Consider the following 72,089-nt stretch of genomic DNA (forward strand, 5'->3'; position numbering starts at 1 on the left):
GATTCGGACCACCTCACGTATACATGCATGTTTACACGATCATATAGACGTAGAATAACAAGATGGAACACGTACGTTGCATGAGGATGCATGGCAAGTTCGGATCTAAAAGAAAAATGAAATCTTGCATGCATACCGACTTTTAAAAACGTATAAACACTTCATACAAGTAAAGATAGAAAGTCCTAACTCTTCTAAGTTGTAAAGGGATGTTACCTAGCCTCGTTGCAAGAGGGAAAGAGTCGGGGAAGTGGTCTTTGGGAGTCGGAAGACTCGGTTAGGGCGAAGGGCAGTAGGCGACCCGGGTAGGCGCGGCTGCGGCAACCGCGGGAAAACGGCTTGGCACGCTCGCTCCGACCACGGAACGGTGCAAGGTCGGGCTCGTTGGACTCCTAAGAGGCAGATCTAGGTGGGCACGGAAAGCTCCGAGCATGCCGAACCCTGAATAAGTCGGAAATGATGAGAGAAGTTTCAGTCAAAACACAGAAACCCGGTTAGTAAAAATGGGCAAAACGGAGGTCGTGCACGGTGGGTCGGCCCTCGAATCGTGACCACCTCTTCACGGGGGAGGGAGAGGGTTGTGAGGAACCCTTTAAATGTGATGGCACGACTCTCCGAGGTCGTGGGATGAAATGGCACGCCGTTAGTGTTCGGTGCGCGCGGTGAGGGTCTCGGGACCCGATTGCAATTTCGGTTGGAACGGGGTCTTGGAGACCTCAAATCGAAAATCCAAGTCCGGAAATGGACTTAGGGGGTAGGAAATATGTAGGCTATGAAGTTTGAGAATTTTTGGGTTAAGTCGGGTCGGGTGGTTACCGGAATACCGGGTGGTTTTCCGGCGGTTTTGGCCGGTTTCGGCCTTGGCAAAGGGTGGACAGAAGTGAGGGGATGGGCTGAGGTTTGAAAGAGTTATTGAGAGAGATTGGCTTGAGAGAGAGTGAAATTGAAGAAGTGATTAAGTCTAATGGTAAAAGGGCTTATAAAGGGAAGGCTAATGACTTGATTAAGTGAAGTTAAGTGTGGTTTAGTGGGCTAACCTAGGGCTGCCGAATTTTTAATGGGGGATTAGGGAGGGGTAGATGTCTTGTAGAGTGTGGGGAAAGGAAAGGAAGGAGTGATGGGTGTGATAGGATGTGATAGGAAGTGATGGATGGATGGAAGGAGGTGATGGATGGGAGGGAAATTCAAATGTGTGGTGGGGGTGAGTTGGAGCCGACGGTGGGAGAGGCTTGAGCCGCGGCTTGGGCTGTCCAATCCGAGCCGAGGGTTGAGCCGTGGCTTGGGTTGAGCCGCGGCTTGATGGCTTGGCTTGGCTAGGCTGTGGGTCCCATCCGATTAGGAGAAAAGCCGGCAAACGCTTGAGACTTGATTGAGCTCGCGTCCGACCTCCGATGTCCAATTAATTTGAAGATTTGGAATGCTTGGACTACGAGGATTTGAGCAAGCCCAATATCGCCATGCGTCGCGTGGACGAACGTTCGGGCGACTCGGCGCCTCGGGAATCGGTTTCGCCCCGTTTAGACGTTCGGAGTGAAATTTAGCGCCCCTCGACCCCCGATTGACCTTTGTGCATCCTTGCATTTGTTTTGACGATCCTTTTGCCCCGCGGGGGGATCGTTGGCCCGTTTGTCCTCGGTCGGGGACCGTTGGCCCGGGAAGGCCTAGGGACTTCGACCGGGATTTTCTCAGTGTGCCTTGAATGCCTTGAGGTGCTTGGAGGTTATCGTGAGGTACTCAGAGATCGTTGTGGTCTCTGCTTTCCGTGGAAATACCCGAAGGTTCACCGGGAGGCGTTCGTGATCACTGAAGCGTACTTCGGGAGATCGAGCCGAGTTCCGGAAGGTTGTCTGAAACTTGTTCCCTGGCCCTGGTGGTCCCTGGGCGCCTGTAGACCCGTTTTGAGGGGCCGCTTGCTTGTCAGTGGAGCGAATCCCGGGAGCTCTGTCAGAAAAGGCGTCCGTGGGGGATCGGGGTGTCCCGGCTTAAGCAGGATGTCCCGGAAATGCGCCCGGACGTGTCATTGGTCATTTTGGCACTAGGAGGGATTTTTGGAGCCCCATACTGGGCACCTTTCGGTGCTTCGGTGACTCAGTGATGAATAGTGCCACAGTGCCAGCTCCGTTGTTTTCGGGATTCCTCGTTCGTCTGTTCTTCTGACTGCTCTCTTCCGTCTCTCTCAGTGGATTGTGCTCTTCTTTATTGTTCATGACCCCGTGCCCGCCTATTTGCCTCCGATTGCCGGGCGATGAATAGTGTCCCGAGTTTCAGTTGGGAATCCTTGTGCGGGAAGCCGATGGACCAAAATGGGGTGCTGACAGCTCCCATCCGCCGGGCACAAGAGAACGAGGAGCTGAACAATTGGACCACAGTCCCGTGCTATTCGACCGTAGTCGTCGATGTGTGCACCCGAATTTTAATCTCGTCGAGGCACGCATGCGCGAAGCCTATACAACGTGGCTTGGGAGTGTCCACCTTCCCATGGACGCGCGACGGACGCGCGTGAGAAGGAGTCGCCACTTACTGTTTACGACCAGTAGGTCGAGGGTCGTTGAGTCGCCCGGGTCTAGGGGTACGGGGTACACCTAAATGCTAAGGCAATGATCATATAGAAACGGAAATTCCGAATTCGGGGGTTCTATTACGTGCGGGCCTATATCCCACACACCCTTTCGGTACTCTAGTTTGCTAGGCTTGCCGTTTTGTTTATTTACCACGTGATTTAGGGTTGCACTTGACTCGCCCGTTTTGACACCGTAAAGTCGATGAATTGATCAAGTTGGGCCAAGAACCCGAAAGATGAGTAGGCTTGTGCGTCGAGGAATCGGTTCACTATCCTAACGTTTACAGTTCGTCAAACCACGGCGGTCGACTCCCTGCGTGAACTGAAACCGCGAGTATTCGGGCTTACTCCTCTCTAGGTATTAATAGACCAACTTGACCGGTTCGACACTCAGACCTCTCGCTTGCCGATCGGGGATCCTTACAAATGAATGAATAGATGTACAAATAAGATCCTCGCAATGTACACTCGAATAATTACAAAGTACAACTGAATAAAGTAAATGGATCCCGATCGATTTGCATTGGGCCAATATTCCGCTCTGGATCACCGTGTGTTTTGAATGACCGATAAATAAATTAAGGCAACGCGGGCTTAAAGAGCCGGGGGTTGGGTCTGATCGAACCAACGGTCGGCAGGAGAACCGATTGATTCCCATTGTCACCATTGGACCGATCGAGCTCCCGGGTGATATCTAAACATGTTTCACACATCCAATCCAAATCGCCTTCCACATAGGCCATACTTGGAGTATGATGGTGACTCGAGGCTAGATCCCATTCCGCACTCGGGTTGCACGCGCTCAGTGAGTCAGAAGGCGTTGGACTATGTGTTCGGTGATTTGGGGCGTTGGACCCCATGTATTACGTAACCTATGGGTTCGGACCCGGGCCGTGACAAATCAGCAAAAGAAAATGGAAAATAGAAGAAAACTGATAAAAACAGACAAAAACAGACAAATACTAACTACAGACGAGTTCTGTATTAGGTCGAATGTACGTGATTTAATCAGTTATTAATCGGGTTGATTATCAAACAATGTATCTAACTTAGGCAAGCAAAGAGGTGGGCTAGGATATGGTTCTAGGCCAATTACATGTGTGATTTTGTTTTAAGATTTCATTTCGTGAATGTCACTGCGGCTTCACTGAATATGCCAAACTCGTATTTTGACTCTAGATTTGGAACCTAGTATTCCGCCTAGCCGTTATCTAATGTTTGATTGAGTCAAGTGCATGATTAATTCGATTTTATATGTTTTGTGACAGAAATAATAATGCTAACTACCGAATCTACGGTAAGAGGATAGAAACACCGAAAGTGGATGAAATGGGCCATGCGAATGAAACTTGCACCCGAACGGGCTGCCCCTTTCTATCCATAGATCGTGGTGTTTCAGTCTCCTTAACGCCTAGGATATCGGCGGATCACGAAATGACGGTTATGCCCTTGGGCGGTAAAATGTGTGAAGTGCACGTGTAAAATGGAGATCGCGTGACACGAAGAGATCCAAAGAGAACTCACGTATTTCGACTTGAGCCGCCTCAAATTGGGCGCGGACTCAAGTTGTAGTACTCGAGTGCTCCCTAGACACTGATTCTACTCGTGTTATGCATCTCGATGTTATGAAATTGTGGATTTTGAAACGGGCATTTCCACCGTTTCGTAATCCGTCGATGCGTTTACAAATTGATATTCAGTTTGTCCAATTATTTAAGCCGAATGGTTTAATTAGTCAAATGACACCTCCCATTTCCTTGTTTGTGGGATTATTTAGTGCTTATATCTTCGAGTCACGAATCTTATGGGTTCGATGGGCGATCGTCCAAAACTAACGCGCCTAACATGGGAGCTAACGCGTAATCAACGATTAAACGAAAAAAGAAATTACACCCAATTCCAAGAGCCGATTTCGAAGCGACAAAAGAGGCCAACTTAAACTCAAAGAGGGTCACGGGGAATTCGGTCATTCCATAATGGAGATGACTGAATATTTCCTTGACTCAATTTGAATTCCGGATGGTCTCTCGTATCGGTTCTAATTGTTTCTTGCATGCATAAAACGTCAAACATGATAATAACACACATTCTATAAAGCCGATGCCGCCATGATCTTGGATGCGCAAACAAGCACGTGATGCAAATGCAAATATCGTATTTAAAAGGAATCGATAAAGCGACACCGACTCATGTGATAATAATAAGCTAAAATAAAACGTGGAATCCATCCCAAATCGAGACAAAGGGACCACGGGTGGCCCAAAAGAATCATGAGGACCTCTCGGTTCATCCCCGTAGGGTATGACCGAAGGGTACCCTTGGTTCTCCCGAGCCGTCATGGTCTCTTCGACCTAGATTCGAGTCCGTTTCCACCATGTTATCATATCATGACAGCAAACATTATAAGGATACGGGAAGTGAATGTATTCGGGGAAGAAGAGACCACTTAGGTCACGGGTGAGCCGCGAAACCTCAAGGTCCCTTCCCGTAGGACCTAACCGTGAGACTTTGTGGCATGACCGGACCATGATGGCCTCTTCCTACGCGACTCTAAACATTTCCCGTCATGATGGACATAATATAATAATGTATGAATGTAACGAACAATGTGAACATGCATAAAAACGAATAAAAATCCAAGCTTGCATGCAATACGGTTATTAATCACCTTATCACCCCACAACAACCAAGGATTGAAGACCTAACCCCTCTAAGTCGTAGAGAGGTTATACCTAGCCTCGAAACACGAGGAAAGAGTCGGAGAAGTGGCAAAGGGAGTTGGGAGACTCGGCTGGAACGAGCAGACCCTCATCGGAACTGTCGTGTCGACTGGCAGACCCGACTAGCAGTTCGACTTGTCGGGGCTGTACCGGTTGATCAGGATGGAATTTTCGCGCGGGGCCAGTTGCGTTGGATTCCCAAGAGACTAAGGATCGCGCCTGTGGTAATTTTGGGAGGAGAGCACGTGTAGATTTTCCGGAAATCAAAAACAAATTCGGGTCAGTAAAGAAAAGGACAGACCAGTCGGGTCAAAACAGACCCGACTGGCACCCGATGAAGAAACGGCTCCACAGGAGGCTCCCGGTGGTCTTTTTATGCAAGGTCGGTGGCATTGGACTCCTAACTGACTGAAGATCACGGTGATAGGTGGCTCGTAATGAGGTTCAACCCGAGCTGACCTGTATGTTCCTGCAAAGTTCGGGTCAGAAAAGAAAACCAAAGGAACAGACCCGACTGGGCTGTTTGGTTGAAACAGCTGCAAAGGGGGCTCCGGGTGTTGCACCAAGCTGGCTCGAGTTCCTCCGACTCCTAAGGGACTGCTCTTGGTGTTCGTGACTAGCTTGTGGCGTGCGCACGACTGATTTCAACCGGAAATGCAAAGAGAAACTGAAAAAAAAACTGTGAAAACCCGGTAAAGGAAAAGATTGGAAAAGGGCGGTCTTGCGCGGTTGGGCGGCTCTCGGCACGTGACCACCTCGTCACGGGGGAGAGTGAGGGTCATGAGGAACCCTTAGAAAGTGATGACACGACTCGCCATGGTCGTGGGAAGGAATGGCGTCGAAAAAGCCCGGAAAGCCGTGAAACCGTCTAGGGAGACCGATTCTGGACAGGGGAAAAATAGACTGCTGGAAGCTTCCAAATGAAAATCTAAGGCCGGAAATGGACTCGGGAGGTCGAATACATGTGGGGTATGAAGTTGTTTGAGGCTCGGATAAGTCGGGAAGGAAGAACTCGCCTAGAAACCGAGAAACTCCCTAGGGACCCGATTCTGAACTGGGCTGGAACTGCATGCAGAAGCTTCAAATGCCGAAACTAACACCGGAAATGGACTCGGGAGGTCAAGTACGTGTGGGATATGAAGTTTGGTCAAGTTTGGTTCGAATTGAGTGGCGGTCGCCGGAAAACGGTTGAGTTTTCCGGCAATTTTGACCTTGAGCCGGGTTGTGCTTGGGCTGAACGAAATGTTGGAGTTTGAGAGGAATTTGAGAGAGTTTTTGAGTGAGAAAGCTAGAGAGAGAGTGCAAGATGAGTTGTGATTAAGTTAATGACCTAATGGGCTTATAAATGTGGCTTTAATGGCTCAATTAGTGAAAACAAAGCACAATTAAGGAGAGGGTTAGGGGGATCCGAATTTTTAAGATGGATTAAGGAGGGAAGTTGTCTTGAATGGTGATGGGAAGTGATGGATGGAAGAGTGGAGTTGATGGGTGTAAGAGATATTTTAAAAAATGGGTGGATGAGGCTCATTTGGCTTGTCTTTAGAGGAGAGCCATGGCTCGCGGCTTGGCTCGGCTTGGCTAGCTCAAGGATCTCACTTGATTAGGAAGAAAGCCGAAAGAAGCTCGGGGCTCGATTGATCACGCATTCGATTTCCGTGGTTCGCTTGAACGACGAATTATCGATGTATGCGCGAATACAGTTTTAATGAGCCTAATATTGACATTCTTCATATGAGTGAATGCTCAGGCGTCCCGGGGACTCGAAAGCCGGTTTCACTCCGTTTGGATAATCGGAGTGAAGTTGTCCGTTTCTGTCGCTCGTTCACGCCTCTGCGTGCTGTACTGCTGGTGTCGGCGTGCTTTGTGCTTTGGATAGAACGGTTTACTTGTCAGCCTCGGCTGGAGATCGATATCCGAAGGCGTCCTAGGAATTCGCAAACGGGGCTTTCTTAGTGTTTCCCGAGTGTTCTGATGTGTACGGAGACCACTGTGATCTCCGTTTGTCAAAAACGAGTCCCGAAGGCTTGTCGGGAGGCGTTTATGACCATTAAAACGTCACTCGGAAGCTCGGTATGATTTTCTTGGTTCGAGCCGAAATGATTTCCTAGCCCCTGGGGGTTGTTGGGAGTAGGTGGTGCAAAGCTCGGACGTCAACATTTCCTCGAATGAGCTCTAAGCGCAAGATTCCGCTTGAAAAGGGCCCTTTGGTTGCCGGAATGGTACTCGGGAAACCTAAATGGATTGTGCAATGCAATCAGGGTTCGTTTTCCTAGGCCTTGAGGTCCTCGGGATTGGTTGGCGCGGATTTTGTGCAATGACGGTTCATTAAAAGGGTCTCTGGCCACGTTTCTGTGCAAAAAGGGGCCCTTTCTCCGAGTCGGGATTCACTCGGGAGACCAAGACGAATTCCGAAAGGCAGTTTGAAACTTGTTCCTTGGTCCTAGTGGTCCTTGGGTGTGTGCAAGCCTATTTCCGGGTACCGCTTATCTGTTCGTGAATCGGGCCTCTCAGGGGCCCCGTCAAGAAGGCGTCTATGAATGTTCGGGAGTGCCCCGGCTTAAGCAGGGTGCTTCTAAAGTGTGCCCGAATGTGCCATCGGTCATTTTGGCACCAAGAGGAATTTTTAGAGTCCCATATTGGATACCTTCTGACGCTCTGGTAATCCGGTGATGAATAGTGCCACAGTGCCGGCCTCTGCTGTGCTGACAGCCAATGTGTAAGATGGTCCTTGTATATAATGCTACCTGCACGCCGGCAATGCCATAAGCCGCGTGACAGAAGACAGATTTTTGTTATGGCTTTGTTAATGAAATCCCTACATGCACTTTTTGAATTCTCATATCTAAATCCTCTTTCTCGCTCTATTTTTCCAGCATGTTAATTTCTGAAACAATTTACTTCTATTTCCAAGCTCCAATCGAAAACAAATCATGGAAGCAATGATTCGAATCCACTCGAAACACACCTCGAAAAGCCTCTACCCACATACTTTGGGGAATGGCTTGACGAGGACGGTCACGTGCCCAAAATAGAGGAGAGTTTGCATCGTCTCGAAAACCACCAACTCACCTTCGTCGAGCCAACCGAAGAAATAAACATAGGCAATGCAAAAGAACCACAGGACTTGACCCTGCACAGAGAGCCTGAATGATTGATTTCTTAACAGAGTATCAGGAAATCTTTGCTTGGTCCTGCGCTGATATGCCAGGCCTAGACCCCTCGATCGTAAAGCATTTCCTCCCACTTGACACTAAAAGATTCCCGCCCAAGCGCCAACACTTGCGGCGTCAACGAGCCGACCTTCTTCAAGCAGGTAGACGCGGGATTCTTGGAGGTATGCAATTACTCTGAATGGGTAGCGAACATGACTACCGAGACCTCAACAGGGCTAGCCCAAAGGATAACTTCCCACTGCCTCATATTGATGTTATGGTGGATAACACCGCGCGCCACACTCAATTCTCCTTCATGGATGGCTTCTCTGGATACAATCAGATTCAGATGGCCGAGGAGGATAAAGTCAAAACCACGTTTATCACGATGTGTGGCACATTCTGCTATAAGGTCATGCCTTTCGGTCTTAAAAACGCAGGGGCAACCTATCAGCGGGCAATGGTCACTCTCTTTCATGACATAATGCATAAAGAGATTGAGGTCTACGTTGACGACATGATCGCGAAGTCCAAGGAAGGAGAAGATCATCTAGTCAATCTCACACGACTATTTGAGTGTTTCAAGCAGTACAAGCTCTGACTCAACCCGGCGAAATGCACCTTCGGCGTCAAGTCAGGGAAACTGCTAGGGTTTGTAGTTAGCGAGAAGGGTATCGAGGTCGACCCTGATAAAGTCAAGGCTATCATGGAGCTGCCTCCCCCATCGACAGTACGCGAAATAAGGAGCTTCTTGGGACGGCTGAATTACATTGCGCTCTTCATCGCAAATCTCATAGACAAATGCCAACCGCTCTTCCGTCTACTTCACAAAAATGCAGCACTTGAATGGGATGACCAGTGTCAGAAAGCTTTCGATACAGTCAAGGCATATCTGATTCAATCACCGGTGTTGGTCCCACCGACACCGGATCGTCCTCTCATCTTGTACCTAACAATATGCAGACAATTCCTTGAGTGCATGTTAGGACAAAAGGACAATTCCACACGCGCAGAGCGAGCAATTTATTATTTGAGTAAGAAGTTCACCGAGGGGGAGTCTAACTACCCTGAAATAGAGAAAATGTGTTGCGCACTTGTGTGGGTCATGCAAAGGCTCCGGCAGTACACTCTCTACCACATCATCCGTTTGTTGTCCAAGACGGATCCCCTGAAATACCTGCTTGATAGTCCGTCCTCCATGAGGAACATAGCGAAGTGGCGTTGTCAACTGACGGAGTACGACATCGAATATGTGTCGCGCACATCAGTGAAGGGCCAAGCGATAACAGATCATCTGACAGAGTTTTCGATTGTTGATGACACACCAATCAACTCTGACTTTCTAGACGAAGGGATCTTCCAAGTGAATGACGAGGAGGAAACCCCCGGATGGAAGATGTACTTCGATGGTGCAGTCAATTCTATCGGGTCGGGTATTAGCGCAGTGCTGATATCCCCTGAAGGACGCCATTTCCCGGTTGCAGCGAAGATTGACTTCCCCTGCACCAACAACATAGCCGAGTACGAGGCATGTATCCTCGGCTTGCAGGCGGCGATCGACCTCAAAGTCAAGGAGCTCGAAGTGTTTGGAGATTCCATGTTCACAATCTTTCAAACGCTCAAACAGTGGAAGATGAGGGATCCCAAGCTGGTGCCGTATCACGAATATCTCGAGGAGTTAGTGGAGAACTTCGAGAAAGTCTCGTTCACATATACACCACGCATGAAAAACCAATTTGCCGATGCACTCGCAATGCTCGCTTCCATGGTGAGCATTACAAAAGAGAATCTCATCGAACCCCTCGAATTCGAGATTGCTCGGGGCCCTGCCCATTGCGATGTAATCGACGCTGTCGATGGCAAACCTTGGTATGCAGAGATCAAGCACTTGCTGCAAACCGGCCAATTCCCTGCTTTCATTGATCGTCATGACCGAAGAACTCTTTGGTGCATTGCAGCAAATTTCTTCCTGAGCGGTGAGACTCTCTACCGCCATTCATTCGACGCCACACTACTACGGTGTGTCGACAAAAATGAGGCACAACGTCTCATAGAAGAAGTACACGAAAGAAATTGCGGATCACACATGAACGAGCTCATGCTAGCGAAAAAGCTCATGCGACTTGGTTACTTCTGGTCCTGTCAGCACCCCATTATGGCCCGCCGGCTCCCCACGCGAGGATTCCCTATCGAAGCCCGGGGCATTATTCACCACCCGACAATCAGGGGCAAATACGCGGGCACGGGTCACGAGCAATGGGAGGAAGAGCACGGTCTACCGAGAAGGGTGGAAGAGAGCAGTCAAAAGAACGAACGGACAAGGAATCCCCGAGACAGCGGAACTGACACTGAGGCACTATTCATCACCGAGTCACCGAAGCACCGAAAGGTGCCCAATATGGGGCTTCAAAAATCCCCCTCAGTGCCAAAGTGACCAACGAGATGTCCGGACACATTTTCGGGGCATCCTGCTTAAGCCGGGACACCCGATCCCCCACGGACGTCTTTTCTGACAGGGCTCCCGGGGTTCGCTCCACTGACAAACAAACGGCCCCTCAAAACGGGCCCACAGGCACCCAGGGACCATCAAAGTCGGGGAACAAGCTTCAGATGACCTTCCGGAACCCGACTCGGCCTCCCGAGGGACGTCTCGGTGGTCATGAACGTCTCCCGGCGAGCCTTCGGGAATTTCCACCGAAAGCAGGGACCACAACGATCTCTGAGCACCTCACAATAACCCCGAGCACCTCAAGGCATTCAAGGTACACTGAGAAAATCCCGGTCAAAGTCCCTAGATCTTCCCGGGCCTACGGTCCCCGACCAAGGACAACGAGCCAATGATCACCGACGGGGCAAACGGATCGCCGAAACGAATGAAAGAGTGCACAAAGGTCAATCGGGGTCGACGGACACTAAACTCCACTCCGAACGTCCAAACAGGGCAAAACCGACTCCCGAGGCGCCGAACCGCCCGAACGTCCGTTCACGCGACGCATGGCGATATTAGATTCATCCAAATCTTCGTCTTTCAAGCATTCCAAATCTTCAAATTAATCGGACATCGGAGGTCGGACGCGAGCTCAATCAAGTCTCAAGCGTTTGCCGGCTTTTCTCCTAATCGGATGGGAACCACAGCCTAGCCAAGCCAAGCCATCAAGCCGCGGCTCAACCCAAGCCACGGCTCAACCCTCGGCTCGGATTGGACAGCCCAAGCCGCGGCTCAAGCCTCTCCCACCGTCGGCTCCAACACACCCCCACCACACATTTGAATTTCCCTCCCATCCATCACCTCCCTCCATCCATCCATCACTTCCTATCACATCCTATCACACCCATCACTCCTTCCTTTCCTTTCCCCACACTCTACATGACACTTTCCCCACCCTAATCCTCCTTGGAATTTTCAGCAGCCCACTTAGGGCCCCCAAACCGCAATTAACTTCCTCTAACCGAACCATTAGAGCCTCCTATAAGTTCCCTAGCATCATTAGTTCTAATCACTTCTTCAACTCCACTCTCTCTCAAGCCAATCTCTCTCAAGAACTCTCTCAAACCTCAGCCCATCCCCTCACTTCCGTCCACCCCTTGCCAAGGCCGAAACCGGCCAAGACCGCCGGAAAACCACCCGGTATTCCGGTAACCATCCGACCCGACTTAAACCCAAAAATTCTCAAACTTCATAGCCTACATATTTCCTACCCCCTAAGTCCATTTCCGGACTTGGATTTTCGATTTGTGGTCCCCAAGACCCCGTTCCAGTCGAAATTGCAATCGGGTCCCGAGACCCTCACCGCGCGCACCGAACACTAACGGCGTGCCATTTCATCCCACGACCTCGGAGAGTCGTGCCATCACATTTAAAGGGTTCCTCACAACCCTCACCCTCCCCCGTGAAGAGGTGGTCACGGTCCGAGGGCCGACCAACCGTGCACGACCTCCGTTCTACCCATTTTCACTAACCGGGTTTCTTTTTTTTTTACCGGAACTTCTCTCGTCGTTTCCGACTTATTCAGGGTTCGGCACGCTCGGAGCTTTCCACGACCACCTAGATCTACCTCTTAGGAGTCCAACGAGCCCGACCCCGCACCGTGCCGTGCCCGGAGCTTGCGTGCCAAGCCGTTCTACCGAGACTAGCCGCGGCTGTCTTCTCTCGGGTTGCTCACTACCGCAACTTCAAACCGAGTCTAGCGACTCCCAAGGCCACGTCCCCGACTCTTCTCCTCGTATACCGGGGCTAGGTAACGTTCCTTTACGATCTATACAAGTTAGAATCTTCGATCCTTACACATAAGATGTGTTCATGTGTTTTTAAAGACTCGAAATGCATGCAAGTTCCTATTTTTCTTTCGGATCTATCCATTCCATGCATTTTCATGCAACGTACGTCCATTATCTTTTCATGCACGACCTTGCCGTGCCTACATGGTGTCCAAGCTCGCATGTCATGACGGGAAACAACCCGGGTCCGGAGGGAAGAGATCCCCTTGGCCACGGGTTGAGCCACGGGACTCACGGCCGAGTCTCTAGGAAGAGACCCGTGAGCTTCCTTGGCCCACCCGTGGCTAGGTAGGTCTCCTCCTTCCCGAAAGGGGGTTGGTTCCCGTGTTTCTTTTACCGTTGAGCGTAGATAACGTGATAGCATGACGGGAAAAGGCCCGAATCGGGGCCGGAGAAGTCTTCCCGACTGATGTGAGCCATGGAAGCTCACGGCCTCCCTTGGAGGAATAGGGCCGAGAGCTTCCTCGGACCACACGAGTCCGGGAGGCTTTCTTCCGTCTCGAGACGGGTCGGTTCTCGTGTTTTATTTACTTCGTTATTAATCGAGTCGAGATCGTCTTGTTATTTCCGTTTAAATGTCTCGACTCATGCACGTTTGTGTGATTCCATGCAATTATGTTGTGGTGGTATCGAAATGACTAAAACATGTGTTATTATCGTGATTAACGTATTGTGTATGCAAGAAACGATTAGAATCGGCGCGGGAGATCGCTCAAAATTCGAGACGAGTCAAGGGTCACTCGGCTCCTTCCTTCGGGAGGTGGCCGAGAGTCCCCGGACACCTCTCGAATTTAGGCCGATCTCCCTAGTCGTTTCGGATCGCTCCTTGGAATTGGATGTCTTAATGTTCGGGTCTTGTTATTAGCTATGTGGTAGGCACGTGATTGGCGCGTTGATTGTGGATAATCACTCACCGAACCCGATGCCCATAATGTCGGACCACCATCATCGAATAATTTCACAAACGGGAAAACGGGACGAATCATCCGATTAATTAAATCATTCGGACTAAATAATTGGATTAATTGAACCCCCAACTTGTAAACGCATCGACGATTTATGGAATGGTGAGAATGCCCTTTTTCATCAAGATTCACAATTTCAAAATATCGAGGCACGTAACACGAATAGAATTGATGTCTAGCGAGTACTCACGTGCCGTGACTCGGGTCCGGGCCCAATTTGAGGCGGCCCGAGTCATGGCACGAGAGCCCTTCTTAGACTCCTTCGTGTGACGTGATCTCCCGTTTATACACGAACATTGTAATTCTATCATCCAAGGGTATAATCGTCATTCCGTGACTCGCCGATACCTTAGGCGTTAGGGGGTTGGAAACACCTCGATCTATGGGCGAGAAAGGGCAACCCGTTCAGGTGCGAGATTCGTTCGCACGGCCCATTCCGTTCATTTTCGGTGTTTCTATCTTCCTATCGTAGATTCGGTGGTGAACCTTTTTATTTCAGTTGCAAAAGACGAAGAACCGGATTAATCATGTACTTGACTTAAACAAACATTAGATAATGAATAGGTGGAATGGTAGATTCCAATCTAGAGTCAAAACACGAGTTTGGCTAATTCGGTGAAACTACAGTGACACTTAACTGAATAAGAGTCATAAAACAAACACACATATGTAATTGGCTTAGAACCTTATCCTAGCCCGCCCTCTATGTTTGCCTAGCTTAGATGCATTGTTTGCCAATCAACCACAGGTAATAACTGATTAAGTCACGTACATTCGACTTAATACACCACTTGTCTGTATTCACCGACAATTTGTCAGTTGTTGTCTGTATTGTGTCAGTTTTATTAGTTTTCTTTTGTTTTGTCTTTGCATATGATGATTTATCGCGATTCGGGCCCGAGCCCATAGGTTATGTGTTACACGGGGTCCAATGCCCTAAACTACCGAACACGAGGTCCAACGCCTCCTAATTCACCGAGCGCGTGCAACCCGAGTGCGGAATGGGATCTAGCCTCGATTCACTGTCACACTCCGAATGCGGCCTATGTGGAAGGCGGATTTGGATTGAGCGTGTGAAACGGGTTTAGATATCACCCGGGAGCTCGATCGGCCCATCGGACACAGTGGGAACCGACCGGTTCTCCCAAAGACCGTTGGATCGATCGGACCCGACCCCCGGCTCCTTGAGCCCGCGTTGCCTTAATTTGTTTATCGGTTATTCAAACTACACGGTGAGCCGGAGCGGAATATTGGCCCAATGCAAGCCGATCGGAATCCATTTATTTCATTCAGTTGTATTCTGTATTTATTCGAGCGTACATTGTGAGGATTTTATTTGTATATTCATTCATGTACTTGTAAGGATTCCGATTGGTGGGCAGGAGGTCTGAGTGTCGAGTCGATTAAGTTGGTCTATCGTCGCCAAGGGATGAGTAAGTTTGAACAATCATGGTCTCGGTTCGCGCAGGGAATCGACCATCACGGTCCGAAGAACTGTAACGCTAAGATAGCGAACCGATCCCTTGACTCACAAGCCTACTTATCCTTCGAATTCTTGGCCCAACTCAATCGATTCATCGATTTTACGGTGTCAAAACGAGCGAGTCAAGTGCGACCTTAAATCACGCGGTAAATAAACAAAACGGCAAGCCTAGCAAGCTAGAGTACCGAAAGGGCGTGCGGGATATAGGCCCGCACGTAACAGAACCCCCGAATTCGGAATTCCGGTTCCGTACGACCATTGCCTTAGCATTTAGGTGTACCCCGTACCCCTAGACCCGGGTAACTTGCCGGCCCTCGACCTTCGGGTCGTAAAATGGCAAGTGGCGACTCCTTCTCACGTGCGTCCGTCGCGCGTCCCCGGGAAGGTGGACACTCTCAAGCCGCGTTTGCTTAGGCGCGCGCATGCGTGCTCCGACGAGATGAAATTCGGGTGCGCACAGCTTGGCGACTCCATTGGGGAACACTTAGAGGGTTCGGGCTCGTTCCCGCTTGCTTTGCTTGCTTGTCTATTTATCGCTTTCCGCACTTCCCGCTTATCTATTTTACGCACCTTTATTTCCCGCACATGCATTGCATATCATACTAGTTTCTTAGGTACCATTGCCTGACATCCCACGGGCATCGATATAGGAAGCTAGGTTAGTCAGAGGTTCCGAGTAAGGGAACGGATCGAGTCGGCTATGCCACCGAACCGGCCCCCAAAGATCCTCGCTCGATTTCAAGGAATTCACACCCTTGAGTCGGGAGCCCCCATCCCTAGTTAGTGGTTTTCCCAGTAGCACCGAAACCATGCATAAACAGGGACCGTCATGCTGGACCAATTTTGCCTCCATGCCGTCAACCGACCCAAAGTCGAGTCCTTGAGTCGGCCCGTAGTTTTTTTAGGACGGGCATTTTGTTGTTTTTGTAAGAAAGAGAGATGTATACTGTAAAGAACACAACTATAGTTTATCTTTTCGCACTGCATACATTTTTCGAAAAAACCTAGGACATTACATTGATTTGATCCTAAAAAAGTTAAGCCGACACCTCCCCATCTAGGTAAGGATGGATCGCCCGCATCCCTGTCTCAGGCTCGATGACATCATCATGCCATCCGCGGACATTACTCGCCTCTGGAACACATTCCGCCCAGTTGACCGTGCATTCCTTCGGCCCATCATAGGAGACTTGCCATTACTCGCTGATTCCCCCATTGACTGGACCCTACTTGAAGCTGCTATTAGTTATTGGGACATTCAGCGGGCTGTATTCAGTTTTCAGGGGTCAGAGTTGGCTCCTACAGTAGAGGAGTACGCGGTACTCATTCAGCGACCCACGCCGACCCTCGACATCGTGGTGCCCAACCAGTTCGCCACGATACAGAGTAGACTCGCCATCCTCTTGGATCTTCGCGACGAAGAAATTCGTCCTGAACTTCAGCATGGGCGGGAGCATAGTGTTAGGACCGCATGGCTCATAGACTTCATACATGTTCGCTCTCTCAATGCCAGGGAAGAATCATACCAGCGTGACGCATGCCACGGGTTCCTCTTGCTCATCTTTGGGACCATCCTGTTCCCCCACTCGTCGAACCTCATAGACGGGGCACTTGCCCAAGTCGTCCTCCAAGTGGTAGGGGGCCATAGTTATGTAGAAGCCGTCTTGGCTGAGACCATTCGGTCTCTTGACTATGTACGAGAGGTTCGACGTGGTAAAATGAGAGGAGCTCCGCATCTTCTTCAGATTTGGCTCCTCGGACACATCAGGCCATTATGTTCATCACATCCCATTTCCTGCATCACTGACAAGCGTTCGCTCATCGCTCGCCTACTTCAAGTGTTTCGGCCCTCCGATCGCGACTACACTGACTGGATCCAGTTCTTCAAGAGACTCACCCTGGCACAGTTTTCGTGGGCCGCTCGCTGGAATCCCGGTGGTCCCATGACCATTGGATGTCCTACAATCATAGGACTCCCTCTGATCAGTCACTTAGGGAGCACACTTGTTTTCCTAGCCCGAGTCATCAGACAACTTGGTGGCTTACAGGATATCCCTAGGGAGGCAGATCGCACTCCCCACCGCTTCACGTGGACGGATATTGTAACTTTACTTCCAGATAGAGTTCTGCGGATTAGAGAAGTCCAACATCTATGGAACACGCGCACCGTTCAAGAGCTCTATTTCCCGGGGCACCCTACCGACGACGAACGAGCTTTCTCAACTACCGTAGCATATGTGGCGCAATTCCATCCGCAGGGACTCGCACCCGTTCGTCGACGACGTTTGCCACGGATTCCCCGCACACTGCATGCAGACGTTCCAGACGCGGAGAGCTCAGTCCAAGGAGTCATGCACACAGAGTTGCAGTCCATCAAAGAAGAGAGATCGACTCCGTTGTGAGCTTGCGGATGTTCACGCGGAACTCACTGACCACAGAGAGCTTTAGAGCGGGTTGGCTCAGATTCACGCACCCATTTTTGCCCTAGCTCGGGCCCACGCCACTTTCGAGCGGCCACCGAGCGCAAAGGGATGTCGGCTTTATGTTTATGTTCCTTTTTTTTTTTTTCGAATGTTCTATTTTGTAAAACCATGGGACTTTGAGCTAATCAATGTAATGACGTTAGTGTTTTGAAAGCTCATGCATCTCATACATTTTGTCATTTTACTAAAATTTTTGAGATATCGGTGTCTGTCCTTACATATTCTTGGAATCCAGGTGATTACAACTGGCGTCACACCGCTACCCGACTCGTCAACGTCTCAGGATGGCGGAAGGAGACCACGTCGATATTTCCGAAGAAGTCAACCTTTCGGTCCCGACCTCTCCCAACCACCGCAGACACACGCTTTGCCCCCTCCTACTCCCGCAGGTGTACTCCCGGCATACTCCGGCGCCCTTCCGACGCATCTCCCGCCCCCGGCACCTTCAGGGGCGCCTCTCCCACCGGTCTCACCAACATCTGCCGCCACCGATGACCAAGCCCGCATTGCGGCCCTCGAGGGCACGGTCAACCAAATGGCCACTAATATGGCGGAGCTGCTCGCCTTGCTCAGAGGACCTAACCGGGCCTCCTCGAGTTCTACTCCTCCCCCGGGACCGGGACCAACAGTCGATCCAACCCCGTGGGCTCCACCGACCCAAGCCCCGGAGAACGTTGAAGCTCCCGCACCACCAACGCTGTATACGTCCACGGTCCACCCCTTCACAAGTCAATTTCCACCACCGCCGGCCCCTTCGGAAGTCCCTCTTCCACCGGTTGCCTTCTTGTCCGCGGAGCACGTCCTATCTGCACCTCCATCTGTTTCCATACCTGCTCCGGCTATGATCTACACGGCGCCCCCGCCGACGGTTTTCCCGGCAACCACCGCACCTGCTCCAACTCATCCTCAAGCCACGGAGCTCCCTCCTTATCCGACTCTGCAGCCTCACGTCGGCCTCTCCTACCAGGCACCGCCCCCCATAAACACCACATTCCACGAACCGGGCACGCCGACTCATGCGGCCCAACTCGCCTCACCGACGCACTTCTTCCCCGAGGCCGACGCCGAACAGGAACGTAGGCTGAAGCGAATGGAGGAAACAATACGGGCCCTGCAAGAGAACGATATTCGTCCCGATGCCCGCTATGGCGACTGTAGCCTATTCCCGGGCATGCGTCTGCCCTCGAAGTTTAAGGTTCCAGAGTTCAAGACCTATGAAGGCACGACGGATCCGCGCCACCACCTCCGCCATTACCGAGGGAAGATGCTGCAGTATTGGGAATACGAGGAATTCGTCATCCACTCCGTCCAGGATAGCCTGTCAGGATCGGCCCTCGATTGGTTCATGTCGCTGAAGGCCGAAGACATCCCGACGTGGGAGGACCTCTCTCGGAAGTTCACCGACCAGTATCGGTATTGCGCAGAAACACCTACCACCCTGTTGGAACTAAGCACCAAAGAGATGGCGAAGGGCCAAAGGTTTGAGGAGTACGCTGCCAAGTGGCGGGCCCAAGCAGCAAAGCACATCCCTCCAATCAGCGAGACGCAACAGATCCAATTGTTCCACTCCACGCTGAGAGGAGTGTACTATTCGCACTTGTTAGCGCACACTTCGTCGTTCTCCGACCTCATCGAGGCTGGGAAAAAGCTGGATTTGGGCATCAAGCTCGGAAGGATGGAGGACCCCACCAGCAAAGGAGATGAGTCGTCAAAGAAGGTCCCCACGACATCATCATCTTCGAGCGGGAAGAGGGGAAAGGAAGTTACGGTGAATACCGTCAACACGGCCCAACAGGTCCCTCAGCAATATTCGATGAACTACACGGCGGCGCCCCTCACGGCCCCCTCCTACTCCCCGCAGGCGCCTCAATACCGGCCTCAAGCCTCTACCCAACCAATCTATTATTCCGCACTACCGCCTCCACCCCCATCTGCGGCGCCGTCGCCTGTCGTCCACCATTATGCCCCTACTCCGTCCCAAGCCCCTCAATACCAACCCTCTGCTCCTAGGGCTTCTCAGCCGACACAACGAGTCCCGCCCCCGCAAAACTAACAAGGCGGCGCAGCACAACCGCGGCCCCGACGACAATACCCGGCCCTGCCGGTCTCGCTCTCCCACATCTACCGGCAAGTTCAAGATAAGATCGGGACAATAGCGCCCGGCCCAAACTTCGATCCGACCATCCAAGATCAAAGCAAGCAGTGCGAATACCATCGGGGTGCACCAGGGCACACCCTGGACGCTTGTTGGAGATTGAGGGAGAGGATCCAGGAGATGATCGACGCGAAGGAGCTTGTGTTCAATGCTGTAAGGCCTCCGAACGTACAGGCCAATCCTCTCCCCGACCATGGATCGGCTCCGGGTCCTTCCATCAACATGATCACCGTGTGCACGTCAAGCGAAGACGAAGGCAAACGAGAGGGGCTCTCCCCCGTTGTGATTGAATACGTACCGGCGGAAGTCGCAGTTGGGTTCACCGGGGTAGACGCGCCTCATGCCTCGCTTGTCATAGACGTCCCCGCCCGGGATCCATACTCGAACGATAGGGTCCCCTGGACCTATGAGGGAAGTGTCGGGGACCTGGAGCGGCAATTCGGTGTCATGGGTATCACACGTTCAGGGCGGCCGTACGAGAATCCGACGACCACCGACAGAGGGAAGGCGCCCGTTACCGAAGAAGAGACGAGGCCTAGGACCCTGCCTACTCCGTCCAAGAAGGTGACAGAAGAGGAGGCCGAGGCCTTCATGAAAGTCATCAAAGCAAGCGAGTATAAGGTGGTGGAACAGATGGCCAAGTCTCCAGCCCACATCTCGTTGCTTGCCCTCCTGCTCAACTCGGAACCTCACAGGGAGGCCCTCTTGCGCGTCCTGACGGCCGCGCAAGTGCCCAAAGGGACACCCCCGGACCGGATAGAGGATACCATCAACTCCATTTTCTCCAACACCATCTCGTTTTCGGACAATGAGCTCCCCTCTGAAGGATGCTCGCATTTCCGGGCACTGCACATCGTTTGCAAGTGCAACAATCATATCGTTGGCCGGGTCATGATTGACAACGGCTCCGCGCTCAACGTGTGCCCGGTAACCACTTTGAAACAGATGAATGTGGATCTCAACCGCATCCGTCCCAGCAAAACCGCGGTCCGGGCCTTCGATGGTTCAAGGAGAGAGGTGAACGGTGAAATCGATCTCCTCATAGATGTCGGCCCATGCTCCTTCAGCGTCACATTTCAGGTATTGGACATCCCGAACGCCTTCAGCCTACTCCTTGGAAGGCCTTGGATCCACTCGGCCGGCGCCATTCCGTCATCGCTACATCAGAAGGTGAAATTCACCGTCGAGGAGAAGATCATTACGGTCAAAGGGGAGGAGGATTACACCATCTACAAGGAGACGGCGGTCCCTTACATCAGCGTCGGGGATGACGAAAACCTACCCTTCCACTCCTTCGAGACCGTCTCCGTTATTCGGGATTACGGAAAGGTCGGGCCGTCCCGAGCCGACCGCATGATAGGGAGGGTCCTTTTGCGCCACCATTACATTCCCGACATCGGACTTGGGGCGCGCGGGCAAGGAATTAACCGCCCCATTGAAGTTGAAGCATATAAGCATAGGAGGGGACTTGGCTTTCGCCCCTCCTGCCATGAAATTATTGAGGCCCGCCGGGGCAACCACCTCCACCGCCTCGCCACGCACTATGGTAGGCTCAACAGGGGCATCCCAGTCCCCCCACTATCACAATTCTTCCCCGGGCCTCCACTCGTCATCGGGAATACTTCTGACGGCCCTTCCTCGGACTTCGACGACACGACCGACGCTTTGCCAACCGTGTACGCCGTCACCGAGGAGATTCCTTCAGGGGTTCACATCCGCCCGGCGCAGGAAAGCGAGGAGTTGAACAACTGGACCTCAGTCCTGCGCTATTCGGCTGTGATCGCCGATGTGTAAGATTTATCTATGTATGAGATGTTCCCGCGTGCTGGCGTAGCCGTAGGCCGCACGACGGAAGAGGGAACTCTGTTATGGCTTTATGATCCGCATTATCAATGAATTCCCTATATGCATTTTTTGAATCTTTTGTCTATTCCACTCTCTCTTCCTTACCCTTTGTTCATACCATCCTAAATTTTTCTAAGACGATTCTTTCAAATTCTCCAGGCTCCACTCGAATCCAAGCCTCCGACGCGTTGGTTCGATCCCATCCGAAGAATGTCTCGAAGAGCTCGGACCCATATACTTCGGGGAAGGGCTCGACGAAGACAGTCTAGTGCCTGAGATAGAAGAGAGTTTGCGCCGCCTCGAGGATCGCCAGCTCACCTCTCTCGAGCCAACGGAAGAGATCAACGTGGGCACTAAAGAGGAACCCCGCGTCCTAAAGATCGGTACGAGCCTCGACCCAACGCAACGGGCCTGAATGATTGATTTCCTGACAAGGTATCAAGAAGTCTTCGCCTTGTCCTACGCCGACATGCCGGGGCTAGACCCGTCAATAGTAAAGCACTCCCTTCCGCTAGACACGGAAAAGTACCCGCCCAAGCGGCAGCAATTGCGACGACAACGAGCAGGCCTTCTCCTCCGCATCAAGGAAGAGGTTGTCAAACAGATCAACGCGGGCTTTCTCGAGGTCTGCAACTATTCCGAATGGGTGGCAAACATAGTACCGGTGGAGAAGAAGGATGGAAGGGTCCGAGTATGCGTCGACTACCGGGACCTCAATAAGGCCAGTCCCAAAGACAACTTTCCTTTGCCCCACATCGACGTATTAGTCGATAACACGGCGCGCCATGCCCAGTTTTCCTTCATGGACGGTTTCTCCGGATACAATCAAATTCGGATGGCCGAGGAAGACAAGATCAAGACGACGTTCACTACCATGTGGGGAACCTTTTGTTATCGCGTCATGCCTTTCGGTCTCAAAAACGCCGGAGCAACTTATCAGAGGGCTATGGTCACATTGTTCCACGACATGATGCATAAGGAAGTCGAGGTCTATGTTGACGACATGATCGCCAAGTCCAGAGAAGGAGAAGATCACCTCGTTAATTTGGAGCGTCTTTTCGACCGCTTAAAGGAATACAAGCTTCGGCTTAATCCAGCAAAATGCACGTTTGGCGCTCGGTCGGGAAAGCTACTAGGATTCGTGGTCAGCGAGCGCGGCATCGAAGTAGATCCCGATAAAGTCAAGGCGATCAAAGAACTCCCTCCGCCATCTTTGGTTTGCGAAGTACGAGGCTTCCTAGGACGGTTGAACTACATCGCACGATTCATTGCAAACCTGACAGACAAATGCCAACCACTCTTTCGCTTGCTCCGCAAGAATGCAGCGATCGAATGGGACGGAGAATGTCAGAAGGCCTTTGACACCATCAAGGCGTATTTGGCCCAACCGCCGGTGTTGGTTCCGCCCACGCCGGGCCGTCCCCTCGTACTTTACCTAACGGTGCGCCGCCAATCATTAGGATGCATGCTGGGACAGGAGGAAGAGTCCACGCACACAGAATGCGCGATCTACTATCTGAGCAAAAAGTTCACCGATGGAGAATCCAATTATTCGGAAATCGAGAAGATGTGCTGTGCGTTGGTGTGGGTCATGCAAAGGCTCCGTCAATACACGCTCTATCACACGGTCCGCTTGCTGTCAAAGGCAGACCCCTTGAAGTACTTACTCGACAGTCCCTCCTCCACGCGGAATCTTGCCAAATGGCGGTGTCAATTGACGGAATACGATATCGAGTACGTGTCCCGCACTGCGGTCAAGGGGCAAGCGATTGCGGATCATTTGGCAGAATTCCCAATTGAAGACCACACACCTATTAATCCCGACTTCCCAGATGAGGGGATCCTCCAAATAGACGACGGGGAAGAGAAACCGGGATGGAAGATGTATTTCGATGGTGCTGTCAATTCCATGGGATCAGGCATCGGCGCGGTACTAATATCCCCGAACGGGCGCTATTACCCGGTAGCGGCAAAAATCGACTTCCCGTGCACCAACAATGTGGCCGAGCACGAGGCATGTATTCTCGGCCTGCAAGCGGCAATCGATTTCAAGGTGAAAGAGCTCGAAGTGTTCGGCGACTCTATGCTCACTATCTTCCAGACATTGGGGCAATGGAAGACAAAAGACGCGAAGCTAGTGCCATATCACGAATACCTCGAGAAGTTAACCGAGAATTTCGAGGACATCTCGTTCACATATACCCCGCGCATGGCAAATCAATTCGCGGACGCGCTTGCGACGCTCGCCTCCATGGGGAGCATCACGAGGGAAAACCTTATTGAGCCCCTCGAGATTGAGATAGCCGAAGGGCTGGCGCATTGCAACGCGATTGAAGCATCCGAGGCGAAGCCGTGGTACGAGGACATCAAGAACCTTCTACGAACCGGCCAATATCCCCCATTCGCTGATCGTCGCGATCGGAAGACTCTTAGACGCCTCGCGATACATTACTTTCTGAGCGGTGAGATACTCTACCGCCGCTCCTTCGACTCCACACTCCTCCGGTGCATCGACGAACACGAATCGCGGCGTCTCATGGAGGAAGTGCACGGGGGAAACTGTGGACCCCATATGAACGGTCTCATGCTCGCCAAGAAGATCATGCGCCTGGGCTATTATAGGTCCACCATGGAGACTGATTGTGTGAAGCATGTCGGGCATTGTCACCGATGTCAAGTTTACGCCGATCAGATCAAAGCGCCGCCCAACGAACTGCGCCCCATGACGGCGCCATGGCCTTTTTCGATGTGGGGGATGGACGTGATTGGCCCAATCAACCCCAAAGCGTCAAACGGACATATGTTCATTTTGGTGGCGATTGACTACTTTACCAAGTGGATTGAAGCCGTCACTCTTGCATCGGTCACCGCAAAAGCCGTGGCCCGCTTTCTTAGACGTGACGTCATCGCCCGGTACGGGGTCCCTGCGACGATCATTACGGACAACGCCAAGAACCTGAACAATAAAATCATCGACGAGCTCTGTGCACAATTCAAAATCTGACACCGCAACTCCACCCCGTACCGTCCCCAAATGAACGGTGCGGTGGAAGCAGCGAATAAAAACATCAAAAAGATCATCGAGAAAATGACGGTGAACTACAAGGATTGGCACGAGATGCTCCCCTATGCGCTTTTGGCGTATCGTACATCCATACGGACCTCAACCGGGGCAACCCCGTACTCGCTAGTCTATGGTATGGAGGCCGTTCTCCCAATTGAAGTGGAGATCCCTTCAATGAGGATTCTCGCCGAAGCTGAACTCGAAGAAGCAGAATGGGCAAAACAGCGGTACGAACAGTTGAATTTCATTGATGAGAAGAAGCTGAAAGCGCTATGCCACGAGCAGTGCTATCAACAAAGAATGGCTCGAGCCTTCAACACAAGAGTCCGCCACCGCGACTTCAACCCCGGTGACCTCGTTTTGAGGAAAGTCCTACACGTCGCGCCGGATTCTCGAGGGAAGTTCTCGTACAAATATGATGGCCCCTTCGTTGTCAAAGAGGTTTTCTCCGGTGGAGCAGTCGTCCTGAGCGACATGGACGGCGCTGAAAACGCCCTTCTCGTCAACGCTGACGCCATTAAGAAGTATTATCCATGAACGCTTGTATATTCTTTATTCTCCGGGCTCTGTGTCCCTTTCATTATAAGACATCTCCATTTCCACGGACAAGTTTCAATTCCCACAATCTGTCCAATGCTAAGCTTTCTTGAGAGAAAAAAATAAATTTTCCCGCTAGGTCGAAAACCTCTTCGAGGCGGCCTAGGCAAAAGCTAGGGAACGAGTGGCACGACCTAAAATCCCGCAAAAGGGGGGTCGCGGCAAAAGGAGAGCACAAACCACTTCCTTGTTAGGTCGAAAACCTCTCTGAGGTGGCCTAGGCAAAAATTAGAGGACCCGAGGGGTGCGATCCCACCCAAACATGGGGAATCGTAGCAAAAGGTGAGCATTCGTGTGAGAGAAATTAAATAAAATACCCCGCTAGGCCGTCGCGCATCCCGCGGCCTAGGCAAAAGTTAGGGGACGATGTCGGCTCGACCACGAAAGAAAAGCGACGCTTTCCCTGTGAAGCTACACCGAGTAATGGTTCGGCACTCTCAGACGCAAGCAAACTCTCTTTAACTCTCCAGGCTCGAGACCCGCCTCGAAATGGGGATCGAACCAACGTATCCTTGACTTGGAGGATCCCATAAGATCCCTCCTTTTACCTTTGCACGCATATTCTACGGGCTACCCGCTTCTAAAAGAGCCATTCTTCGATAGGGACACGGCCACCCTAAAATGGTCACCGATATCAAATCCCTGACACATCTCTACATAGATTCCTCTTACGTATGCCTATCTCGCCGATTAAGTGCAACTGATACCTTTTGTAGGTTCCTCTGTCTCCATGCACAGGTACGATTGGGAATCCCAAGGGGCATCTCCTTTCTGACGAACACGCGTTTGGCTTGTGCAGCAGACCGGGGCTTCGAGCCGAATGGAGGGCATGATGAGAGACCCTTCCACCATGACTCGAGGAAACGACAAATGACAAGCCCGATTTGGAACGGGACAGTCTACCTCTGCCGACATCCCCGACGAACTACTTAGCATCCTTTCCCGCCCTTACTTTCCCTTACTCTCTATCCACTTTATCGCTTTCCGGACTTCGCGTCCACGGACTTCGCGTCCACTTTACTGCTTTCCGAACTTCGCGTCCACGGACTTCGCGTCCACTTTACTGCTTTCCGAACTTCGCGTCCACGGACTTCGCGTCCACTTTACTGCTTTCCGGACTTCGCGTCCACTTTACCGCTTTCCGGACTTCGCGTCCACTTTACCGCTTCCCGGACTTCGCGTCCACTTTACCGCTTTCCGGACTCCGCGTCCACGGACTTCGCGTCCACTTTACCGCTTTCCGGACTCCGCGTCCACGGATTTCGCGTCCACTTTACCGCTTTCCGGACTCCGCGTCCACGGACTTCGCGTCCACTTTACCGCTTTCCGGACTCCGCGTACACGGACTTCGCGTCCACTTTACTGCTTTCCGGACTTCGCGTCCACAGACTTCGCGTCCACGGACTTCGCGTCCACTTTACTGCTTTACGGACTTCGCGTCTACGGACTTCGCGTCCACTTTACCGCTTTCCGGACTTCGCGTCCACTTTACCGCTTTCCGGACTTCGCGTCCACTTTACCGCTTTCCGGACTCCGCGTCCACGGACTTCGCGTCCACTTTACCGCTTTCCGGACTCCGCGTCCACGGACTTCGCGTCCACTTTACTGCTTTCCGGACTCCGCGTCCACGGACTCCGCGTCCACTTTACTGCTTTCCGGACTCCGCGTCCACGGACTTCGCGTCCACTTTACTGCTTTCCAGACTTCGCGTCCACGGACTTTTGCGTCCACTTTACTGCTTTACGGACTTCGCGTCTACGGACTTCGCGTCCACTTTACCGCTTTCCGGACTTCGCGTCCACTTTACCGCTTTCCGGACTTCGCGTCCACTTTACCGCTTCCCGGACTTCGCGTCCACTTTACCGCTCCACGGACTTCGCGTCCACTTTACCGCTTTCCGGACTCCGCGTCCACGGACTTCGCGTCCACTTTACCGCTTTCCGGACTCCGCGTCCACGGACTTCGCGTCCACTTTACCGCTTTCCGGACTCCGCGTCCACGGACTTCGCGTCCACTTTACCGCTTTCCGGACTCCGCGTCCACGGACTTCGCGTCCACTTTACTGCTTTCCGGACTCCGCGTCCACGGACTTCGCGTCCACTTTACTGCTTTCCGGACTTCGCGTCCACGGACTTCGCGTCCACGGACTTCGCGTCCACTTTACTGCTTTACGGACTTCGCGTCTACGGACTTCGCGTCCACTTTACCGCTTTCCGGACTTCGCGTCCACTTTACCGCTTTCCGGACTCCGCGTCCACGGACTTCGCGTCCACTTTACCGCTTTCCGGACTCTGCGTCCACGGACTTCGCGTCCACTTTACTGCTTTCCGGACTCCGCGTCCACGGACTTCGCGTCCACTTTACTGCTTTCCGGACTCCGCGTCCACGGACTTCGCGTCCACTTTACTGCTTTCCGGACTTCGCGTCCACGGACTTCGCGTCCACTTTACTGCTTTACGGACTTCGCGTCTACGGACTTCGCGTCCACTTTACCGCTTTCCGGACTTCGCGTCCACTTTACCGCTTTCCGGACTTCGCGTCCACTTTACCGCTTTCCGGACTTCGCGTCCACTTTACCGCTTTCCGGACTTCGCGTCCACTTTACCGCTTTCTGGACTGCGCGTCCACGGACTTCGCGTCCACTTTACTGCTTTCCGGACTTCGCGTCCACGGACTTCGCGTCCACTTTACTGCTTTCCGGACTTCGCGTCCACGGACTTCGAGTCCACTTTACTGCTTTCCGGACTTCGCGTCCACTGTACCGCTTTCCGGACTTCGCGTCCACGGACTTCGCGTCCACTTTACCGCTTTCCGGACTCCGCGTCCACGGACTTCGCGTCCACTTTACTGCTTTCCGGACTCCGCGTCCACGGACTCCGCGTCCACTTTACTGCTTTCCGGACTCCGCGTCCACGGACTTCGCGTCCACTTTACTGCTTTCCGGACTTCGCGTCCACGGACTTTTGCGTCCACTTTACTGCTTTACGGACTTCGCGTCCACGGACTTCGCGTCCACTTTACTGCTTTACGGACTTCGCGTCTACGGACTTCGCGTCCACTTTACCGCTTTCCGTACTTCACGTCCACTTTACCGCTTTCCGGACTTCGCGTCCACTTTACCGCTTTCCGGACTTCGCGTCCACTTTACCGCTTTCCGGACTGCGCGTCCACGGACTTCGCGTCCACTTTACTGCTTTCCGGACTCCGCGTCCACGGACTTCGCGTCCACTTTACTGCTTTCCGGACTTCGCGTCCACTTTACTGCTTTACGGACTTCGCGTCCACGGACTTCGCGTCCACTTTACTGCTTTCCGGACTTCGCGTCCACTGTACCGCTTTCCGGACTTCGCGTCCACGGACTTCGCGTCCACTTTACCGCTTTCCGGACTTCGCGTCCACGGACTTCGCGTCCACTTTACCGCTTTCCGGACTTCGCGTCCACGGACTTCGCGTCCACTTTACCGCTTTCCGGACTTCGCGTCCACGGACTTCGCGTCCACTTTACTGCTTTCCGGACTTCGCGTCCACTTTACTGCTTTTCGGACTTCGCGTCCACTTTACCGCTTTCCGGACTGCGCGTCCACGGACTTCGCGTCCACTTTACTGCTTTCGGGACTCCGCGTCCACGGACTTCGCGTCCACTTTACTGCTTTCCGGACTTCGCGTCCACGGACTTCGCGTCCACTTTACTGCTTTCCGGACTTCGCGTCCACTTTACTGCTTTCCGGACTTCGCGTCCACTTTACCGCTTTCCGGACTGCGCGTCCACGGATTTCGCGTCCACTTTACTGCTTTCCGGACTCCGCGTCCACCGACATCGCGTCCACTTTACTGCTTTCCGGACTTCGCGTCCACGGACTTCGCGTCCACTTTACTGCTTTACGGACTTCGCGTCCACTTTACTGCTTTCCGGACTTCGCGTCCACTGTACCGCTTTCCTCAGCCCATCCCCTCACTTCCGTCCACCCCTTGCCAAGGCCGAAACCGGCCAAAACCACCAGAAAACCACCCGGTATTCCGGTAACCATCCGACCCGACTTAAACCCAAAAATTCTCAAACTTCATAGCCTACATATTTCCTACCCCCTAAGTCCATTTCCGGACTTGGATTTTCGATTTGAGGTCCCCAAGACCCCGTTCCAGTCGAAATTGCAATCGGGTCCCGAGACCCTCACCGCGCGCACCGAACACTAACGGCGTGCCATTTCATCCCACGACCTCGGAGAGTCGTGCTATCACATTTAAAGGGTTCCTCACAACCCTCACCCTCCCCCGTGAAGAGGTGGTCACGGTCCGAGGGCCGACCAACCGTGCACGACCTCCGTTCTACCCATTTTCACTAACAGGGTTTCTTTTTTTTTTACCGGAACTTCTCTCGTCGTTTCCGACTTATTCAGGGTTCGGCACGCTCGGAGCTTTCCACGACCACCTAGATCTACCTCTTAGGAGTCCAACGAGCCCGACCCCACACCGTGCCGTGCCCGAAGCTTGCGTGCCAAGCCGTTCTACCGAGACTAGCCGCGGCTGTCTTCTCTCGGGTTGCTCACTACCGCAACTTCAAACCGAGTCTAGCGACTCCCAAGGCCACGTCCCCGACTCTTCTCCTCGTATACCGGGGCTAGGTAACGTTCCTTTACGATCTATACAAGTTAGAATCTTCGATCCTTACTCATAGGACGTGTTCATGTGTTTTTAAAGACTCGAAATGCATGCAAGTTCCTATTTTTCTTTCGGATCTATCCATTCCATGCATTTTCATGCAACGTACGTCCATTATCTTTTCATGCACGACCTTGCCGTGCCTACATGGTGTCCAAGCTCGCATGTCATGACGGGAAACAACCCTGGTCCGGAGGGAAGAGATCCCCTTGGCCACGGGTTGAGCCACGGGACTCACGGCCGAGTCTCTAGGAAGAGACCCGTGAGCTTCCTTGGCCCACCCGTGGCTAGGTAGGTCTCCTCCTTCCCGAAAGGGGGTTGGTTCCCGTGTTTCTTTTACCGTTGAGCGTAGATAACGTGATAGCATGACGGGAAAAGGCCCGAATCGGGGCCGGAGAAGTCTTCCCGACTCATGTGAGCCATGGAAGCTCACGGCCTCCCTTGGAGGAATAGGGCCGAGAGCTTCCTCGGACCACACGAGTCCGGGAGGCTTTCTTCCGTCTCGAGACGGGTCGGTTCTCGTGTTTTATTTACTTCGTTATTAATCGAGTCGAGATCGTCTTGTTATTTCCGTTTAAATGTCTCGACTCATGCACGTTTGTGTGATTCCATGCAATTATGTTGTGGTGGTATCGAAATGACTAAAACATGTGTTATTATCGTGATTAACGTATTGTGTATGCAAGAAACGATTAGAATCGGCGCGGGAGATCGCTCAAAATTCGAGACGAGTCAAGGGTCACTCGGCTCCTTCCTTCGGGAGGTGGCCGAGAGTCCCCGGACACCTCTCGAATTTAGGCCGTTCTCCCTAGTCGTTTCGGATCGCTTCTTGGAAGTGGATGTCTTAATGTTCGGGTCTTGTTATTAGCTATGTGGTAGGCACGTGATTGGCGCGTTGATTGTGGATAATCACTCACCGAACCCGATGCCCATAATGTCGGACCACCATCATCGAATAATTTCACAAACGGGAAAACGGGACGAATCATCCGATTAATTAAATCATTCGGACTAAATAATTGGATTAATTGAACCCCCAACTTGTAAACGCATCGACGATTTATGGAATGGTGAGAATGCCCTTTTTCATCAGGATTCACAATTTCAAAATATCGAGGCACGTAACACGAATAGAATTGATGTCTAGCGAGTACTCACGTGCCGTGACTCGGGTCCGAGCCCAATTTGAGGCGGCCCGAGTCATGGCACGAGAGCCCTTCTTAGACTCCTTCGTGTGACGTGATCTCCCGTTTATACACGAACATTGCAATTCTATCATCCAAGGGTATAATCGTCATTCCGTGACTCGCCGATACCTTAGGCGTTAGGGGGTTGGAAACACCTCGATCTATGGGCGAGAAAGAGCAACCCGTTCAGGTGCGAGATTCGTTCGCACGGCCCATTCCGTTCATTTTCGGTGTTTCTATCTTCCTATCGTAGATTCGGTGGTGAACCTTTTTATTTCAGTTGCAAATGACGAAGAACCGGATTAATCATGTACTTGACTTAAACAAACATTAGATAATGAATAGGTGGAATGGTAGATTCCAATCTAGAGTCAAAACACGAGTTTGGCTAATTCGGTGAAACCACAGTGACACTTAACTGAATAAGAGTCATAAAACAAACACACATATGTAATTGGCTTAGAACCTTATCCTAGCCCGCCCTCTATGTTTGCCTAGCTTAGATGCATTGTTTGCCAATCAACCACAGGTAATAACTGATTAAGTCACATACATTCGACTTAATATACCACTTGTCTGTATTCACCGACAATTGTCAGTTGTTGTCTGTATTGTGTCAGTTTTATCAGTTTTCTTCTGTTTTGTCTTTGCATATGATGATTTATCGCGATTCGGGCCCGAGCCCATAGGTTACGTGTTACACGGGGTCCAATGCCCCAAACTACCGAACACGAGGTCCAACGCCTCCTAATTCACCGAGCGCGTGCAACCCGAGTGCGGAATGGGATCTAGCCTCGATTCACTGTCACACTCCGAATGCGGCCTATGTGGAAGGCGGATTTGTATTGAGCGTGTGAAACGGGTTTAGATATCACTCGGGAGCTCGATCGGTCCATCGGACACAGTGGGAACCGACCGGTTCTCCCAAAGACCGTTGGATTGATCGGACCCGACCCCCGGCTCCTTGAGCCCGCGTTGCCTTAATTTGTTTTTCGGTTATTCAAACTACACGGTGAGCCGGAGCGGAATATTGGCCCAATGCAAGCCGATTGGAGTCCATTTATTTCATTCAGTTGTATTCTGTATTTATTCGAGCGTACATTGTGAGGATTTTATTTGTATATTCATTCGTGTACTTGTAAGGATTCCTATTGGTGGGCAGGAGGTCCGAGTGTCGAGTCGATTAAGTTGGTCTATCGTCGCCAAGGGATGAGTAAGTTTGAACAATCATGGTCTCGGTTCGCGCAGGGAATCGACCATCACGGTCCGAAGAACTGTAACGCTAAGATAGCGAACCGATCCCTTGACTCACAAGCCTACTTATCCTTCGGATTCTTGGCCCAACTCAATCGATTCATCGATTTTACGGTGTCAAAACGAGCGAGTCAAGTGCGACCTTAAATCACGCGGTAAATAAACAAAACGGCAAGCCTAGCAAGCTAGAGTACCGAAAGGGCGTGCGGGATATAGGCCCGCACGTAACAGAACCCCCAAATTCGGAATTCCGGTTCCGTACGACCATTGCCTTAGCATTTAGGTGTACCCCGTACCCCTAGACCCGGGTAACTTGCCGGCCCTCGACCTTCGGGTTGTAAAATGGCAAGTGGCGACTCCTTCTCACGTGCGTCCGTCGCGCGTCCCCGGGAAGGTGGACACTCTCAAGCCGCGTTTGCTTAGGCGCGCATGCGTGCCCCGACGAGATGAAATTCGGGTGCGCACAGGTCCACAATGGAAACTGACTGCGTCAAGCATGTTAGGCACTGTCATTTGTGCCAAGTTTACGCGAATCAGATCAAAGCCCCACCCAACGAACTACATCCAATGGCAGCTCCATGGCCCTTCTCCATGTGGGGAATGGATGTAATTGGTCCCATCAATCCGAAAGCATCCAACGGACACTTGTTCATACTGGTAGCTATCGATTACTTCACTAAATGGATCAAAGCTATCACTCTTGCGTCGGTTACTGCAAAGGCCGTGACACGCTTCCTCAAGCGTGACATCATTGCACGCTACGGGGTCCCTGTAACTCTCATTACAGACAATGCCAAGAACTTGAACAACAAACTCATTGACAAGCTCTGCTCACGGTTCAAGATCCTGCATCGTAACTCCTCTCCGTATCGTCCACAAATGAATGGTGTGGTAGAGGCAGCAAACAAAAACATCAAGAAAATCATCGGAAAAATGACAGTGAATTACAAGGACTGGCATGAGAGGCTTCCGTTTGCACTCTTGGCTTATCGGACATCCGTCCGCTCATCTACCGGGGCAACCCCGTATTCTTTGGTCTACGGCATGGAAGCAGTTCTTCTAGTTGAAGTGAAAATTTCCTCCATGAGGATCCTTGCCGAGTCCAAGCTCAAGGAAGCAGAATGGGCGAAGCAGCGCTATGAACAGCTTAATATCATTGATGAGAGGTGGCTAACAGCACTTTGCCACGGTCAGTGCTATCAGCAAAGAATGGCCCGAGCATTTAACAAGAAGTTCGTCCCCGCGAGTTCAGCTCCGGCGACCTCGTCCAAGCATTGTTACTTGGATTTCTTTGTACATCTTCATTACGGCTATAGCATGCGAATGACGAAAATTATTAGCTTCTCTCTTCCTGTACACAAATAAGGAATACGGGTCCTGGAGTGTGTCTCCCTTTGATGGATACATGTCTGCCTTACGCAAAGGGTGACGATCTCGATCCCAGGAAGAAGTCTTCAAAGCATCAACCGATACATTCAAATGCACTGCAACCCAACAACGAGCAACAAAGCATTTTGTCACAGCATCACTTGCACCATCGACAAGCACAATGCTCAAATTGAATCACAATGATTCCTTCCACACCGCATCCCATTCCCAAGCATTTGCACTTACATTTGGCTTTGCATTAAAATTTCGAGTTTACTTTTCTGCTTCGAAAGTTCGCCGAGCCTGCTCGCTCGTGCCTCTTGCAACCTTGCCGGGTCTGCTCACCCGTGCGAGTTTACTTTTCTGCTTCGCAAGTTCGCCGAACCTGCTCGCTCGTGCCTCTTACAACCTTGCCGGGTCTGCTCACCCGTGCGAGTTTACTTTTCTGCTTCGCAAGTTCGCCGAGCCTGCTCGCTCGTGCTTCTTGCAACCTTGCCAAGTCTGCTCACCTATGCAAGCTTTCTTTTATGCTTCGCAAATTTGCTGGGTCTGCTCACCCACGCGTCTAGCAAAACCTAGGGCAAGCGGCCTATCTATTGTTTTGCACCTTGCGACTTCCATTAAGCTTTTCACTTTTCGTTAACCTTTGTACTCTTTCCTCCAAACCGCATACTTTTCGCATATTTTCTTTTATGTCGTTTCATATTCCCGCATATGCTGTCTCCATACGTCTTTTCTTTACTTTCTGCAAAAGCTTGTCCAAGCCTTATTTTGTTTCTTCTTTCTTTGCATTAGGTACACTATTCCCTATGTATCCAAAGAGTGAGGAAAGGATTGTCAAGGGAGATGTCAAAGCAAACACTCTGACCAAAACGGGGTTTCTTCTTTATGTCTTTGGCCGAATCCTCTATCCGAGCATCTAGCCAAAGAGGGGCCAATTGTCAGCACCCCATTTTGGTCCATCAAGCAAACAATGCTCATTGACAACATACAATGCTAAGACTCGAGTGTGGATACAGTTGATGAGCTCAACTGAACAAGAAAATCATTATTCACCTCAAGTCAGCAAAATTGAGCAAAATTGAGAATGACCTTGGTCATCAGAAGCTGACAGAGTGACCAGAGAACACAACAACGTCCAAAACCGGCATTTCCAGAGTTCACATGAACAGTGCTATTTTCCGATAGTTCGCTCGACTGTCAGAAAATAGTCAATATTGGACTCCAAAAATCCACATCATTGCCAAACAGATGAAAAGTGTCTTCAAAAGCATTTTACGAATCATCTGCTCTATACAGAACAACTTTTTGTATACAGACAACTTTTCAGTGGAAGTCCAAAAATGCCGGTTTCCTGGAGAAAAGTTAATTCCAAATGTCAGATATGGCCATGCCCCACAAGCATACAGAGCATGAGCAGTGCTTCAGATTGTCTATTGGAAGCCACACTGACACTTCAAATGACTTCCAAGTGACAAAACGGGTATGCCCCTCTTCGGAAACGCATAACCGGAGATTGGTCTGACGGAATTACGGCAAACGAAGTTCATACTGCATTGCCCTGAAAACTCCAGCGGACATTCGCAATTGGGCAAGATAGACAGCAAAACCCTTTTTAGTTTCCCGAGTAACCTCCGAGGAGCAAAAATGGTAATTTTCAGTAGAAATGCATATCCGGAGGTCCTCTTTACGGAAACTTGACGCCGGACGCCTACCTTACACAGTGCTGGCCTTCCCAAGGCTCAACGTGGAATCGTCAGAATAAATCACACAACTCATCTAGACCTCCTGAACAGTGCTTTAGAGGTCTCAGATATACTTTTCAAGTCTTTAGAGGTCCGATCTCAACAAACAGAAATTACAGCGATCTCCGAAGCGCCCAAGCAATTCATAAAGCATTCTGAGAAATCCAGTTTCGACCTCCTAGGACATATTCGGCTCCACGTTTGCATTACCGGCTTAAGGGTCAATTGTTCACGTTGTCTGACAATTCATGTCAAAATGACCAACGTGAGATGCAGACACAAGATATGCTGTCAGAAGCGGACAACTTCGCTCTAGTCACCTATAATGAGCAAAACCGACTTCCGAGTCTCGTATAGACTCGGGGCATTTTTCCACGAAAAATGCCAATCTTGGGCTCATTAAATCCGCTTTCTCGCGTATATCGACAATTCGAAGTTCAATTCGAACCGCGAACTTCGAATGCGCGACCAATCGAGACCCGAACTTTCTCCCGGTTTCTCCTCATGGGCCATGGGACCCACTAGCTGCCCAAGGGCAACCGCCCCTTGCCCCAACAATTTTGGTACCATCCTCTCCCTCTCATGCACTCTAAGCCCAAAATATCCTTAGTCTTTCAATTCAACACTCAAGCCATCAACTCCATCTCCATTAATGCTTCTTGGCTCTTCTTCATCAAGATACATGGATGACATTCATCCTCATCTTCATTAGGGCAGCCGACTTTTGCTAATGAGGCCCCAAATGGTGTTTTGTTTTGCTTAATTGCTCATTAACTTCACCTATATATTGCATATTTGTCATTAAGTTAATCACTCATCATCCACACATGCACTCTCTAGCTTTGGTTGTGTTTGGCTTAAGTAGGGTCGGGTGGTTGTCAGAATACCGGATGGTTTTCCGTCGGCTTTGGCCGGTTTCGGCCTTGGTGTGAATCGTGGGATGAACCGGTGGTGGTAGGGAGGTTGGGAGGATTTTAGAGAGAAGTTAGCTTGAGAGAGAATGAAGTTGAAGAAATGATTAAGGCTAATGATGGATGGGAACTTATAGGGATGACTAATGGTGCGATTAGGATGAGCTAAGTGTGGTTAGAGGGTTGGATTAGGGTGGCCGGATTTTGAAAGATGATTAGGGTGGGGTTTATGTCACTTAGAGTGTAGGGGAAGTAAGAAGAGAAGTGATGGGAGGTGATGGATGAGTGATGTGTGTAAGAGATATTTGAAATGTGTGGAGGAGGGAAGCTCTTGGGATTGAGCCATTGGGGCAAGGGTTGAGCCGCCGGTGGGGGGAATTAGCCGCGGCTTGATGCAACCAAGCCATGGCTCGGGGTTTAGCCGTGGCTTGGGATTGAGCCATAGGCTCTTCTTGGTTCGAGGAAAAGCCGGGAGAAGCTCGAGGCTCGATTGATCGCGCGTCCGATCTCTGAAGTCTGATTAATGGACAAATTTGGAATGTTTTCACGAAGAGAATTTGAATGAGCCCAATATCGCCATATTTCATGTGAACGAATAATCGGGTGACCCGGCACCTCGAGAGTCGGTTTTGCCTCGTTTGGACATCCAGAGTGGGGTTAACCGTCCTCGTTCTACAATTGTTCCTCCGTGCATTGTAATGTTCGTCCCGGTGAGCTTTTTATTCCGTGTGGGATCGTTGGATCGCCATCCTCGACCGAAGATCATTGGCCGGAGGTGACCTAGGGATCCGCGATCGAGGCTTCCTCAGTGTTTCCCGAATGCCTTGAGGTGTTTGAAGACCACTGTGGCCTCCGTTTGTCAGAAACGAGCCCCGAAGAATTGCCGACAAGCGTTCGCGACCACTGAAATGTCACTCGGAAGACCTAACTTTCTTGTTTGGCCTGAGGCAAAATGATTTCCCAAGTCCTAGGAGTTGTAGGGAGTGAGGGGTGCGAAACTCGGACGTCGACTTTCCACCAAATGAGCTTTGAGTGCTGGATCCCGTTTGAAAGAGGGCCCTTTTTCCAGGTCGAGGTACACTCGGGAGACCAAGTCGAGTCCCAAAGGGCAATCCGAAACCTGTTCCAAGGTCCAGGTGGTCCTTGGGTGCGTGCAGGCCCGCTTCCGGGTGTCATTTACTTGTCCTTGGATCGGGCCCCCGGGAGCCCTGTTAGAAAAGGCGCTTGTGAGAGTTCGGGTGTGCCTTGGCTTAGGCAGGATGCCTCCGAAGTGCGCCCGGACATGTCATCGATCACTTTGGCACCGAGAGGGATTTTTAGAGTCCCATATTGGGCACCTTTCGATGCTTCAGTGACTCGATGATGAATAGTGCCACTGTGCCAGCTCCTGTTGCTTCGGGGCTCGTCATCTGTTTACTCTTCCGATTTGCCCTCCTGTGCTCTTCTAGTGGACCCTGCTTTTCTCTTGTTAATCATGACTCTGTGCCTACACGTTCGCCTCCGGTTTCCCGATTATGAATAGTGACCCGAGTTTCGGCTGGGAGTCCTTGTGTCGGGAGCCGGTGGACCAAAATGGGGTGCTGACAGGCGATATCCTAGGGTTAGCTTGACAGAAACATAACGATATTGGAATATGAACAGGCTACCTATTCAGGTGTAGGTTCATCTGCATAGCCTTTTTTATTCCCATTGATGAGTTTTTGTCATCCGAGCATAGTTCAGGGTGCTAGTCGGGTATTCTATATCAAAATACAATTACTTGACTAATCATTTCACTCGATCTAGCCAAATGCTAGAAAATGGTTAAGTGGAACTCTAGGTTTCAAATCTAGAGTCAAAATACAAGTTTGAATTAATTCAGTGTAACTTCAGTGTCATAATACCGAATCACTGTAAAAGCAATCCATACACACGAAACCTGATTACAGATATCCAATATGGCAGATTTTCCAACCAAAGCCGAATGCTAAAACATTGGCACATGCTTGTTTGTCTAGGGTAGGATTTGCATGCCAAAACACCCCGGACTAACAACTTGCTAAAACACGTACACTTGACAAATAACAAATACCTTGTCTGTTATTAACGTGTTGCGTGTTATCTTTCCGCACTTGTTTGCCATACGGGTCGAGCCTGATCTCTAGGCCGAATAATATTAGGGGTCAACGCCCTAATCATCGATCACAGGGTCCAACGCCCTAATCATCACTCACAGGGTTCAACGCCCTATTCACTGAGAGCCCACTGAATTACATTTTTTCGGTTATTTCCTAAACTCACGGCGAGTTGAGTGGAATATTAACCGAAAGCGAACCGAATGGGATTCAATCATTTGTAATTTGTAATTTATTGTATTTATTCTGAGAGTACATTGTAAGGATTTGTTTATACATTCATTATTGTAAGAATCCCATTCAGTGAGCGAACGGTTCGAGAGTTGAGTTAATCGAATCGATTGAACATTTACTCATAGGAAAGTAAACCCCAAAACCTCGCGGTTTCGGTTCACGCAGGGAGTCAACCGTTATGGTTCGATGAACTGTAACAAAAGATACTGAACCCATTCCCCGACATGCAGGCTTACTTTTCTCTCGGCTTCTCAATTGACATTGTTTAACTCACCGAATTTACGGTGTCAAAACGTGTGAATTGAGTGTACCTTAATGCACGCGGTAAATAAAATAAAAATGCAAGCATAGCAAACCAGAATACCGAAAGAGCGTGCGGGATATAGGCCTGCACGTAATGTGAACCCTCGAATTCGGACTTTAAGGTTCCGAATAGACCAATGCCTTAACAATAACTAGGTGCTCTATACCCCTAGAGCCGGGTAACTTATCCGCCCTCGACCTCGGGGTCGTAAAATGGTAAGTGGCGACTCCTTCTCACGCGTGTACGTCATGCGTCCCCCATGGGAAGGTGGAACGATCCGTCAAGCCGCGCGATTTCAGGTCACGCGCATGCGGGCCCCAACGAGAGCACATTCGGGTCCGTACACTAAGCAAGCTCCTACTTACACTTTGCTTTCACTAATTGCTCATTAGCTTTGCCTATATATTGCATAAAGTTCATTAAGCTAATCACTTTTTGCTCTTGCACACTCTCTCTAGCTTTCTCCCTCTAGGAAATGCTCTCAACTCCCAAGCAACCAGTAGCTCTTGATCAGCAATAGAAACCTAAAACCAAAGCAAAGAAACACTTGAAACTTAAGTCGGAAACCGATGATCACGATCTCAACTTAAACCCAAAATTTTCCATAGTTCATAACCCTCATGTTTTGGACCCATGGAGTTCATTTCTGAACTCAGATTTTTAATTTGAAGTCTTTAAATTATCGTTTAAGGTCAGGTCCGTGCTCAATTACACGTTCCAGACGCTCAGCCGCAAGCTAGGCGCTCAGCCCTGCCCGCCAGGAGCTCAGCCGCGCGCCAGGCGCTCAGACGTGCGAGTCAGTGCCCCAGAGCGCTCCAGATGACCCGAACGTGCACACGCTTAAGCTGCGCCCGTCCCTCTCCAGCCTGTCCGCACGTCCACCTATGCACGTCCGCGTTCTTTAACGTTTGCATGCATGTCCTCATCGGCCTCTAGACTCCCGCACGCTCGTTTGCTCCCGCACGTTCGTCTGCTCCTGCGCGCGTGCCTGCCCGCTCCTGCTCACTTGCCCGGGCATCCGCTTGCGTGCCTATGCCCCTGCCACGCCCATGCACGCCCATGTCCGAGCCGTAGCTCATCCGAACGTGCTGCCTGTGCACCCGAACGTCCTTCCAAGGATCCCACCGAGTCATCCGACTGTCTAATCCTTCTCCGACTCTTTCCTCGTATCCCGAGGCTAGGTATAACATTCCCGACTTAGAGAAACTAGGGCTTTTTATATTTTGCATGTTTATGGAGGAATAAGGTGTTTTAAGCATGTCCGACTTGCAAGATCACATTTTTATGCGCTTCCATGTTATATTATGCATGTTTATCCTCTTATTACGTGCTAGCATGTCGGGAAACATTTGGATCGTAGTCAAGGAGACCGTTCCGGCCAGGAACAATCAAAATACCTCTCGGGTTTGCCTCCAAGTGAGGTGACTGAGTATTGTTTTGATCTTTTCGGGCAAGAAATGGTCTCCTTGTCCCGATCCAAGTTGATTCCCGAGTTTCGTTATGTTTTCCCGCATTCATGAAGTCGGTATTATTTTATCGATTCCTTAGTGTGCGCACCCGAATTTAATCTCGTCGGGGCACGCGTGCGCGAAGCCTGTGCGACGCGGCTTGGGAGTGTCCAACTTCCCGGGGACACGCGATGGACACGCGTGAGAAGGAGTCGCCACTTACTGTTTACGACCCGTAGGTCGAGGGCCGTTGAGTCGCCCGGGTCTAGGGGTACGGGGTACACCTAAATGCTAAGGCAATAGTCATGCGGAACCGAAAATTCCGAACTCGGGGGTTCTATTACGTACGGGCCTATATCCCGCACGCCCTTTCGGTAATCTAGTTTGCTAGGCTTGCCGTTTTGTTTATTTACCGCGTGATTTTAGGGTTGCACTTGACTCGCCCGTTTTGACACCGTAAAGTCGATGAATTGATCAGGTTGCGCCAAGAATCCGAAAGATGAGTGGGCTTGTGCGTCGAGGAATCGGTTCACTATCTTAGCGTTACAGTTCATCGAACCGTGATGGTTAATTCCCTGCGCGAACCGAAACCGCGAGTATTCGAGCTTACTCATCTCTTGGTAATAATAGACCAACTTGACCGGTTCGACGCTCGGGCCTCTCGCTTGCCGATCAGGGATCCTTACAAATGAATGAATAGATGTACAAATAAGATCCTCACAATGTACACTCGAATAATTACAGAATACAACTCAATGAAATAAATGGATCCCGATCGGTTTGCATTGGGCCAATATTCCGCTCCGGCTCACCGTGTGTTTTGAATAACCGATAAACAAATTAAGGCAACGCGAGCTCAAGGAGCCGGGGGTCGGGTCCGATTGAACCGATGGTTTGCAGGAGAACCGATTAGTTCCCACTGTAACCGTTGGACCAATCGAGCTCCCGGGTGATATCCAAACACGTTTCACGCATCCAATCCAAATTGCCTTCCACATAGGCCATATTTGGAGTGTGACGGTGACTCGGGGCTAGATCCCATTCCGCACTCGGGTTGCACGCACTCAGTGAGTTAGGGGGCGTTGGACCTCGTGTTCGGTGATTTGGGGTGTTGGACCCCGTGCAACACGTAACCTATGGGCTCGGACCCGAACCGCAACAAATCAGCAAAAGCAAATGGAAAACAGAAGAAAACTGATAAAACTGATGGAAAACAGATAACGACTGACAAACGTAGGTGAATACAGACAAGTTGTGTATTAAGTCGAATGTACGTGATTTAATCAGTTTTCAACCGGGGTTGATTTGCAATCAATGTGTCTAGCCTAGGCAAATATAGATGGTGGGCTAGAATATGGTTCTAAGCCGATTACATGTGTGAATTTGTTTTAGAATCCTTATTCAGTGAGATGACACTGCGGTTTCACCGAATTAACCAAACTCGTATATTGACTCTAGATTGGAATCTAATATTCCACCTATCCATTATCTAATGTTTGTTTAAGTCAAGTACATGATTAATCCGGTTCTTCGTCTTTTGCAACTGAAATAAAAAGGTTCACCACCGAATCTACGATAGGAAGATAGAAATACCGAAAGTGAACGGAATGGGCCGTACGAATGAAACTCGCACCCGAACGGGTTGCTCTTTTTCGTCCATAGATCGAGGTGTTTCGGTCTTCCTAACGCCTAGAATGTCGGCGAATCACGAAATGATGGTCATGCCCTTTGAACGGTAAAACGTGTAGGGCGTGTATGTGGAAGTTGGGATCGCATGACACGAAGAGGTCCAAAGAGGACTCGCGCACTTAGACATGAGCCTCCTCAAATCGGGCCTTGACTCGAGTCATAGCGCACGAGTACTCCCTAGACACTAATTCTAATCGTGTTATGTGTCTCGATGTTTTGAAATTGTGAATTTTAAAAGGGCACTCTCACCGTTTAGTGATTTGTCGACGCGTTTACGAGTTGATATTCAATTTATCCAATCACTGAGGCCGAGTGGTTCGTTTAGCCGAATGGTACGTCCTGTTTCCCGTTTGTGAAGTGGTTTAATGATTGAGACCGCGAACCTCAATTGTTATGGATCAATGAAATGATTGTTCGATATTAACGTACCTAACATACGAATTAACATGAAACCAATGATTAAATGAAAATTGTGATTACAATCAATTCCAAGAATCGGTTTTGACCGTTTCTTGCATGCGTAAAACGTCAAACATGATAATAACACACATTCTATAAAGCCGATGCCGCCATGATCTTGGGTGCGCAAACAAGCACATAATGCAAACGCAAATATCGTACTTAAAGGGAATTGATAAAACGGCGTCGGCTCATGCAACAACGAAATAAAATAAAATAAAATAAATACGGGAACCGACTGATTTCGGGGTGAAAGAGAGCTCCTTGGACCCATTTAAGTCGTAGAGAAATGTTACCTAGCCTCGGAACACGAGGAAAGAGTCGGAGAAGTGGCAAAGGGAGTCGGGAGACTCGGCTGGAACGAACAGATCCGAACCGGTGCAGTCGGTTCGACTGGCAGACCCGACTGGCAGTCTGGCTTGTCGGGGCTGTACCGGTTGATCGGGATGGAATTTTCGCGCGGGGCCAGTTGCGTTGGATTCCCAAGAGACTAAAGATCGCCCCTGTGGTGGTTTTGGAAGGAGATCATGCGTAGATTTTCTGGAAATCGAAAACAAAGTCGGGTTAGCTAGCAGAAAACAGAACCGACTGGGCGGAATTGACCCGACTGGGCAGGTCAGAAAGAAATGGCTGTCCCGGAGGCTCCCGGTGGTATTTTGCTGCAAGGTTGGCGGCATTGGACTCCTAACTTACTGAGTATCATGCCTGCGGTGGTTTCGGAAGGAGAGCATGCATAGATTTTCCGAAAATCAAAAACAAAATCGGGTTAGTAAAAAAAAAGACAGATCCAGTCGAGACAAGCAGACCCGACTGGCACCCGGCAAAGAAAAGGCTCTACAGGAGGCTCCCGATGGTCTTTTGATGCAAGGTCGGTGGCATTGGACTCCTAACTGAGTGAGGAACACGGCTATAGGTGGTTTGTAGCGAGATTCAACCCGAGCTGACCTGTACGTTCCTACAAAGTTCGGATTTGAAAAGACGACCAGAGGAACAAACCCGACTGGCACCCGATGAAGAAACGACTCTACGGGAGGCTCCCGGTGGTCTTTTGGTGCAAGGTCGGTGGCATTGGACTCCTAACTGATTGACGATCATTCCTGCAGTGGTTTCGTGAAGATTAGACATGTTGATATTCCTGAGAGATGCAAAGAAAACCGGTAAAAACTAGAAAAAATCTGTGAAGGGAGAAAAGAGAGAAATGGCGGTGGTGCGCGGTTGAGCGGCTCTCGGCACGCGACCACCTTGTCACGGGGGAGAGTGAGGGTCATGAGGAACCCCTAGGAAATGATGGCACAACTCGCCATAGTCGTGAGGTAGTGGAAATGTCCGGGGAGCCCGGGAAGCCGTGAAAACACCTATTAAACCCAATTCTGGACAGAGCTGGTTCGGGCTGCTGGGAGCTTCAAATGGCAAAACTAACACCGGAAATGAACTCGGGAGGTCGAATACATGTGTGATATGTAGTTTGTTTGAGGCTCGGATAAGTCGGGAAGGAAGAACTCGCCTAGAAACCGGGAAACTCCCTAGGGACCCGATTCTGGACTGGGCTGGAACTGCATGCTGGAAGCTTGAAATGCCAAAACTAACACCGGAAATGGACTCGGGAGGTCGAATACATGTGGGATATAAAGTTTGGTCAAGTTTGGTTCGGGTTGAGTGGCGGTCGCCGGAAAACGGTTGAGTTTTCCGACAATTTTGCCTTGGTTTCGGGCTAAGGGAAAGCTGGACGAATTTCTGAAAAATGCTGAGCTCTAAGGGGCTTGAGAGGATTTTCTAGAGTGAGAGAGCTTGAGAGAGAATGGATGGTGAGTTGTGATTAAGTTAATGATGCAATGGGCTTATAAAGGAAGACTAAATGACAAGATTAAGTGGAGTTAAGTGCAATTAAGTGGTGCTTAGGGGATCCGAATTTTTGGAGGGAAGATTAGGGTGGGGAAATTGTCATGTTGAGTGTAGGGGAAGTTAGGGAAAAGTGGATGGGAGGTGATGGGAAGTGATGGATGGGAGATAGGTGTAAGAAGGTGTAAGAGATATTTGAATTTGTGTGGTGGAGGGAGCTTCTTGAGTTTGAGCCACCGAATTTTGGGATTGAGCCGTGGCTTAGGGATTGAGCCGTGGCTTGGGGTTGAGCCGCGGCTTGGTGGCTTGGCTTGGCTGAGCTGTGGGTCCCATTCGAATAAGAGAAAAGCCGGGAAAAGCTCGAGACTTGATTGAACACGTGTCCGATCTCCGATGTCCAATTGATTAATAGATTTGGAACGCTTGCGCGAAGAGGATTTGAGTGAACCCAATATCGCCATATGTCATGTGAACGAATGTTCGGGTGGCTCGGCGCCTCGAGAGTCGGTTTTGTCCTACTCGGACATTCAGAGTGGAGTTGAGTGCCCCCGGTCTCCGATTACTCTTTGTGCATCTTAATGTTCGTTTCGGTGACCCTTTTGCCTCACGGGGGATCGTTGGCTCGTCGTCCCCGACCGAAGACCATTGCCCCGGGGGAGACCTAAGGACTTGTGACCGGGGTTTTCTCAGTGCTCGCTGAATGTCTCGAGGTGTTCGGGAATCGTTGCGATCTCTGTTTTTCGTGAACGTGCCCCGAAGATTCACCGGGAGGCGTTGGCTACCAATGAAACGTCATTCGAGGAGCCCCGTAGAGTTCCGAAAGGTCGTCTGAGGCTCGTTCCACGACCCCGGTGGTCCCTGGGTGCCTGTAGGCCTGTTTTGGGGTGCCGTTTACTTGTCAATGGAGCGGGCCCCGGGAGCCCTGTTAGAAAAAGCGTCCGTGAAGGACCGGGGTGTCCCGGCTTGAGCAGGACACCTCCGAAATACATCCGGATGCGTCATTGGTCATTTTGGCACTGAGAGGGATTTGTAGAATCCCATATTGGGCACCTTTCGGTGCTTCAGTGATTCGGTAATGAATAGTGCCACAGTGCCGGCTCCGCTGTTTTCGGGGTTTTTTGCCTGTAAGTTCTTCTGACTGCTCTCTTCTGCTTTTCTAATGGACCCAGCTCTTCTCCTGTCGTTCATGACCCTGTGACCGCACGTTCACCTTCAATTGCCGGGTGATGAATAGTAACCCGGGCTTTGATCGGTGATCCACGTGTTAGGAAGCCGGTGGGCCAAAATGGGATGCTGACAGCTTGCCCCTCTTTGGTTGCCTGCTCGATTAGAGGATGTAGCCAAAGATTATAAGAAGCAACCCCCTTTTGGGCCCGGCGACAGTTCTGATACTGTCCCCTCCCCACTGCTGCTCGTACCTCGCTTGGACATGTCGGGACATTGCGCTGGAAATTAAGACCGGGACGGACCTGGAAGAAACCGGGATAGACCCGAAAGAAAACAGGATAAACCAGGGTGGACCTGAGCAAGAAATTAAAAGCCGGGACAGACCCGAGGGGGCCAGGATGGACCTGAACAGAAATTTAAAAGCCGGGATGGACCCGAGGGGTCAGGATAGACCTGAACAGAAATTTAAAGCCGGGATGGACCCGAGGGGCCAGGATAGACCTGAACTGAAAATTTAAAAGCCGGGATGGACCCGAGGGGCCAGGATAGACCTGAACAGGAAATTTAAAAGCCGGGATGGACCCGAGGGACCATGATAGACCTGAACAGAAATTTAAAGCCGGGATGGACCCGAGGGGCCAGGATAGACCTGAACAGAAATTTAAAGCCGGGATGGACCCGAGGGGCCAGGATAGACCTGAACAGAAATTTAAAGCCGGGATGGACCCAAGGGGCCAGGATAGACCTGAACTGGAAATTTAAAAGCCGGGATGGACCCGAGGGGCCAGGATAGACCTTATCAGAAATTTAAAAGCCGGGATGGACCCGAGGGGCCAGGATAGACCTGAACAGAAATTTAAAAGCTGGGATGGACCCGAGGGGCCAGGATAGACCTGAACATAAATTTAAAAGCCGGGATGGACCCGATGGGCCAGGATAGACCTGAACAGAAATTTAAAGCCGAGATGGACCCGAAGAAGCCAGGATAGACCTGAACATAAATTTAAAGCCGGGATGGACCCGAAGGAGCCAGGATAGACCTGAATGACCGGGATAGACCCGAATGCATGAACCAGGATAGACCTGAATGACCGGGATAAACCCGAATGCTTGAACTTAGTCCGAAAAGCGCTTTGTGATATGGCTCGCTTGGGGTTTGGGTTCGAACTGCCTCACGCGCGGTGACTGATGATAATCTTCTATTGTTTGTCCTCCTTTGAACATCGTCGGTTTGGACGGTGTGGTGCATCCCTCAACGACTTCCGGTGCCTCGAGAGCACGACCTGCCGCGTGAGGCAGATATGAGTCTGTCAGGGAGAAGATGCCCCATGGGGTTCCATGCTCATCGCAATGGAGTTGTTTCATCGTTGCTTTGCCCCTGGCGTGGCGGTGTGTTTGATCTGCTGGAAGTCGGCTTTGTTGCTAGGGCAATTGCTTGTTGCTCTTCCAGGTGCCGACTTTATCGCAGGGGCGATTGTAGTTTGCTGGGGATGCCCCGGTCGCGCGATGAGGGAAACGAGCTCTGGGGTAGAGTGCCTATGTATCCCGAGGGGTCGGAAATCAGAGTCCGCCGTAGTTCTTGCGATGCTTGTGATACTGTGATCCTGGCATTACTAGTAGATCATAAGAGAAATACTAACAAGTGATGGACACAGGTAAGCATGAAAATGTTGTTGCAATACGCAGATCTTCAGTTTCGGGTCGCTTGAGCAACCCATGAAAATTTTTGCTTTGACAATGCAAGTAGGTCCCGTTCTTGGAGGCCTAGATACGAGGCCTCCAGGGGCTCCTGTTAGCCATGCATGGGCGTATCAAGACTTTCCCAACGATGCCGTAGCAGTTCTATTGTTTGTTCGACACGCCTGTCGGCTTTGGACCCTTATCATCCGGATGCCGTAGGGCGACTGCATTTGCAACCCGCTTGGGGATTTCTGTTCAGATTTGGTCAGACTCGATCTGACCATTTCCAAAGAGTTATCACTAGACCCCCGGAGAGGAATGTCTAGGATTTTGGCTCTATGGTAGCCTGTTAAAGGGTGGCTGTGACCCATTTGGAGTTATGCAAAGACAAAGAGAAAAGAGAAAGTTTGGGAGGCACGTTGCCCCAGGCTAAAAGGATACACGGGTTCACGCCTACAATGAGATGTACCCCCATTTTCCTTTGTCTTTCTATTGTGTAGGTTGTACCGAACTGCTTGGACGGCGTGTTCAGTTGCCCACTGTGCTTGAGGAAGAATCCGTCTTGGAAAGTTGAGTTGTGCGGGAAAGCCGATCGGGGATCGTGTTGGAGTAGATAACTTGGCCATTTCCCTTGGGGATCCCTGGTCCTCGCAGTGTGGAAAGGCCCAGGGTGAGTGTTTTGTTTATCTCTCATTTTACTCTCTTTTTGCTACGGTCACCCGCCTCGGGGCCGTACCTCTCAACCTAAAGGGGATGAGCTCTCCTTTTGCCACGACCGCCCGCCTCGGGATTTTCAGTCGTGCCTCTCTTTTGCCCTAACTTTTGCCTAGATCGCCCCGAGGGGTTTTCGACCTAGCAGGCTCGATTCTTTTGTCTCTCGAGTTTGCAAGGGCGAAGGGTTCGAATAATTCGACCTCCGAGTGCGTTACGTTCTGTCTCCGTCGAGGAGTTACGTCTGCTGCTCCCCTTTTTTGTCGGGGATTGTTGATTTCTTCTTTGAATTGGCAGTGCCGGAGTTTTATATCTCGGCGGTGCCTTGTTTTGTTCATTGGCGGGTTTTTCCCGCATCTTTTCTCTCTCTCTTCATTGGTGGGTTTTTCCCGCTTCTTTTCGCTCTGTTTTTTTTTCTTGTAGCTGGGGTTTGTATCGTGTCCCCATGTATTTGTTTTACTTTTCTCACTTTTTTGTTGTTGCGGGTGTTTTGATGCGCTTTGCCTCGCGGAGACTTGATGTTTGTTCTTCAGGCATTCGGAAGCCGAACTACGTGTTCTTCGTCCTTGCAATCTTTACAAGTGATTTCCCCTATTGTCTAGAGAAAGAAAATGCAAAACTGCCCTAGGGAGTGTGTGACCGAGGTTGTCCTGATGCTTGCTGTGGAAGATGTCCATTCTTGATGCGGATGACTAGGAGCGTTCCAGTGTCGTTTGTCAGAGTGACCCACTATGGCGACCTCAGGGCGAACTTTAACTAGGGATGCCCCAGTGTACGTCGCTTGCCGAGGTCGTATTGTCGCGAGCTTCAACCGGGGATGCCCCAGTGTACGTCGCTTGGAAATGCTCATCGTGGCCGGATGATGTTCGAGGTGGTCTCGGTCTGAATGACGAACGTGAATGCCCTAATCTTCATTGTTAATGTGACCTATGGTGGGCGCCTTGTACAATCATCGTCCCCGATCGTGCTTGTCGCTCTAGCATCAGTTGTACGCTGAAGAGGTGTGCTCTCGAAGCCGATGGGCATGCTTGTTTGTCGATTGAGACGGTTGCGTTGAAGGCATGCGGCTCGTTCGAACGCTTCCGTCGTCGGCTTCATAGGGGGTACATATTCGTCGGAAACCTCCCTCGTCGAAGTATGAGGAAAGGGTCCGAGAGGAATTCTCAGGGAGATGTGAACCCGTGTATCATTCTTTGCCTGTAACCGGCGTGTCCCTGTGAGAGATGACAAAGAAGATGATGCATTGGGTGATTGTTCGGTGGAATGTACGGTAAGAAATGTAAAGTGATCCCATGAGAAGTCCCATCGTCCAGCGTGCGACCCATGGAGTGCCGCGCGTGAGGGACACTCAATTCTGAGAATTTAGTCATCACCACCCTGGAGTAGGCAAACCGTGACTAGGGGCCATATAGGTGTACTTTCCCCGATTACGGGTTGGCATGCGCAGCCGTCCTAGGGAAGGCTCGAGGAGCCAGGTCCTATGAGGACAGGCGAGTCGAATAGGTCCGACAGAACCAATAGAGCATCTCTGGGATGGTCCTAGTGCCACTTGAAGGGTTTGTTCATGCATGGAGCCCATTCGTTAATAAATGTAAAAGAGAGTTTAGAGAAGAGTGCATGTTGCCCCAGTGACTGGTCGATGGCCACAGTGGAGGGTGGGCAGGGATCATTCTCCGGTCGGAGATGTGACCGTGCTAGTGACTTTCGCGGCGGGTGGGCAGGGCCATGCTCTGTTCGTCGGAGCTGTTGCTTGTGATCTTTTGCGGTTGAAGGATTAGACTTGCTCCTCGAAGTATCGCTTGGGTGAATTTGAATCCAAGTCGATTTTGGATTTTAGATGAGCCTGAAAGCAGTAAATGCGGGGCTGGAGCCCAAAAGCAGTAAATACTGGGCCGGGGCCCGAAATCAGTAAATGCAGGACCGAGGCCCGATGCGGGGCCGAAGCCCGAAAGTGGGGCTGAAGCCCAAAAGTGGGGCCGGAGCCCGATGCAGGGCCGAAACCCAAAAGTAAATGCAGGGTCGGAGGCCGATGTAAGGTCGAAGCCTAACGCAGTAAATGCGGGGCCGGAGCCCGATGCAGGGTCGGAGCCCGATGCGGGGCCGAAGCCCAATGCAATAAATGCGGGGCCGAAGCTCAATGCAGTAAATGCAGGGCCGGAGCCCGATGCAGGGCTGAAACCCGATGCGGGGTTGAAACCCGATGCAATAAATGCGGGGCCGGAGCCCGATGCGGGGCCGAAGCTTAATGCAGTAAATGCAGGGCCGGAGCCCGATGCAGGGCTGAAGCCCGATGTGGGGCCGAAGCCCGATGCAATAAATGCGGGATTGATAGGAAAGTGCAAGAAATGCGAAAGCAAAGGTCAATGCTGAGGAATAGCGTGAGGCGCTGCGATGCGGTGACGCTGATTTGCTTGTGATCTTGCTTTGTGGAGCAGGGGTGGGGACTCAGTGTTGAAATCCCAAGGAGCTGGATGGATGGAAGACGTTTGTTGTCTCAATTGTAGTCGATCAATATTCATGCTGTCTTCTTGTGTAGAATTTCCTACAATGGGAAAAGAAAACAATGAAGGAGCAAACTATATTCGCGATTTCAGCGTGAGGGCATAGGGGATTGAACTAGCCTGGTAGGCGTCGTGCGAGCGCACTGAGAGACATGCACAAGGTGTGTCGAGGATGCGTGCATGGGCAAGGTAGGGGTGTGCTCGTACGACGCGGAAATGACACGCTCAGTTGTGCTGATGGAAGCACCTGTAGCATAGAGGGACGTGTGCTCCGCCATGCAATGACATTATCGACTGCGCGGGATTAATGGGGAGTTAGTGTTGCTTGGATGGTTGGCCCTTGAGCTACTGATCGTCTCGCCGTGGAGGAAGGGTGAGGACCACGAGAGGTCCACCTGCAAAGACTGTCACAACTTTGTCTACCGTGTGGTAGTGTTAAATGTCGTGTAAAACAGTAAATGGATAGGATGCATGCAGTGCGTGAGTTTTCAAAGGCTAATGTTGTCGTTCACATTGACTCGAAAGGTTCAAAGTACAATGCAAATTAAGTAAAATAGAGCCTTAAGCTTATTTGCCACCGCACTCGGGGTTTGAGCGAGCGCGGCCTTGGAAAGCACCGGTTCTAGGCGAGGGCCTTGCGGAGATATCTATCCTAGAGTGCATGTGTGGGCCTCCTCGAGCCCTCTTCCTAGACCTCTCCAGGGCGGTGTTCATTCAAGCGAGCTCCTGACCGCATCTCTGCATCTTGGCACGGGTTTGGGAGAGCTCCCTCTAAGGTGGTTGGCCGGCGAGTTCTTCGTCTCTCAGCGACCTCTCGGTGATCGAACCTAGTGTTGATGAGGTCGATCATGTTGTCTCGGAATATACACCATTCGCGTTCTGTGGCGGGTCGGTGAGGTCCTCGTGTGTTGGCGGGCTCTGTCGAGGCGCTGGCAGGAGGCCGAGCAAGGCGTCCCTTACCAAGACGATAAGAAAATCTGCTTAGGACTTGTCAATGTGAATGACATCCTAGTGTGTTTTGAAAACTGCATGATGCATATGTGCAGAGAAAAGTAAATGCCCACGGCTTAGTACAAATTACAAGGTACATCACTCTTGAAATAGAAAAGACTCAAGTGGCACGCAGGCCGACTCGATGGACTATTGTCGGAGTCGGGTTGAAGGCTTGCATGGAGGCATAGCACGATGCATGGTTCGGTGCTACAGGGACCGTGCTATCTATGGATGGGGGCTCCCGACTCAAGGGTGTGAATTCCTTGAAATCGAGCGAGGATCTTTGGGGGCCGGTTCGGTGGCATAGCCGACTCGATCCGTTCCCTTACTCAGAACCTCTGACTAACCTAGCTTCCTATTTTGGTGCCCGTGGGATTTCGGACAAGGTACCTAGAAACCCGCTATAATGAAACAATGCAAGTGCGTAAAATAAATGTGCGCGAAATAAATGTGCTTAAAATAAATGTACGGAAAGCGATAAATAAACATGCAAGCAAGCAAATGGAATTGAGCCCGAACCCACTAAGTATGTCCCCAGTGGAGTCGCCAAGCTGTGCGCACCCGAATTTAATCTCGTTGGGGTACGCGTGAGCGAAGCCTATGCGACGCGGCTTGGGAGTGTCCACCTTCCCGGGGACGCGCGACGGACACGCGTGAGAAGGAGTCACCACTTACTGTTTACGACCCGTAGGTCGAGGGCCGTTGAGTCGCCCGGGTCTAGGGGTACAGGGTACACCTAAATGCTATGGCAATGGTCATGCGGAACCGAAAATTCCGAATTCGGGGGTTCTATTATGTACGAGCCTATATCCCGCACGCCCTTTCGGTACTCTAGTTTGCTAGGCTTGCAGTTTTGTTTATTTACCGCGTGATTTTAGGGTTGCACTTGACTCGCCCGTTTTGACACCGTAAAGTCGATGAATTGATCAGGTTGGGCCAAGAATCCGAAAGATGAGTGGGCTTGTGAGTCGAGGAATCGGTTCACTATCTTAGCGTTACAGTTCATCGAACGTGATGGTTAATTCCCTGCTCGAACTGAAACCGCGAGTATTCGAGCTTACTCATCTCTTGGTAGTAATAGACCAACTTGACCGGTTCGACGCTCGGGCCTCTCGCTTGCCGATCAGGGATCCTTACAAATGAATGAATAGATGTACAAATAAGATCCTCACAATGTACACTCGAATAATTACAGAATACAACTCAATGAAATAAATGGATCCCGATCGGTTTGCATTGGGCCAATATTCCGCTCCAGCTCACCGTGTGTTTTGCATAACCGATAAACAAATTAAGGCAACGCGGGCTCAAGGAGCCGGGGGTCGGGTCCGATTGAACCGATGGTTTGCAGGAGAACCGATTAGTTCCCACTGTAACCGTTGGACCAATCGAGCTCCCGGGTGATATCTAAACACGTTTCACGCATCAAATCCAAATTACCTTCCACATAGGCCATATTTGGAGTGTGACGGTGACTCGGGGCTAGATCCCATTCCGCAATCGAGTTGCACGCACTCAGTGAGTTAGGGGGCGTTGGACCTCGTGTTCGGTGATTTGGAGCGTTGGACCCCGTGCAACACGTAACCTATGGGCTTGGACCCGAACCGCAACAAATCAGCAAAAGCAAATGGAAAACAGAAGAAAACTGATAAAACTGATGGAAAACAGATAACGACTGACAAACGTAGGTGAATACAGACAAGTTGTGTATTAAGTCGAATGTACGTGATTTAATCAGTTTTCAACCGGGGTTGATTTGCAATCAATGTGTCTAGCCTAGGCAAATATAGATGGTGGGCTAGAATATGGTTCTAAGCCGATTACATGTGTGAATTTGTTTTAGAATCCTTATTCAGTGAGATGACACTGCGGTTTCACCGAATTAACCAAACTCGTATATTGACTCTAGATTGGAATCTAATATTCCACCTATCCATTATCTAATGTTTGTTTAAGTCAAGTACATGATTAATCCGGTTCTTCGTCTTTTGCAACTGAAATAAAAAGGTTCACCACCGAATTTACGATAGGAAGATAGAAACACCGAAAGTGAACGGAATGGGCCGTACGAATGAACTCGCACCCGAACGGGTTGCTCTTTTTCGTCCATAGATCGAGGTGTTTCGGTCTTCCTAACGCCTAGAATGTCGGCGAATCACGAAATGATGGTCATGCCCTTTGAACGGTAAAACGTGTAGGGCGTGTATGTGGAAGTTGGGATCGCATGACACGAAGAGGTCCAAAGAGGACTCGCGCACTTAGACATGAGCCTCCTCAAATCGGGCCTTGACTCGAGTCATAGCGCACGAGTACTCCCTAGACACTAATTCTATTCGTGTTATGTGTCTCGATGCTTTGAAATTGTGAATTTTAAAAGGGCACTCTCACCGTTTAGTGATTCGTCGACGCGTTTACGAGTTGATATTCGATTTATCCAATCACTTAGGCCGAGTGGTTCGTTTAGCCGAATGGTACGTCCTGTTTCCCGTTTGTGAAGTGGTTTAATGATTGAGACCATGAACCTCAATTGTTATGGATCAATGAAATGATTGTTCGATATTAACGCACCTAACATACGAATTAACATGAAACCAATGATTAAATGAAAATTGTGATTACAATCAATTCCAAGAATCGGTTTTGACCGTTTCTTGCATGCGTAAAACGTCAAACATGATAATAACACACATTCTATAAAGCCGATGCCGCCATGATCTTGGGTGCGCAAACAAGCACATAATGCAAACGCAAATATCGTACTTAAAGGGAATTGATAAAACGGCGTCGGCTCATGCAACAACGAAATAAAATAAAATAAAATAAATACGGGAACCGACTGATTTCGGGGTGAAAGAGAGCTCCTTGGACCCATTTAAGTCGTAGAGAAATGTTACATAGCCTCGGAACACGAGGAAAGAGTCGGAGAAGTGGCAAAGGGAGTCGGGAGACTCAGCTGGAACGAACAGATCCGAACCGGTGCAGTCGGTTCGACTGGCAGACCCCGACTGGCAGTCTGGCTTGTCGGGGCTGTACCGGTTGATCGGGATGGAATTTTCGCGCGGGGCCAGTTGCGTTGGATTCCCGAGAGACTAAAGATCGCGCCTGTGGTGGTTTCGGAAGGAGAGCATGCGTAGATTTTCTGGAAATCGAAAACAAAGTTGGGTTAATAAAAAAAAAGACAGATCCAGTCGAGACAAGTAGACCCGACTGGCACCCAGCAAAGAAAAGGCTCTACAGGAGGCTCCCGGTGGTCTTTTGATGCAAGGTCGGTGGCATTAGACTCCTAACTGAGTGCGAAACAAGGTGATAGGTGGCCCTTTTCCCTCGCGGGGGATCGTTGGCTCGTCGTCCCCGACCGAAGACCATTGCCCCGGGGGAGACCTAAGGACTTGTGACCGGGTTTTCTCAGTGCTCGCTGAATGTCTCGAGGTGTTCGGGAATCGTTGCGATCTCTGTTTTCCGTGAATGTGCCCCGAAGATTCACCGGGAGGCGTTGGCTACCAATGAAACATAATTCGAGGAGCCCCTTAGAGTTCCGAAAGGTCGTCTAAGGCTCGTTCCACGACCCCGGTGGTCCCTGGGTGCCTGTAGGCCTTTTTTGGGGTGCCGTTTACTCGTCAGTGGAGCGGGCCCCGGGAGCCCTGTCAGAAAAAGCGTCCGTGAAGGACCGGGGTGTTTCGGCTTGAGTAGGACACCTCCGAAATACATCCGGATGCATCATTGGTCATTTTGGCACTGAGAGGGATTTTAAGAATCCCATATTGGGCACCTTTCGGTGCTTTAGTGATTCGGTGATGAATAGTGCCACAGTGCCGGCTCCGCTGTTTTCGGGGTTTTTTGCCTGTAAGTTCTTCTGACTGCTCTCTTCCGCTTTTCTAATGGACCCAGTTCTTCTCCTATCGTTCATGACTCTGTGACCACACGTTTGCCTTTGATTGCCGGGTGATGAATAGTAACCCGGGCTTTGATCGGGGATCCTCGTGTTAGGAAGCCGGTGGGCCAAAATGGGGTGCTGACACTTAGATAACATGTTTGTGCATGTTTGCATGTTTAAATGTGTTATTCAACTCATGGAAATACCAACTTTGTCATATATGTGTTATTTAGCATGTTTGATATTTGAGCATGTGAGAAATGACTAAAAACGGGATGAGGAAACCTCTTATGACCCCATATGAGTCAAGAGACATCTCGACCTTCCTCCAAGGAAAGTGGCCGAGAGCCTCTTGAATTGTTTCGGGTCATTAGATGCTTCCTCTACCCGAATAAAGTCCATTTCTCAGATTTTGTGCAATTCCAAGTTCAATACCACCACAAATCCCGCATTAAAACACCTTTTAAAATGCTATTTTTCAAGCAACATGCATGGTTTCGAAATTCGATGACTCTTTCGAGTCCATTAGGTCCTGAGGGCATTTTGGCCATTTTGACTGAATTATCCTCGATCTTCCTAGACCCGTCTTGGTCGCCGAATCACGAATCGTTTTCATTAAATTAAGCTTTTTAGGTATTCAGACTCCATTTAGCGGATCAATTCATGATCCGCCTAATTGTCTGTGACCCGCATATTTAAAGCATTCAGCTATAATTCTTAAGCATTAAGGATCACAGGATCCAATGCCTTATTCACTGAGAGCTCTTGAATTTCCGTTTTTCGGTATTTCCTGAACTCATGATGAGTCTGAGCAGAATAATGACCGAAAGCAAACTGACTGAGATTCGATCATTTGTAATTTGTATTTATTATTTTTGAGAGCATTGTAAGGACTTTACTTTGTACATTCATTCTATAAGAATCCCAATCAGTGAGCGAACGGTCCGAGAGTCGAACTAATCAAATCGTTCCAATGCTTGTCCAGACAAGAGTAATCCCAAGATCTCGCAATTTCGGTTCACGCAGGAATTCAACCATCATGGTTTGATGAACTATAACGCAAGATAGTGAATCGATTCCTCGACATATGGGGGCCTACTTCTCTCTCAGCATCTCAACGCGCATCGTTTAGTACATCGAATTTTCGGTGTCAAAACGTGTAAGTCGAACGCAGCTTAATCCACGGAATAAATAATTAAAACAGGCAAGCCTAGCAAGCTAGAGTACCGAAAGGGCGTGCGGGATGGAGGCCTACACCTAACGTGAACTCCCGAACTCGGACTTTCCGGTTCCACACAGACCAATGCCTTAGCACAACTAGGTGTATCACTACCCCTAGACCCGAGTAACTTACCGGCTCTCGACCTTCGAATCATAAAATGATAAGTGGCGACTCCTTCTCACGCGTGTCCGTCAGGCATCCTTGGGAAGGTGGACACTCCCAAGCCGCGCGCATGCGGGCCCCAACGAGAGCACATTCGGGTCCGTACCACTTAGCGACTCCACTGGGGATATACTTAGTGGGTTCAGGCTCGATCCCGTTCACTTGCTTGCATGTTCATTTATCGCTTTCTGCACATTTATTTTTAAGCACATTTACTTCATGCACATTTATTTTCTACACTTGCATCACATCATCCTAGTGGGTTTCTAGGTACCACGCTCGAAATCCCACGGGCGCCAAAATAGGAAGCTAGGTTAGTCAGAGGTTCCGAGTAAGGGAACGGATCGAGTTGGCGCTACCACCGAACCGGACCCCAAAGATCCTCGCTCGATTTCAAGGAATTTACACCCTTGAGTTGGGAGCCCTCATCCATAGTTAGTGGTTTTCCCAATAGAACATTGAAACCATGCATAAACAGAGACCATCATGCTGGACCAAAATTGCCTTCATGTCGTCAACCGACCCAAAGTCGAGTCTTTGAGTCGGCCCTTAGTTTTTCTTTTAGGCAGGCCTTTTGCTGTTTTTCACAAAGAGTGATGTACACTGTAACAGATACAATTATAATTTATTATTTATGCACCTGCATGCACGTTTTCAAACAAACTAGGACATTGCATTGCTTTAATGTTTAAGTTCCCTTTTTCAAATGAACTATCTTTGTAAATCTGGGAACTTGAATCAAATCGATGCAACGACATTAGCTTTTAAAAACTCATACATTGCATGCATTCTATCTATTTCTATGTTTGCACAGCAGCTACCATGTATCGCACGACAGGCGAGTCGTGCCAACCTTCACGGGTAGACCCCCTGTCAGCACCCCATTTTGGTCCACCGGCTTCCCACACGAGGATTCCCGACCGAAGCCCGGGACACTATTCATCGCCCGGCAATCAGAGGCAAATATGCGGGCACGGGGTCATGAGTAACAGGAGAAGAGCTAGGTCACTGAGAAAAGCAAAGGAAAGCTTTCGGAAGAACGAACGGACAAAGAACCCCGAAAACGGCAGAGCTGGCACTGTGGCACTATTCTTCAATGAGTCACCGAAGCACCGAAAGGTGTCCGATATGGGGGTTCAAAAATCCCCCTCAGTGCCAAAGTGACCAATGACGCGTCCGGGCGCATTTTCGGGACATCCTGCTTAAGCCGGGACACCCCGATCCCCCACGGACGCCTTTTCTGACAGAGCTCCCGGGGTTCGCTCCACTGACAAACAAACGGCCCCTCGAAACGGGTCTACAGGCGCCCAGGGACCACCAGGGCCGGGGAACAAGCTTCAGACAACCTTCCGGAGCTCGGCTCGATCTCCCGAAGTACGTTTCAGTGATCACGAACGCCTCCCGGTGAACCTTCGGGTATTCCCACGGAAAGCAGAGACCACAATGATCTCTGAGTATCTCACGATAACCTCCAAGCACCTCAAGGCATTTAGGGTACACTAAGAAAATCCCGGTCGAAGTCCCTAGGCCTTCCCGGGCCAACGGTCCCCGACCGAGGACAACGGGCCAACGATCCCCCCATGGGGAAAAGGGCCGCCAAGAACGAATGCAAGGATGCACAGAGATCAATCGGAGGTCGAAGGGCATTAAATTCCACTCCGAACGTCCGAACGAGGCAAAATCGATTCTTGAGGCGTCGAGTCGCCCGAACGTTCGTCCACGCGACGTATGGCGATATTGGGTTCGTTCAAATCCTCGTAGTTCAAGCATTCCAAATCTTCAAATTAATTGGACATCGGAGGACGGATGCGCGTTCAATTAAGTTTCAAGCGTTCCCCGGCTTTTCCCTCAACCGAATGGGACCCACAGCCTAGCCAAGCCAAGCCATCAAGCCGCGGCTCAACCCCAAGCCACGGCTCAACCCTCGGCTCGAATTGACAGCCCCAAGCCGCGGCTCAAGCCCCCATGGCCGGCGGCTCCAAGCCCTCCCCTCCACAAATTCAAATTTTGGCTCTTACACCCATCACCTCCTCTCACATCTATCAACTCCCATCACCCATCCATCACACCCATCACCCCTCTTGCTTCCCCTACACTCCACAAGACACAAACCCCTCCCTAATCTTCCCTCCAATTTCGGCAGCCACATTAGGGTCCCCCTTAATCGCAATTAAATTCCCTCAATCAAGCCATTAGTCATCCCTTTATAAGCCCTTGCACCATTAGTTCTAATTACTTCTTCAACTTCACTCTCTCTCAAGCCAATCTCTCTCAAGAACTCTCTCAAACCTCAGCCCATCCCCTCACTTCCGTCCACCCTTTGCCAAGGCCGAAACCGGCCAAAACCGCCGGAAAACCACCCGGTATTCCGGTAACCACCCGACCCGACTTAACCCAAAAATTCTCAAACTTCATAGCCTACATATTTCCTACCCCCTAAGTCCATTTCCGGACTTGGATTTTCGATTTGAGGTCCCCAAGACCCCGTTCCAGCCGAAATTGCAATCGGGTCCCGAGACCCTCACCGCGCGCACCGAACACTAACGGCGTGCCATTTCATCCCACGACCTCGGAGAGTCGTGCCATCACATTTAAGGGGTTCCTCACAACCCTCACCCTCTCTCGTGAAGAGGTGGTCACGATCCGAGGGCCGACCAACCGTGCACGACCTCCGTTCGGCCCATTTTCGCTAACCAGTTTTCTGTGTTTTCACTGGAACTTCTCTCATCATTTCCGACTTATTCAGGGTTCGGCACGCTCGGAGCTTTCCGTGCCCACCTAGATCTGCCTCTTAGGAGTCCAACGAGCCCGACCTTGCACCGTTCCGTGGTCGGAGCGAGCGTACCAAGCCGTTTTCCCGCGGTTGCCGCAGCCGCGCCTACCCGGGTCGCCTACTGCCCTTCGCCCTAACCGAGTCTTCCGACTCTCAAAGACCACTTCCCCGACTCTTTTCCTCGTGCACGAGGCTAGGTAACATCCCTCTACAACTTAGAAGAGCTAGGATCTCCGATCTTTATGTATGTGAAGTGTTTATGTGCTTTAGAGAATCGGAATACATGAAAGTTGACGTTTTTCTTTCGGATCCTCATCTCCCATGCATTTCCATGCAACGTGCGTTGTTTTACTCGTCCACATGACCGTGCCGTGTCCATATGATGTTTAACCTTGCGTGCCATGATGGGAAACGACTCGGATCCGGACGGGAGAGGCTTCCTTGGCCACGGATTGGGCCATGGGACTCACGGCCAAGTCTCTAGGGAGATCCGTGAGTCCCCTTGATCCATCCGAGGCTAGGACGGTCTCCCCCTTCCCGAAAAGGGTCGGTTCCTATGTTTTTTTCTATGTTTAATCGCACGTAACACGATGGCATGACGGGAAAAGACTCGAATCGGGGCCGGAGAAACCCTCCCGACCCGTGTGAGCCGTGGAAGCTCACGGCCTTCCTTGAAGGAATATGGCCGAGAGCTTCCTTGGGTCACACGAGTCCGGGAAGCCTTCTTCCACCCCGATTCGGGCCGATTCCCGTGTTTTCGTCCATTTCGTTATTAGTTGAATCGACCTCGTGTTGTTGTTTCCATTTAAACGTGTCGTTCGTGTGTGATTTGTATGATTTCATGTGATTATGACCATGGCTAAACGTGATTAAATGAAGGGAACAATACGGGGTCAAGGGTGAAGAGCCTGAGGAGGGTTCGGCCATGCCAAGGAACCCACGGCCATCCTCGTTGCAATAGAGGCCGTGAGGCTCCTTGGCGTGCCCGAAGCCTTCGGGCTCTCCTTTCCTCGAGGCCGCATGATTCCCGCGCACCACCCTTAATCCCATCGTGGAGTTGGACAAAATCGTTTGTTGATTTCGTGAATACGATGTTGAATGTCTTGTGTGTTTATTTGTGTAAATCGGCGTTATGTTAAATGTCAAACTAATAAAACATATGTCATCCTCACGTGTATGTCGTTCGTTGAATGCAAGGGTTGTTTAGGAACGACACGAGAAACCCACCGAAACTCGAATCGGGTCAAGGAGTATTCGGCCATTCACCCTAAAAGGGGTGGCCGAGTCATCCGTGACCTCCTTGGAGTCTCGGTTGGTCTCTCCTTCGTTCCAAAACCGATCCTTGGAATTGTTTGCGATTACACTTCCTTTTAATCGTTGCCTATGCGTTCATTACTTATTAGACACGTTATAATTCGGACGTCAACCGTCAAAATCGTAGTTGCAACATGGTATAATAAATATTGAAGGATTTCAAAAATGGGAAAACGGGATGCGCACCATTCGTTTAACTAAATCACATGGACTAAATAATCGGGTTAATTGATCCTTAATTGGTAAAACGCATCGATGATTTACGGAACGGCGTGAATGCCCTTATCCAATAAAATTCACAATTTCAAAATACCGAGATGCGTAACACGAATAGAATTGATGTCTAGGGAATACTCACGTGCCGTGACTCGAGTCCGGGCCCAATTTGAGGCGGCCCGAGTCGGGGCACGAGAGTCCTCCTTAGACTCCTTCGTGCAACACGATCTCCAATTTGTATACGAACACCACGATTTTATCATCCAAGGGCATAATCGTCATTCCGTGATTCACCGATACCTTAGGTTTAGGGAGTTGGAAACACCTAGAACTATGAATGAAAAAGGGCAACCCGTTCGGGTACGAGTTTCATTCGTGTGGCCCATTTCGTTCTTCTTCGGTGTTTCCTTCTCCCTATTGTAGATTCAGTGGGGATCATTTTATTTCAGTTACAAAACACGAACAACCGGATCAATCATGCATTTGGCCTAATCAAACACTAGATAATAAATAGGCGGAATGGTAGATTCCAATCTAGAGTCAAAACACGAGTTTGGCTAATTCGGTGAAACCGCAGTGACACTTAACTGAATAAGAGTCATAAAACAAACACACACATGTAATCGGCTTAGAACCTTATCCTAGCCCGCCCTCTATGTTTGCCTAGGTTAGATGCATTGTTTGCCAATCAACCACGGGTAATAACTGATTAAATCACGTACATTCGACTTAATACACCACTTGTCTGTATTCACCGACAATTGTCAGTTGCTTTCTGTATCGTGTCAGTTACATCAGTTTTCTTCTGTTTTATCCTTGCCTATGATGATTTATCGCGGTTCGGGCCTGAACCCATAGGCCACGTGTTGCATGGGGTCCAACGCCCCAAATCACCGAACACGAGGTCCAACGCCTCTTAACTCACCGAGCGCGTGCAACCCGAGTGCGGAATGGGATCTAGCCTCGATTCACCGTCACACTCCGAATACGGCCTATGTGGAAGGCGGATTTGGATTGAGCGCGTGAAACGTGTTTAGATATCACCCGGGAGCTCGATCGATCCAACGGTTACAGTGGAAACAATCGTTTTCTGCAAACGACGGTTCGATCGGACCCGACCCCGGCTCTTTGAGCCCGCGTTGCCTTAATTTATTTATCGGTTATTCAAAATACACGGTGAGCAGGAGCGGAATAGTGGCCCAATGCAAACCGATCGGGATCCATTTACTTATTCGTTATATTTGTAATTGTTCGAGAGAACATTGTGAGGATTCTATTTGTATGTTCATTCATCTCCTTGTAAGGATCCTCGATCGGTGAGCGAGAGGTCCGAGTGCTGGATCAGTTAAGTTGGTCTATCGCCACCAAAGGGTGAGTAAGCTTGGATACTCGTGGTTTCGGTTCACGCAGGGAATCAACCATCACGGTTCGATGAACTGTAACGCTAAGATAGTGAACCGACTCCTCGATGCACAAGCCTACTCATCTTTCGGACTCTTGGTCCAACTTGATCAATTCATCGAATTTACGGTGTCAAAACGGGCGAGTCGAGCGCAACTCTAAATCACGCGGTAAATAAACAAAATGGCAAGCCTAGCAAACTAGAGTACCGAGAGGGCGTGCGGGATATAGGCCCGCACGTAATAGAACCCCCGAATTCGGAATTTTCGGTTCCGTACGACCATTGCCTTAGCATTTAGGTGTACCCCGTACCCCTAGACTCGGGTAACTTGCCGACCCTCGACCCTCGGGTCGTAAAATGGCAAGTGTCGACTCCTTCTCACGTGCGTCCGTCGCGCGTCCCCAGGAAGGTGGACACTCCCAAGCCGCGTTTGCTTAGGCGCGCGCATGCGTGCCCCGACGAGATGAAATTCGGGTGCGCACAGCTTGGCGACTCCACTGGGGACACTTAGAGGGTTCGGGCTCGTTCCCGCTTGTTTGTTTGCTTGTCTATTTACCGCTTTCCGCATTTCCCGCTTATCTACTTTACGCATTTTATTTCCTGCACATGCATTGCACATCATACTAGATTCTTAGGGACCTTGTCCGACATCCCACGGGCACCAATATAGGAAGCTAGGTTAGTCAGAGGTTCCGAGTAAGGGAACGGATCGAGTCGGCTATGCCACCGAACCAGCCCCCAAAGATCCTCGCTCGATTTCAAGGAATTCACACCCTTGAGTCGGGAGCCCCCATCCCTAGTTAGCGGTTCTCCCAGTAGCACCGAAAACCATGCATACACAGGAACCGTCATGCTGGACCAATTTTTACCTCCATGCCGTCAACCAACCCAAAGTCGAGTCCTTGAGTCGGCCCGTAGTTTTTTTTTAGGACGGGCATTTTGTTGTTTTTATAAGAAAGAGCGATGTATACTGTAAAGAACACAACTATAGTTTATCTTTTCGCACTGCATACATTTTTTCGAAAAATCTAGGACATTACATTGATTTGATCCTAAAAATGTTAAGTCGACATCTCCCCCATCTAGGTAAGGATGGACCGCCCGGCTCCCGGTCTTAGGCTCGAAGCAATTACACCACCAAGGCAAGACATCATGCGCATCTGGAGGACTCTCCGACCAGTGGACCGCGCATTCATCCAGGACATCATCGGAGACGTGGTCATGCTCACCGAGACTCCGGTAGACTGGATCTTCTTGAGGACCGCTACCGAAGTTTGGGACCCCGAGCACGCAGTATTCAACTTCCAGGGTACAGAGTTAGCTCCTACGATCGAGGAGTACACGGCACTCATCCAGAGGCCCACACCCACGACCCAAGGCATATTCAGACCCAATCCGTTCACAACCGTCCAGGGTCAGCTCTCCGCTCTTCTCCGCATACCCGCTCAAGATATCCACGAGGAGCTCCATCAAAGGTGGGATCAAGGCATCCGGATTGCATGGCTCTCCGATTGGACGCTCCTCCACGCAATGACGCCTACTACGGCTTCTTATCAGCGCGATGCTTGCCATGGATTCCTGCTCTTGGTCTTCGGTACCCTCCTGTTCCCGTACTCTCCGAACCTCATTGACGGGGCTATAGCCCAAGTCGTCCTCCAAGCGGTGGGAGGCCATAGTTATGTGGAGGCTCTATTAGCCGAGACCGTTCGGTCTCTTGACTATGTTAGGGAGGTTCGGCGCGGAAGGATGAGAGGATCCCCGCACTTGCTACAGATTTGGCTTCTAGCCCACATCCGCCCGTTCTGCTTGTCACATCCGTTCTCCTACATCGCCGACGAGCGCTCGTTGATCGAACGCTTGGCACCGATCATCCCACCTCCCGAGCACAGCTTCTCGGAATGGAGGCGCTTTTGGCGCGAGCTGACACCCTCACGGTTCCTATGGGTCGCCCGATGGAATCCCGGCGGCCCCATGATCACGGGATGTCCCGGAATCGTTGGAGTTCCCCTCCTCAGTCATTTGGGGAGCACCCTCATATTTCCTGGCCGAGTAATCAGACAACTCGGCGGCCTACAGGACATTCCCGCCGAGGCGGACCGCCTACCTTTCCGCATCCAATGGGCCGACTCCACGTCCACGGCTCCCGATAGATTCCTACAGATTCGGGAGATCCCCGTCAGCGGGATGCTAGCACCATACAGCGCCTGTATTTCCCCGAGCATCCTACCGACGAGGAGCGAGCATTTTCGGCCACCTCAGCGTACGTAGCCCAGTTCTACCCGCAAGGATCGACACCACTACAACGGCCTCAGGCCGCCCCGACTCCCCGCGCTACATCCACCCTCGCTCCCGAAGCCGAGAGTTCTATCCAAGCGGCCATGCACACGGAGCTACGGGCCGTCAGGGAGGAACGGGATAGGCTCCGTTGCGAGCTTGTCGACGCCCGCGCAGAGGTCGCCGACTACAGAGAGGTTCAAACACAGCTGACTCGAGCACGCGCCCGGGTCGCACACTTAGACCGGGAGATGGCCCGCTTGGACGCGGAGTTGGATCGAGTGCATAAGAGGGCGCGCAACCCCGCCCATCCTTAGGATTAGTAGGCGCACTCATTTTTGCCCTCGCTCGGACCCACGCCACTTTCGAGCGGCCACCGAGCGCAAAGGGATGTCGGCTTTATGTTTATGTTCCTTTCTTTTCCCCCGATTGTTATATTTTGTGAAAACCATGGAACCTGGAACTAATCAATGTAATGACATTAGTGTTTTTAAAGCTCATGCATCCCATACATTTTGTCACTTTACTTAATTCCGCACTTATCATTTGAGATATTGGTGTATGTCCTTGCACATTCTTGGAATCTAGGTGATTACCACTGGCGTCACACCGCTACCCGACTCGTCAACGTCTCAGGATGGCGGAAGGAGATCACGTCAATATTTCCGAAGAAGTCAACCCTTCGGTCCCGACCCTCTCTCAACCATTGCAGACACACGCTCTACCACCTCTTACTCCTGCAGGCGTATTCCCCGCATACTCTGGCGCCCTTCCGACTCATCTCCCACCCCCGGCACCTTCAGGGGCGCCTCTCCCACCGGCCTCACCAACATCCGCCGCCACCAATGACCAAGCCCGCATTGCGGCCCTCGAGGGCACGGTCAACCAAATGGCCACTAATATGGCGGAACTGCTCTCCTTGCTCAGAGGACCTAACCGGGCCTCCTCGAGTTCTACTCCTCCCCCGGGACCGGGACCAACAGTCGATCCAACCCCGTGGGCTCCACCGACCCAAGCCCCGGAGAACGTTGAAGCTCCCGCACCACCAACGCTGTATACGTCCACGGCCCACCCCTTCACAAGTCAATTTCCGCCACCGCCGGCCCCTTCGGTAGTCCCTCTTTCACCGGCTGCCTTCCTGTCCGCGGAGCACATCCTGTCTGCACCCCCACCTGTTTCCATACCTGCTCCGGCTATGATCTACACGGCGCCCCCGCCGACGGTTTTCCCGGCAACCACCGCACCTGCTCCAACTCATCCTCAAGCCACGGAGCTCTCTCCTTATCCGACTCTGCAGCCTCACGTCGGCCCCTCCTACCAGGTACCGCCCCCCATAAACACCACCTTCCACGAACCGGGCACTCCGACCCATGCGGCCCAATTCGCCTCACCAATGCACTTCTTCCCCGAGGCCGACGCCGAACAAGAGCGTAGGCTGAAGCAAATGGAGGAAACGATACGGGCCCTGCAAGCGAACGACGCTCGTCCCGACGCCCTTTACGGTAACTGTAGCCTATTCCCGGGCATGCGTCTGCCCCCGAAGTTCAAGGTTCCAGAGTTCAAGACCTATGAAGGCACGACGGATCCGCGCCACCACCTCCGCCATTACCGAGGGAAGATGCTGCAGTTTTGGGAATACGAGGAGTTCGTCATCCACTCCTTCCAGGATAGCCTGTCAGGATCGGCCCTCGATTGGTTCATGTCACTGAAGGCTGAAGACATCCCAACGTGGGAGGACCTCTCCCGGAAGTTCACCGACCAGTACCGGTATTGTGCAGAAACGCCCCCCACCCTGTTGGAGCTAAGCACGAAAGAAATGGCGCGGGGCCAAAGGTTTGAGGAGTATGCCGCCAAGTGGCGTGCCCAAGCCGCGAAGCACATTCCCCCGATCAGCGAAGCACAACAGATCCAACTGTTCCACTCCACGCTGAGAGGAGTGTACTATTCACACCTGTTGGCGCACACTTCATCATTCTCCGACCTCATCGAGGCCGGGAAAAAGCTGGATTTAGGGATCAAGCTCGGAAAAATGGAGGACCCCGCCAACAAGGGAGAGGAGTCGTCAAAGAAGGCTCCCGCGACGCCGTCATCTTCCACCGGGAGGAGAGCGAAGGAGGTCTCGGTCAACGCCGTCAACACGGCGCGTCAGGCGCCACAACAATATCCGGTGAATCTCACAACCGCACCGACCACCGCTCCCACCTACTTTCCCCCACCTCCGCAGCATCAACTTCAATCGATCTACTATTCGGCCCCGCCGATCCCACCGTCGACAACCTCACAGTCATATGACCACTTTACGCCCGCCCCCGCTCAACCCTCTCAACCCACGCCCCCGGTGTCGAGAACTCCTCCACCGACGCAACAGAACCCCGCTTCGCAGGGTCAACAGGCCGGCGGTGCACCGAGCCGACCCCGCAAGCAATACTCGCCGCTGCCTGCTCCTCTCTCTCACATATATCGACAACTTTTGGCAGGAGATCAGATTCAACCGATATCCCCGGGTCCGAACTTCGACCCGTCCATCCAGGACCAATCCAAACGCTGCGAATACCATCAGGGCGCACCGGGGCACACCCTCGACAATTGTTGGAGGTTGAGGGACGAAATTCAGAGGAGGATTGACAGCAACCGACTCACTGTCAACGCCATCAGACCTCCAAACGTGCAAGCCAACCCCCTCCCGGACCATAGGCCGAATTCGGGACCATCCATCAACATGATCTCTGTATGCGTCTCGGAGAGGGACGAAGAAGCGCAAAGGAGCCCCCCTTCCTTTGTAATCAATTACACTCCCGAAGAACTCACGGTCGGGTTCACGGGACATGCGGCCTCACCGGTTCCATTCGTCGTTGACGTCCCCGCTCGGGAGCCGTATTCAGACAACAAGGTCCCCTGGGCCTACGAAGGAAGCATCGGGAGCGTTGAGCAGCAATTCAGTGTCATGGGGCTGACACGCTCGGGACGAGTATACGAGAACCCGACGGCCAAGGACAAAGGGAAAGCACCCGCTGTTGGAGACGGGGCGACTCCTGAAAGATCACCCTTCCCGTCCAAGAAGGTGACCGAGGAGGAAGCCGAAGCTTTCATGAAGATCGTGAAGGCGAGCGAATACAAGGTGGTCGAGCAAATGGCCAAATCCCCGGCCCACATCTCATTGCTTGCCCTCCTCCTCGGCTCGGAACCTCACCGAGAGGCCCTCCTCCGGGTACTGACCGCGGCGCAAGTGCCGAAGGAAACGCCCCCTAACAGGATAGAGGAGACGATCGGGTCCATCTTCTCCAACACTATCTCGTTCTCGGACGATGAACTCCCGTCCGAGGGTTGGTCACATTCACGGGCATTGCACATTGTCTGTAAGTGCAACAATTACATCATCGGCCGGGTCATGATTGACAACGGGTCCGCCCTCAATGTCTGCCCGGTGACCACCCTCAAACAGATGAACGTGGATCTTAACCGAGTCCGCCCAAGCAAGACGGCGGTCCGAGCCTTTGATGGCTCTCGCAGGGAGGTGAACGGGGAGATCGACCTCCTCATAGACGTTGGCCCGTGCTCGTTCAGCATCACGTTCCAGGTGCTCGACATCCCGAACGCGTTCAGCCTGTTGCTCGGGAGGCCTTGGATCCACTCGGCTGGCGCCGTCCCCTCTTCTCTGCACCAACGGCTAAAGTTCATCGTTGAAGAGAAGCTCATCACGGTGAAAGGGGAGGAGGATTACGCCATCTACAAGGAGACGGCGGTGCCTTACATCAGCGTTGGGGACGATGAAAACCTCCCGTTCCACTCGTTCGAGACCATCTCCGTCATCCGGGACTACGGAGAGAGCGGACCGTCCCGCGCCGATCGCATGATAGGGAAGTTTCTCCTGCGCAACAATTATATTCCCGGCACCGGCCTTGGGGCACGCGGACAAGGGATCAACCGCCCCATCGAGATCGAGGAATATAAACACAGGAGGGGACTCGGCTTTCGCCCCTCCTGTCATGAGATCATTGAGGCCCGCAAGGGCAACCACCTTCATCGCCTTGCCGCATACTACGGGAGACTCAACAGGGGCACTCCAGTCCCCCCATTATCTCGTTTCTTCCCCGGGCCTTCACGCATCATAGGAGGCACCCTTGACGGCCCTTCCTCAGACTCCGACGACATTTCTGCCACTCCGTCAGCCGTGTACGCCGTCACCGAGGAGATTCCTTCAGGGGTTCACATTCGCTTGGCGCAGGAAAATGAGGAGCTGGACAACTGGACTTCAGTCCCGCGCTACTCGGCTGTGATTGCCGATGTGTAAGGCTTATCTACGTATAAGATGTTCCCCGCGTGTCGGCATAGCCATGCGCCACACGACGGAAAAGGGGTTTCTATTATGGCTCTTTGTTCACAACATCAATGAAATCTCTCACGCTTTTTTTGAATTCCCTTGCATTCTTTCTCCCTCCTATTCTCCACCTCACAACGCTATGAAATTTTCTAAGACGATTCTCTAAAATTTCCAGGCTCCACTCGAATCCAAATCCTCGACGCGTCGATTCGAACCCATTCGAAGAATGTCTCGGCGAGCCCGGACCCATATACTTCGGAGAAGGGCTCGACGAAGACAGTCTAGTGCCTGAGATAGAAGAGAGTTTGCTCCGCCTCGAGGATCGCCAACTCACCTCGCTTGAGCCAACAGAAGAGATCAATGTGGGTACTCAAGAGGAGCCCCGCATCCTAAAGATCGGTACAAGTCTCGACCCAACACAACGGGTCCGAATGATCGATTTCCTGACCATGTATCAAGAAGTTTTTGCTTGGTCCTACGCTGACATGCCGGGGCTAGACCCGTCAATAGTAAAGCACTTCCTCCCGCTAGACACCGAGAAGTTCCCGCCCAAGCGGCAACAATTGCGACGGCAACGGGCAAGCCTCCTTCTCCGCATCAAGGAGGAGGTCGTCAAACAGATCAACGCGGGCTTTCTCGAGGTCTGCAACTACTCCGAATGGGTGGCAAACATCGTGCCGGTGGAGAAGAAAGAAAGAAGGGTTCGAGTCTGCGTCGACTATCGGGACCTCAATAAGGCCAGCCCCAAGGACAATTTTCCCTTGCCCCACATCGACATACTAGTTGACAATACGGCGCGCCACTCTCAATTCTCTTTCATGGACGGTTTCTCCGGATACAATCAAATTCGGATGGCCGAGGAAGACAAGGTCAAGACGACATTCACTACCATGTGGGGGACCTTTTGTTATCGCGTCATGCCTTTCGGCCTGAAGAACGCCGGGGCAACTTATCAGAGGGCTATGGTCACGTTGTTCCACGACATGATGCACAAGGAGGTCGAAGTCTACGTCGACGACATGATTGCCAAGTCCAAAGTGGGAGAGGACCACCTCATTAACCTGAAGCGTCTCTTCGACCGCTTAAAGGAGTACAAGCTTCGGCTCAATCCGGCAAAATGCACGTTCGGCGCTCGATCGGGAAAATTACTAGGATTCGTGGTCAGCGAGCGCGGCATCGAAGTAGATCCCGATAAAGTCAAGGCGATCAAGGAGCTTCCTCCGCCATCTTCGGTCCGCGAAGTACGAGGCTTCTTGGGGCGGCTGAATTACATCGCACGATTCATTGCGAACTTGACAGACAAATGCCAACCACTCTTTCGCTTGCTCCGCAAGAACGCGGCGATCGAATGGGACGAAGAATGTCAGAAGGCCTTTGACACCATCAAGGCATACCTGGTCCAACCGCCGGTATTGGTCCCGCCTACACCAGGCCGTCCCCTCGTACTCTACCTAACGGTGCGTCGTCAATCATTAGGATGCATGCTGGGACAGGAGGAGGAGTCCACGCACACGGAACGCGCGATCTACTATCTGAGCAAAAAGTTCACCGATGGAGAGTCAAATTATCCGGAAATCGAGAAGATGTGCTGTGCGTTGGTGTGGGTCATGCAAAGGCTCCGACAATACACGCTTTATCACACAGTCCGCTTGCTATCAAAGGCGGATCCCCTGAAATATTTGCTCGACAGTCCCTCCTCCACGCGCAACCTCGCCAAATGGCGCTGTCAATTGACGGAATACGATATCGAGTACGTGTCCCGCACTTCGGTCAAGGGGCAAGCGATCGCGGATCATTTAGCAGAATTCCCAATTGAAGACCACACACCCATAAACCCCGACTTCCCGGATGAGGGAATCCTCCGAGTAGACGACGAGGGAGAGGAGCCGGGATGGAAGATGTATTTCGACGGTGCTGTCAATTCCACGGGATCAGGCATCGGCGCGGTACTGATATCCCCGGACGGGCGTTATTACCCGGTAGCGGCAAAGATCGACTTTCCCTGCACCAATAATGTGGCTGAGTACGAGGCATGTATTCTCGGCCTCCAAGCGGCGATTGATTTCAAAGTAAAAGAGCTCGAAGTGTTCGGTGACTCCATGCTCACTATCTTCCAGACGCTGGGGCAATGGAAGACGAAAGACGCGAAGCTAGTGCCGTAGCACGAATACCTCGAGAAGTTAACCGAGAACTTCGAGGACGTCTCGTTCACCTACACTCCGCGCATGACAAATCAATTCGCGGACGCGCTTGCAACGCTCGCCTCCATGGTGAGCATCACGAAGGAGAACCTTATCGAGCCCCTCGAGATTGAGATAGCCGAAGGACCGGCGCACTGCAATTCGATTGGAGCATCCGAGGCGAAGCCGTGGTACGAAGGCATCAAGAACCTTCTGCGAACCGGCCAATACCCCCCATTCGCCGACCGCCGCGATCGCAAGACTCTCAGACGCCTCGCGATACACTACTTCTTGAGCGGCGAGATACTCTACCGCCGTTCCTTCGACTCCACACTCCTCCGGTGCATCGACGAACACGAATCGCGGCGTCTCATGGAGGAAGTGCACGGAGGAAACTGTGGACCTCATATGAACGGTCTCATGCTCGCTAAGAAGATCATGCGCCTGGGCTATTATTGGTCCACCATGGAGACTGATTGTGTGAAGCATGTAAGACATTGTCACCGATGTCAAGTTTACGCCGATCAGATCAAAGCGCCGCCCAACGAATTGCGCCCCATGACGGCGCCATGGCCTTTTTCAATGTGGGGAATGGATGTGATCGGCCCGATCAACCCCAAAGCGTCCAACGGTCACATGTTCATTTTGGTGGCAATTGATTACTTTACCAAGTGGATCGAAGCCGCCACTCTTGCGTCAGTCACCGCAAAGGCCGTGGCCCGTTTTCTCAAACGCGACGTCATTGCCCGATACGGGGTCCCTGCGACAATCATCACAGACAACGCC

The sequence above is a fragment of the Punica granatum genome, chromosome 3 (genome assembly GCF_007655135.1).
Source record: "Punica granatum isolate Tunisia-2019 chromosome 3, ASM765513v2, whole genome shotgun sequence".
NCBI lineage: Eukaryota > Viridiplantae > Streptophyta > Magnoliopsida > Myrtales > Lythraceae > Punica > Punica granatum.